Below are 62,531 nucleotides of genomic sequence, written 5' to 3'. Positions count from 1 at the left end.
GCTACCCGTGTCCCTCTGTGATTGTAGGGACCAACTAAAGGGCAGAGGCCTGGAGCCTGAGGTTTTACGGCTCCTGAGTCCTATGCAGAGCTAGAATTTCCAAGGCCAGGCCAACCAGACCAAGATTGCCCATTTTAAAAACAATACAGTGGTACCTCAGGTTAAGAACTTAATTCGTTCCGGAGGTCCGTTCTTAACCTGAAACTGTTCTTAACCTGAAGCACCACTTTAGCTAATGGGGCCTCCTGCTGCCGCCACGCTGCTGCTGCGTGATTTCTGTTCTCATCCTGAAGCAAAGTTCTTAACCTGAGATACTATTTCTGGGTTAGCGGAGTCTGTAACCTGAAGCGTCTGTAACCTGAAGCATATGTGACCCAAGGTACCACTGTATTGAGCCTTTCTTCTCAGTTTGGGGCATCTGTGAGCTCACATTGGATCCCTAGTCCACTTGGCAAGCATTCTTCCTTGGCATATCCTAGTGCTGCTCATTCAGCCCTCAATTTAAGTGAAAATTATTGTTTCCCCAAACTTGCTGCAAGGTGGGGCACCAACACCCAGTTAAACTTTTTTGCCTTCTGGTCTTGCTGATGAGAGTTTTATCTCACTGGAGATTTGAGACTTTGCAGTTTATTATCAGGTGAAACATGCTTGATGCAACTAACAGATTAATAGAGAGGAGTTGGGGAGTGTGTGGGGGGGATGTTTAGCAACTGACTGTGCATGTCAAATATTAATTATGTTTCATTTCATATGTAGATGAAGCAATCAGCTGTATAGCGCCGAGATAATGCTTGCGTCTGGACTTGTTTTTTGACCTTGAAAAGGCTGCATGGCTCAGAAATCAGAATTCATATCTTAATTATACTATGTGCCCGGAGTTAACACGAACCCTTCCAGGAGATAACAGGGTCCGTGGTACTGTACAGACTTTGCCTTGAGATCATAGCTTTCCGCTGAGCACCCTATAATCTGTTTGACCTCGGTGCTGACAACAGCAAAGTTTTTCTCAGCCTCGTTTTTTGAATAATGGGTGGGAGGAGAGCCAGGGCAACTTCATTAAAGTTGCACTTTGCGTGCGGAAGGTCCCTGACTCCATCCCTGGCATTTCCAAGTGGGGGCTAGGAATGCCCCTTGCCTGGAACCCGGGAGAGCTAGAGCTGCTGCCAGTCAGTGTTGGAACACAGAAAGGAGATGTAGAACACAGAAAACATCTGGAGAGCACCAGGTCAAGGAAGGCTAGCCTATGCAGTAGCAAGGCTGACCCGATGAAAAGTTTAATTATAGCTGATGCCCGCCCACTAGGCAATCCCACCAACCCTTTTGGGAACCACTGGTGGTAGAGAGTAGGGGCAGGGAACCTTTTTCCAGCCCAAGGACCACATTCCAGTGGTAGGCAAGGCCAGAGGCAAAAAGGGGGTGGACATACCCTCCAACATTTCACAGACGAAAATAGGGACATTTCTCACTCCCTAAAACTGACTTCCCATTTTTGGTCCCTCCCACCCGCAGAGCATTTCCTATCAGAAGAAGGGCAAGTGGTGCCACAACCACAACACCATTTTCCAATATTACATTCCAGTTGCCACATTTGCCCATTAGTTTGCTTTTTTCAAAACGTCCTCATGATTTTCATTTTCTCATTTTGCAAATATTTTAACGAAAAAGCAAAGTCTTGACATAATCAAGCTGCATTTCCCTCGACTTCCCTCCCTTCCTTTCTGGGGTTACTTAGTTTATATCTTTTTGTTACTGCATATCCAGTTCAAGCCTATTTACTAATTTCCCCTTTGTAGTCCCTTTTAATTACCAGGTATTTCTTTCTGTGCGTGTTTATGTTTTAAGTTGTTTACAGTACATCTTCAAATTGTCAATAAATTTTCCCCATTCTGTTTTAAAAAGTCTCTCTTCTTGGAGTGGATCTACAAACAGAGGAAAAACGCTATAAATAAGTCAGAAATAAAATTGTTATAACGAAAGAAAAAAATGCCATGTAAAATTGCATATAACACATTTAAAACACTGCTTTTTTCTTACTAATGTATCTGAATCCTTGGTTTCTTATTCTTCCAGTAAGTTTCGCCATTTCTGCATACTCCATCAGTTTTAATTGCCACTCCTCCTTCGTTGGAACTGTTTCTTCTTTCCATCTCTTGGCATAAATCATTGAAGCAGCTGTAGTAGCGTACACAAATTATTATTTTCTTTTCTTTGGGTATCTCTCCACCGATTATACCTAAAATAAAAGCTTCTGGGTTGTTGTTTTTTAAACAAAAGCTATCTTCAACATTTTTTCCCCCAACTCATTATAAATCATTTCCCAGAAAGCTTTTGCTATCTTACATGACCATCAAAATGTCCTCATGAAAGCCTCTCTTCTTTTTATAGGGTAGGTAGGAGATGAGCTTATGGAACCCAGGCAGGAGGCAGGGCTCAAAAAAATTTGCAAATCTAGCCCAACGCTCTAACCATGATACCTCACTGGCTTAAAAGGGCGATGCTGTATGTGGCATGGTAAGAGTCTGGCAGTCCTCCTTGCAGTTTAAAATAAAATATGAGGCCGAGGGTTTGTGCATGTGCTTCCATCCTCACATGGTGCGACCACGTAATGCTTGCAAGAAGTCTGGGAGGTAACTTTACCCAGCAGGTCACGGGGATGGCTGCAATTCCAAGGCATAAGCTAAGCCTGCCTTTAATTACCTTGGAGAAAGCATCTTGATCCATGCACGATTAAATATTCATTCTGTATAACTAGACGGTTTCGTTGGATGCAAAGCCATATGAAATTTAGCTGGCACAAAGCCCTACCACCCAACACATCTAATAAATTCTTTGCGAGGCCTTGTGGCTTCAAACCAATCTTCTTTCCCTCTCCACCCCACCCGCTTCCAACCTACTTTCTCGATCTTATTTAATTTTGATAAATTTCTCTCTCTCTCTCTCTCTCTCTCTCTCTCTCTGCCTCCTTCACCTTTATGTCTGAACAATCAGGGCACATATGGGATTTTTTAGACAGGAGGAAATGACGGAATCTGGGCTAGGCCTGGGAAAAATAAACAACCAAATTGTTCAGCGAGGAATAGAGGCAAGAGGAAAATGTGATTCTCTCTCTTTCTCTCGTTTTCACAAGCGTTGCCAGCTAACTACTTTGGCAGCCAGAGCCACGGATAATAATAATCAAACCTCTTTTTAAAGTCAAGGCAGAGCTGAGGTAAATATTTGTATAATATTTTATTACAATCTGAATTTGTTCCTTGATTGAGAACATTTCCTATGGACGGGCCCACTGGAAAATCAAATTGATATGTAATTGAAGTTGCTGGGATTTGTATTTGTTTTTTAACAAGGGATTCTAGCTGGGCTGCCTACAGAATACCGGCCGAGCCTCTGCGAGTATCAGGGCAGATTTCAAATTGCACTGCTCTTGGAATGAGAGGCAAAGAGGTGGGGGAAAGCCCAGGTAGCTCAGTAGATGAAAATCTCATTTTATACTGTTGTGGGTTTGAGGGGTCAGTCTGGATGATGCCCCAAGCCCCCTTCCAATTCTTGGGGTCCTGTACCCAGTACTCTGTACTTGGGGTCCTGTACTTCAGTTAGAAGAAGAAGAAGAAGAGTTTGGATTTGATATCCCGCCTTTTACTCCCTTTAAGGAGTCTCAAAGCGGCTAACATTCTCCTTTCCCTTCCTCCCCCACAACAAACACTCTGTGAGGTGAGTGGGGCTGAGAGACTTCAAAGAAGCGTGACTGGCCCAAGGTCACCCAGCAGCTGCTTGTGGAGGAGCGGAGACGCGAACCCGGTTCCCCAGATTACGAGACTACCGCTCTTAACCACTACACCACACTGGCTCTTCAGTTAGAATTTAACTGAAGATTCTGTTGTTTGAACTAGTCAGTTTCTTTGTAAGACAGCGACCTGAGCTGGCCACATAAGTGTCCTCATCAACATCCCAAAAGAATTAGCTAGGCTGTGAGAGCTGTAACTGAGTGATGATGCCCTTCATGCTAAAGGGTGGGCCTTTCCTCTACCTCCCTCACCTAGCTACTAGGTAGAAGAACAAGAGCCAGAGTAGATGCGTGTGAGCTGGAAGACGGCTTGGAAGCTGGAGCCATAGAGACCTGCTTGCTCTGTGCTCCTATGCCGCAACTAATGGAGAAGCAAGTTCTGCGGGGGGGGGGGGGTGTTAGTGCTATGAGCCCTTCCAGCTTATTCTCAAGTTGTATATATGAGTAAGTAAAACCATATATCCTAAAGACACCACAGTCTCTGTTCAGTTGTGGGTGAACATATCAGACGACACAGGGATTCTTCAAACAGCTCTTGTTTATTCACAGGCCAGAACAGAACCGAACTGAAGGGTTGAGCCAGCCTGCTTATATAGAGCTCCAGTACAACGCAACAGTAACCACTTTCTGTAACTATCCAATCACTGAACGTCACTTTCAATCCCTTATTTGCATATGTGGACCTGAGTGAAAACTATCTACAGTATCCCCCTGCTGGCCCAGGGTGGGAACTTCAGTACATAACAGTCTCCTCATTCCAAGGAAACTGAACCTGCGTAAGTGCCTGGAGCCCCTGGGTTCTCTCGCCACTCAGAGATTGGGATGGCATGTACCAGTATAAGAAGGTCCCAGGGTGAATCTCCGATGGCATCACCAGGTAGGACTAGGGAGGACCCGTTGGAGAGTGTGGAACAGTACTGACCAATAGTCTGGCTCAGTATGCGGCAGCTTGTTCCTGAAGAGCCAGTGAGGAAAGACTGTGACAACCCACTTGTTTTTCTTCTCTGTAGGAAATTATGTTCATGTAGGCTTTTCCTGACGTGACCTGGGTTTGGGGTGTAAAAAATGGCGTCGGGAATTTTGCTGAATCAGCAAAATGTCAGGGGAAACCCGGATGTATGGCAACGTGATGGAAAAAGCAGCGGAAACAGCTCAAAAAGCTTTGAATCACTATTTTTGGGGTTAGGTTTTCCCAAGAAAGCCCAACAATTTTGGGGGCTTCTTAAAAAAAAGTCCAGGAATTTTACTTTTTGAAATATGGCAACCCTAGTTCATGGCAAAGTAAGCCTCTCTCTTTTTGCAAAATTCTGCACAGGCAGAGACCCTGGGAGATGAAAGCTCAGTGGAATATCTCCATGTGACCTTGATCCTCTAAGGCAATGAAGACAACTTCTTCTTCTTCTTCTTCTTCTTCTTCTTCTTCTTCTTCTTCTTCTTCACATTTCTACCCCACCTTTGGTTCTTCCCCTCCTCATTCAATCCCCACAGCAACCCTGTGAGGTAGGTTAGGCTGAGAGGCAGTGACTGGCCCAAGGGTCACCCAATGAGCTTCAGGGCCAAGTGGGGATTTGAATCCTGGTCTCCGAGGTCCCCGTTCGACTCTCTAACCACTACGCCACACTGGCTCTCATCAATTCTGCCAGGACGCTGCAGCGAGAATGATGGGCAGATTTCGGAGACCTGACCCACAGAGCCTAGGCAGAATTCAGCCTTGGCAGATTAACTGTTGGGCCTGGGCTCTAGGCGTTATAGGTAGGGCTGCCTTTGAAGATGGTTCTGAAACTGCAGAGGACCAAAGTGTTGTGATACCACCTCTAATGGTCTGCCTCTCCCCCATTTCATACTAACCAATCTAACCACTACACCACCACTGGCTATCCTATGGCCTCTGGTTGGGTTTCTAGTGTGTGTTAATGAGTCTGCTTCACTTACATCTTCTGGTTGGCAGTGAGAGGTTCCTGTGAGCTCCTTCAAAAATAATTTGCTTTTCAGAGGGGTGGGAAGTGCTTGGGAAGCATTATATTTTTACTGGTGTGTGTGTGTGTGTGTCCGTCCCTTGGAAGTGAGCACACACACATCCACCTGAAGCAAAGAAGCTTCCTTTTGAATTTGCTTACGTGCAAATTGAGGCGCCCTTAATGAGGCAGCCAAGGCTGGCGGATAAAGCACAAAGCCAATTAGCTGTCTTGGAAAAAAAAGAAAAAGAAGAAAAAACCCGACGTGTTCATTAGCATGAAAATAAAGCCAAACTTTTAGAAGATAATTGCATCTCCCTTAAAAAAAAAAAAAGTATTCTTGATCTATGACAGTCTCATAAATATGCATTCTTATATAAATACTCTTCCTGAAGGCAGGAATATGTGCCCCAGAAATATTTGAACCATTTCAGACAGTGACAAAACCAAACCGAAAGAAATTCTTCTTCCTTTCCTAAGCCTCTCTCCCAATATGACAAAATCATCGGCAACACAGCCCTGTCCTTGAGTACCAAGCAGGGGGAAGGGCTGCAGTTTGGTGGGAGAGCATCTGCTTGGTATGCAGAAGGTTCAATCCCTGATGCCATTTCTAGGTGGGGTTGGCAGAGATCCCTCGCCTGAAACCCTGGAGAGCCTCTGCCAGTCAGTGCAGGCAATACTGAGCTAGATAGGCCTGACTCTGGAGAACTCAGCAGCTTCCTATATACAGTGGTACCTCAGGTTACATACGCTTCAGGTTACATACGCTTCAGGTTACAGCCTCCGCTAACCCAGAAATATTACCTCAGGTTAAGAACTTTGCTTCAGGATAAGAACAGAAATCGTGCTCCGGCGGCGTGGCAGCAGCAGGAGGCCCCATTAGCTAAAGTGGGGCTTCAGGTTAAGAACAGTTTCAGGTTAAGAACGGACCTCTGGAATGAATTAAGTACTTAACCCGAGGTACCACTGTATGCCCATTTTAGACTTCATACAGCACCCTCCAGCCTCTTCAGGAGAACCTGTGTGGTGGGCCTGGGAGACCTGGGTTCAAATTCCCCACGCAGCCACAAAGCCCACACTGGGTTTCATGCTATCTCTAGCCCAGTTGGTAGAGTATGAGACTTTTAATCCCAGGTGTCATGAGTTCGAGCCACACATTGGGTGAAACATTCCTGCATTGCAGAGGGTTGGACTAGATGGACCCTCAAGGCCCCTTACAACTCTACGGTTCTATGATTCTATTCTGTGCCTAATTTACCTCATAAAGTTGTTGTGCAGATAAATGGGTGAAGTGTGTACACACTGCCTTGGAGGAAAGGTGGGATATAAATATAATAGTAAATAAAACCTTGTGCCTTCTATAGAGTTCCGTGGGCGGGCTGGCGTCTCACCCTGAGCCGAATTGGGCTGACTGTTTCCTCGACTCCCTCATGAAGCTGTGCTGCATCAGGAAGGTCTTGAAAAAAGAGAGGCAGTGTGTCTGGAGTGTTGGAGACCAGGGTTCAAATCTTCCCACTGGGCCATGAAGCTCTCTGGGTGAGCTTGGGCCTCTCAGCCTGACCTACTTCACAGGGTTGTTGTGGGGATTAAATGAGGAGAGTTGAACTGTGGATGCCACCTTGAGCTCCTTGGAGGAGTAAGGTAAAGGGACCCCTGACCATTAGGTCCAGTCGTGGCCGACTCTGGGGTTGCGGCGCTCATCTCGCTTTATTGGCCAAGGGAGCCAGCGTACAGCTTCCGGGTCATGTGGCCAGCATGAATAAGCCGCTTCTGGCGAACCAGAGCAGCGCACGGAAACACTGTTTACCTTCCCGCTGGAGCGGTACCTATTTATCTACTTGCACTTTGACGTGCTATCGAACTGCTAGGTTGGCAGGAGCAGGGACCGAGCAACGGGAGCTCACCCCATCACAGGGATTCGAACTGCGACCTTTTGATCGGCAAGTCCTAGGCTCTGTGGTTTAACCCACAGCGCCACCCACGTCCCTCCTTGGAGGAGTAGGTGGGATATAAATGCTATAAATGATTATGACGCTGATGTCAATAGAAGGGAGCTGATGGGAAATGAAGTCCAAAACATCTGTAAGATGGCAGGTGGACAAATGTTAAGTAGCTGTTAAGATGTCTGGCTTGGTAGCCCATAGTAAGACCCTCCTCCCAGCTTGTTTCCATGTATTTCCCAGCCTCAATCTCATCTTTCAGTTGTGGGTGTCAACACCGACACAGATGCCAAACCAGAAGTGCTTAAATAGACTTTCCAAGTGAGGGGGCGGAAAGCCATCCTGCAGTTCTCTTTCCTCTTAAGGTGTTAAGTGCTGAATTCTCGGACTCCTTTGCAGAACCCAAACACTTAAAAGATTAAGCCGGGAGAAGATCTGGGCATGAGCAATTGACGGCTTCTGTTGTGAGTAGAACCACCAAGAAAAGAAATATAACTTAGCTTTCCCCTGGGGCTTTGGGCATGACGTGTGAGAGAATTGGCCTGTCAGGCACAGAGTGGGAGTGGGGTGAATATACCAACAGCAGGAAGAACCCTAGATGGATATTGGAATGGCTGCTTAGCAAATGCTAGAAGATGGGCATTCGCTTGCTGAAAACTGTGGCATAGGGCAGGATGGGAAGGGAAGAAGTAAATCATGGACTTGTAAAAAGGTAGGGTTGGGAGAGAACTGAGGGGTCATCTAGCCTGACCCCCTGAAATGCAGGAAGTCCCTTGTCTTAGATCTCATTGAAGAGCATATTTTCACCCCCTTGCTGTTAGTTTGCTCACTCCCCCCAAGTATTGTAGGGGGCGAAGTAGATGACCCTTTGAGCCCCTTCCAGCTCTACAATTCTATGATTGAGGACTGAGTCACAACATGTACATGTCTGCAGACAGGCGGTGCCTTCTTCGCTCAGGCCCCTTGCCACTTGGAAAGCATATGCCAACATTATCTCAGAAGCAGAGGTGAGAATACGCTGCCTGGCACTCAAAACACAGCTGATCAACAGCCATATGTATGAACTGAGTAACCGTTTCTTGCAAGGATCCCAGGCTGTGCACACACCATATGTCTGAAGTCCACACACCCAAGGATCCTGGGGACTGTAGTTTACCCCTCAAAGAGCTACAATTCCCAGAACCCTTAAACTACAGTTTCCAGGATTCTCTGCAGGGCAGTGGGAGTCTTTATTCCCTGCTTCTTTGGTGTTCAGGGTGCTGCCTCTCTCTTCACAGACATAATTGGGTTTGGCAGCTAAATATAATAGCCAAGCACCTGTTCCCTGCAGCTGTCATGAAAGCCGCTGCTAATGGCACCAGAGAGAGGCCTGAGGGATTGGTTGCAAATACTCTTTGGGCAGCAGGTGCCGGGAGCAATGGCCGGCCTGCTTGAGCACTCTGAAATACAAGCAGCTAATGGGTAACCCAGGACGAGGGAGATTGGAGGGCCTAATGGAGGGGATTAGCAAGGACCCGGGCTGGGAAAGGCCACAGTCAGGCCTTCTTCTGAGGCTGTGACGGCCATTTTGGAAAGTGATCAAAGGACGGTCTCTCTCTGACAAGGGTCTGTCATCAGGAAATCACTGTCCACAGCCAGCCAGCTGGGTGTTAGGGACTGTTCCGTATGGGTTAGGGATGGCAAGAGCTACTCAGAGCTCCTCTCTCTCTCATGCACACACGCAAACACACATCTCTTGTCTCACGAATACATTATCTTTAAGCAGATTTATAGCAGAATTCCTTGAGTTTATGCATCTGAGCACAGAATGAACCTTTAACTGACAGCACTCTCCCACCCTGGCCCTGCTATCACAGTGGAGACTACCTCCATACAGTGGTACCTTGGGTTAAGTACTTAATTCGTTCTGGAGGTCTGTTCTTAACCTGAAACTGTTCTTAACCTGAAGCACCACTTTAGCTAATGGAGCCTCCCGCTGCCGCTGCACGTCTACTGCGCGATTTCTGTTCTCATCCTGAAGCAAAGTTCTTAACCTGAGGTAATATTTCTGGTTTAGTGGAGTCTCTAACCTGAAGTGTATGTAACCCGCGGTACCACTTTATTATTATTGGGCATTTGAGAAATGGTACATATCAAGCTCTATGCTTGGTGCTTCCCCATCATAATAACATAAGCATAGCCTGCTGGATCAGGCCAATGGCTCACCTAGTCCAGCATCCTGTTCCCACCGAGATGCCTGTGGGAAATGAGCAATGGTGGAAACAGAGGATAGCATAGCCAATAGCCCTCTCCTCCATGAATTTCTCTCATCCTCTTTTGAAGCCATCCAGATTGGTGGCCAGCACTGCCTCCTGAGGCAGCGAGTTCCATAGTTCAATTTTGCACTGTGTGAAGAAGATTTTTCTTTTTTAAAAAAATCTGTATTGAATCTTCCAAAGGTCATCTTCATGAGATGCCCACAAATCCTGGTGATATGAGAGATGAAAACTTTTCTCCATCTGCTTTCCCCATGCCATGCATAATTTTAAAAACTTCTATCATGTTGTCTTCTTCTCACCTTTTCTCTAAACTGAAAAGACCCAATTGCTGAAACCTTTAGTCATAGGGAAGTTATTCCACCCCCTTGATCATGACTCTGGAGGAGCCAATTTTGCCCAACTCGTTGGCTATTCAGGGCTCCACCACAACATGGAGGATGTTCCCTAGGGAGGGCAGTGTGGGGAGGAGTCCCAAGCACTGTTTAGAATAATATAATTGTAGAATTGGAAGGTCAATGAGTCCACCCCACCCCACCTGTCTCTCCCTTCATCCCATCTTCCCTGCCTTGAAAAAACAACTTGGCAGAGGAGTTGGGATATGTCAAGTTTGATTTCTCTCTGTTTTCTATTTCTCCTATTTCTAGTCTTAGGTTCTACACTTCAGCTTGTGATTTATTTATTTTTTAAAATAAATTCTCATGGAAGTTATTCATCATTTTATCACGAATTTCTCCTGATTTGTATGCAATTTTGTTTACCACGTGCATTTTTGCAAAACAATTTCTCCTGGTATAGTGCATGTTGATATTTTCACTAATACTTATATGCATTTTAATGCACACTTTATTCTGGTAGGTGCATTTTCCTGCACATTGTTTGGCCGAAGAACTGCATTGCAAAAATCAAAGAATTGTGAATTTTGAAGGAAGCCGTTTTGATTTGTATAATTAGACAGATTAGATCACCTCTTGTTTAAACGCAGACTTCTTCAAACTTTTGTCCCACCCACCCTCACAACTCCTTCCTTGGCCACCTCAAAAGTAGGTAAGCATGAGGCACCCCACCGATGAGAATTTCACTGGAATGTTCTTTCCCTTTTGATCATTTTGGAAAGCAGTTTCTTTTCCCATTAATTGATGGAGAACAGTTTTTTAAAAAACCAACAAGAGGGACTTTTCAGAATGTGGTGCTTCTAAAGACAATTTTCATAATAATATGTTAATGATAAAATGCAAATGTTTATGTATTGGCAACTCCTGGAAGATTAATACGAAACTCCGAGGTAATCGTGCAGGTATTTCTGTAACCAATTTCTCAAGCGTCGTCCTCTTTTGCATGAATACTCCCAGTCCCTGTTGCATCCTGCATTTATCTCTGTGCCTTTGAAAAGGAGATGGGCGGCTGGGAAACTGAGCTCGGGGAACACAGGGTGAACTCTGTTGCTCCGATATAAAGTGCCCTGTAATTCTATATGTGGACAGGATGTTGGCTTAACATCGTATCGGCAAGACAAGCCTTCCGGGGGGGCCGTGGCTTTTAACATGCTGCTGACAGAGAGCAAACAGGCTGCCCTCTTGATCCAGGAGGGCTTGGGTTTCTCCCCCATCCATCACTCCCATAATAGCCCCGAGGACAAAAAGGGTTCAAAGACACCCAATCCCCAAATCTTGGGATAAACTGCAAGCACAGGGGGATGAATTCCAAGATTTAAATGTCCCTTAAAAATGAGTGAAAGTGATCTCAATTCTGGAATTATAATGAATTCTGGTGACATTTAAGGGGTGGGGAATGAGTATTTACACCGTTGTTCCCTGAGGGTCTTCATCAGTTACCACAGCCTTAAAAAGATTCATAGGATATATTATGTAGCTTATCAAGAATCAGTGCCTGAATTTGTTTGTTTTGCTGTTCTTGGCATCTGTGAATTTCAGTTTCAACCAGTTTCCCATTTTTTTCCCATTGGAAAAAAAAGAAAAAGGAATATCGTGCAGATAAACAAACAAACCAAAGAGCGTTGCAGGCGGGGGGAGGGAGTCTTTGCCAGCCATATCAGCAAAATCCAAAGGCTCCTTTGCACAGTAGCTGTAGTCAAGAGGTAAAGTGCCCAAGGCTGGACACAATGTGCTTAAAATGTCATTATCCCTCTTAACAGGAGTAACGGTGTTCTGTTGAGTAAACCGTCTGTTTGCTTTGGAGTCAATACAATGGCTGGCCGGCGGGTTTGATGAATGGTTCAACGTACATATAAGTCACTTATTAATCCACTGTGACAATGCAGACCGTGCTTTTCCCATGTTCATTGTCTAGGGGGCATCCTGCTACCATGGAGCCTCTGTTTCCACAGATTACACTTACACACACATCTCCCACGGCATGTTTCATAAACAGATCCCTCGGATTACGATCAGATAATTTCGATTTGAATGCTGTTTGGACAATGGGACCATGTGATGATATTGAATGCCCTCATCCACCTCGACTGGCTGCGACCGGCACCTGAACCTGTCTGGCTTGTGCATCCTAAGTAGGAGGAGCTTCGGGGCAGCGTGGGAGGGGTTGGTTAAGGAAGATCTCGCCCCACCCCCAAAAAACACTCTGGAGTGGTTGCTGGCACATGAGACCACATGGCACAATAAGTTTGTCAGTCTTTAAGATCCAAGAACCGTAGTTGAGTTGGAAGGAACCCCAAGGCTCATCCAGTCCAATCTCCTCTACAATGCAATGAATTGCAGCTAAAGAATCCTTGACAGATAACTGTCCAACATTTGTTTAAAATCCTCCAATGCCATCATCGCATTCTTGGTTCTTCAAACATTATCTTGACCCGTTGTAATCTGTCCTTGTTTTAGCACCAAAACAAGAGCAATCTACCTGTGTCCCCATGAACCAGACCTCTGGATTTAGTAAGTTAAGCATTTAAAGCTTACTTAGCAGTGTGTGGTCTGGTCATTACGAGAGGGGTAAAGGGAGGGAGACCAAGAGCTTTAAAGCAGACTAAGTGGGATATGCAAACCTATTTTCCACTCTGAAAGTGATTTTTACTCTGCTGGAGGCTCTCTCACCCTAGAGAGTGTGCAGAGCCCTGCCTTTTGAATCCAGGCACCTACATTTTCTTATGTTAATTACACACATGTGGGTCAGATCTATTTTCCACCTCCAGGGACCCCGCACCACTTTCCTAACAACACTCCTGCAAGCTATTGAGTTTGTGTAATGCTGCTGTTGTTCTTGTTGTTGTTTGAAGGGTGGGATTTGGCTGAAATCCGAAATTAGTTTAGTAGATTTCAATAAGGGACCACCTTCCTCCCTCCCCTCCTCATTTCAGAAACTCTTTGAGAGGTGAAAAGCACATAGTTATACTATGGAACTCACTGCCACAGGAAGCAGTGATGGCCACCAACTTAGATGGCTTTAAAAGAGGATTAGACAAATTCATGGAAGAGAGGGCTATTGATGGCTACTCACCACAATGGCTATGCTCAGCCTCTACAGTAGGAGGCAGCAATGCTCCTGAATCACAGGAGGGGAGAGGGTTCTTGAGCACAGATCCTGCTTGCAGGCTTCCCACAGGCATCTGGTCATGCCCCTCCCCCACTAGATGGGCCATTGGCCTGATCCAGCAGGCTCTTTTTGTACTAGCTCCTAGCCCTGGAAAAAAAAAGGAGACCCCTCCACTATCTCAACGATTATTCATTTAAATGTTAACCTCTTGACTAATCTGCCTCATTCTCACTGGAGACCTCTTTCGCTATCTGCATTGCAATGTTTATCCCCTGCAATTTCTGAAAGGATAAGAGGACCATCAAGCTTTTCCTAGTTAAACGCAACCCTGACATTTCAGGTAATCCAGGCGCTGGCCTCAAGCTGCTCTTTGCCCGCTCTCCTCTCTTCCTCCCTCACAATGATTAACTTTGCTATCCACACAACAAGGCCTGGCTAATCTCTGCACTGCAAATACGGTTGTTAGCAAGAGCAAGCTATAATGAGCGCAAAATGCAACCCTTCCATTTAAAACACAGCCTATCTGTAAGCTCAGGATGAAGACCAAGAATGTACGATGCCTTAAGAGGTCTTCTGAGAATGGAGATGCCAGCGATTGAAACTGCAGCCTTCCGCATGCAGGGCAGATAGATGCTCTACCCCTGAGCCATTCTCTTCCCAGAAAATGGGGCTTAAGCTTACAGCCCCTGGCAATTTTCCTGCACGTGTGAGCTAATCCTAATGTCTGATGTGCTGCATCCCCTGCTGGACTCGCTTCCCTTGGCTTGGGACCGCTGGGGCAGGTCTGCAGGGCCTGCTCAAATTTGAGTGGGTGGCATTTGGAAAGTAGCTTTTCTTAAGGACGTAAGAAGAACCTGATGTTTGTGGGGGGTGGTCTTGGGCTACTTCTGTGATGTATGATGTTTTGTGGGGTGGTCTTGGGCTACAGGGTGGGCAATTTAAAATGTCTATATAGGGGCAGGCATACCTTTGTTCTGGGTCCTCCTTTCTCCTTCGTGTTGCAACAGTTCAATAAAGATCAGGCTTACTAGCTGCTTTGCTTCTCAATATTCTCTGGTTGGCCTCTGTTATTTTCTCCTGCCGATGGATAACCTACAAAGGACTCTATAAGGACTCTTGTGTCCCCGAGAAGGGAATAAGGGTAGATTTTGTTTACAACAGACACCTGGTTGGCCAACGTGAGAACATGATGCTGGACTAGATGGGGCACTGGCCTGATCCAGCAGGCTCTTCTCATGTGGCTATGTTAACACCGAGATGACTCAGGGTGGTGGGAAGCCTCTCAGGAAGCCTCAGTTAATTTTTATTGCTTCATGGATTTAAGGATTTGGAGGAAGATAAATTCCACGGAGCCCTCCACTGCCAGCTCACCCGGATAACATTTGCATGCTCTGGGTGTTTGCTGCCTTGCTGATCCCTCTCAAATTCCGCTCCCTGTTCAAACTTTTTCCCCCTCCACCTTGCGAAGGATCAGTGGCTACATCAAAGGTTACGTGAAGGTTGTCCACATTCCTTCCGAGCTGTTTGCACAGCCCTCCAGTTTGCTCTGCTAACACCCCAGGCAGCTCTCCTTGCAATCGCTCTGTTTGCCCAGCATTAGGCCCCTGTTTGCCCAAACACCTCAGAGAATCCGAGGGGGGCGGGGCGGCGGGCTTTCTAAACATTGGGTCCCATCTGTCAATCAATAACACCAATCAGTTTCCTGATACAAACAGCAAACTCTGCCAAAGCCAATATTTGCCCAACTTTTACTAACTCTTTGTGTGTCATTGGGTTTGGCTTTTTTTTTTTTTAAGCGTAAAATGCATCTGAGCAGACGTTTTGTACACAGAATTGTCCTCGCTTAATGGTTAACTCTGGGCAAACAGAATGTATGATTTCAGTTAACGGAAGGGGCAAAAAAAACGAGAAGGGGGGGGAAACAACAGGGATTTTTATTGCCACCTTTTAAAGAGGAGAAGAAAGGACTGGGGGAGGCGATTTGCATAAATACAGGGGTTGTTATCTGTTACCATAGGCAGCTATGAAAAAGGGCAAGAAAAAGGACTCCATTGAGTCAGCCGTGTACACACCCAGCCCCACAGGCTCACCTTTGACTGGTGTGTGTTTCAGGTGATGTTTATGCAGGCTACAGACCCATAAACCCACTGATGTCATTACTGTGGAATGGGAACAGCACAACACTACAAGATCCATGCACACATTCTGCAAGGGACAAAGTTCTCCACGGTCTGCCTTGGGAGTCCAGGGGTGCCAACTTGAATAAAATATTGGGGGGGGGGAGAGTTCCAGGTAAGCCTTGCCCCACATAATCAATCACAAGACAATTCATTGGAGGTTTTAAGCTGAGGTTCCGTGGCCACCTGTCAGGAATTCTTGAGCTGTGATTCCTCCATTGCAGGGGGTTGGACTAGATGACTCCAGGATGTCCCTTTCAACTCCACAGTTCTATGATTCCATGACTTGTTTACAGGCTGTGCTTCAGTCTTTGGCTTTCTTCCTCCTTGCCCCCTTTTAAGTTCTTAACATTTCTTCCGTGCCTTTTCAATATCCCTCCTGGAGCTCGGCTTGCGTCAAAGCGATTAGATCTCACAGCCCCCCTAAGGATGACAATACTGCTTGTCTTGTAAAGGTATTTCTTTATTATATCATTTCTTTATTTTTGCTGGAGGTTTGTTCAGAGAGAGAGAGCGTGCTTCTAGCAGCTCAGTTCATGTTTAATTCATTATGTTTTGCCAAGAAAAGGAAAACCCAGGAAGAACTGGGCCAGATAATGATCTGCCAAGAGGTGTGTGTGTGTGTGTGTGTGTGTTTAATATATCACGTTTTGGTAATCAAATAAATCTCCTTTTGAGATAAATGTCAGAAGTATTTTAAAAGCTTTTCTTCACAGGGAAGGAGCCTTTCGCTGAAAGGGGCATCAAACAGTCATTTTCACAAGGAAAAGATCCCTTAATTGGGTCTGACAAGGATGGAGAGAGGAAAGAAGAGATACCTGAACAGCAGCAACCCCCAAGCTGGTGCTTGCCAGATGTTTTGGGCTGTGGTTTCCATCAGCCCCAGCCAGCTGTTTTCTTCCCCTCTTGTCTAAATGCCAGAACTTGAACTGCCCTGTGATCACCCTCTTAAATTTTGTAGGGAAGGTAAAATCAGCAGGAGGCAAACAGGTTGAATCATAGAATTGCAGAGACAGCAGGAGTTGTTTAACGCACCGCAATGCAGGGGTCTTAACTAAAGCATCCATGACAGAACAGCCAACCAACCTCCAGCTTAAAAACCTCCAGTGAAGGAGAGTCCACCACCTTCTGAGGGAGTCCGCGCCACTGCCAAGCAGCTCTTACCATCATAAAGTTATTTAGTTCAGTGTTAACTAAACTTAGGTCTCCAGCTACTTTTGGACTACAACTCCCATCATCCCTAGCTAGCAGGACCAGTGGTCAGGGATGATGGGAACTGTAGTCCAAAAACATCTATATTATACAGTGGTACCTTGGGTTACATACGCTTCAGGTTACAGACTCCGCTAACCCAGAAATAGTACCTCAGGTTAAGGACTTTGCTACAGGATGAGAACAGCAGTGGCACAATGGCAGCAGGAGGCCCCATTAGCTAAAGTGGTGCTTCAGATTAAGAACAATTTCAGATTAAGAACAGACCTCCAGAACGAATTAAGTTCTTAAGGTACCACTGTATTACATTTATATTCAACTTTCTCTTCAAAGAGCCCAAGGTGGCATACATAACTTCCCCTCCTCCTCATTTTATCCTTACAACAACCATGTGAAGTAGGTTAGGCTAAGAGACAGCAACTGGCCCAAGCTCACACAATGAGCTTCACAGCTCAATCAATGGTCCCAGGGTGGGGGTTATAACCATTTTAGAACACAATGGGCAGTATCCAGCTAGTGTATCCCATCCTTTCAAGGATTTCCGCTTGTGCAATGGAACTTCCCCCTCTCCTCCCCCTGTGCCCTCCCCAGATCTGCTCTGGAGGTTTGGGGGAACCCCTAGAATAAATTTAGTCGGTGCATGGGAGGAGGGGCGGGAAGAATATGTGCAAATTCTTGTGTTGACGAGACATGATAGTTGTTCAATATTCTATTAGAATGGGACTCAGTGCTGCCGCTGCGACCAAAAATTGGCCAGGAGGGGACCAGCAGGCGCTCACACCTCACTGGTAAAACTGTGGAGATTCTCTTGGTCCCCCAAAAAGCCAATACTTAAATTCAAACAGAAGGTGGCGCTAGATGAAAAATGATGGCTTTTTGCCCTCCCCACCCCCAGCTTCATGCTCCTTCTTTATTGGAAGAAAAGATTGTTGTACTTCTGATAGCATCAGAATGGTTCGCGTGGAGGGGGTTGGGGATCTGCAGTGATAGGAAGAAGAATATGTGTACAGTGAACATCTCCCCATCCACTAACTTAGAGTGGTGGGCCATTATTTATTCCAGCCTTGCCCTTTCCAAATGCTGGCAAGCACATTTATTTATTAGAATCGTAGAGTTGAGAGGCGCCCCAAGGGCCATTTAGTCCAGCCCCCTGCAACGCAGGAATCCCGGCTATCTGTTTACTCGACCTATTTATTAGCAATGCCCCTCATTCCCCTTGAAGCCAGGAACTGTTGCCACTGCTGGCGATCAAAATAAATAAGGAAGCCCAGAGGCTCCCAAAATCTTACTAGGTTTTATGGCAGTCCAAATGTATTGCTTATTTATTCAGAAGTGAACCCTGTTTAAATCAGCGGGGCTTTCAGCCATGAAATATTGAAATGCACAAACATTATTGACAGGCCCAGTGCCGTCAAATGAATCCAAATAGAGTAGTGCAGTGATTGCCACTTTGCCGCTAAATAACCTACAAATATGTGGTCTCTAATCTACTGAGCTTGGGAAGGGAGATTCTCTTCTCTCCATTCATGGAGCCTCTGCTTTGCATGGAGAATGTCCCAGATTTGGTTCCTGGCATCTCCAGGAAAAGTGGCTGGGAAAAGCTTCCACTGGAAATCCTGGAAAGCCACTCCCAGCTGGTGTCAACATTGCTGGTTGACATCCATCTGTCTCGGGAGACAGCGGAGGAGCGAGCCTTTGGAACTGTATATATTTTGCTAAGAATTACATAACATACCCTCTAGATGGAAACCCAGGCAGATGGGCGGCGTACAAATAAAGTATTATTATTATTATTATTATTATTATTAATTATTACATTTCTCTGATGAAAATAGAGATGATGATGATGATGATACTGTTTATACCCCCCATGTGACTGTATTGGCCCAGCCACTCTGGGTGGCTTCCAACATGTATAAAAACACAATAAAACATTAAATGTTAAAAAAAAACTTCCCCATATAGGGCTGCCTTCAGATGGATCAGGAGTCAGATAACTCCATACCCTCCAACATTTCTCAGATAAAAATAGGACGCACTAAGGGAATGTGGGACATTCCGGGATCAAATCAGAAACTGGGATGGCTTCTGTAAATCTGGGGCTGTTCCTGGAAAATAGGGATACTTGGAAGGTCTGAAAACATATACAGTGGTATCTCTGGTTAAGAACTTAATTCGTTCTTAACCTGAAACTGTTCTTAACCTGAAGAACCACTTTAGCTAATGGGGCCTCCTGCTGCCACGGTGCTATTTCTGTTCTCATCCTGAAGCAAAGTTCTTAACCCGAGGTAATATTTCTGGGTTAGCGGAGTCTCTAACCTGAAGCGTATGTAACCTGAGGTACCATTGTAGAAGGTTTTGGGGCTCAAAGCCTCCTTCTGGACTGCTTGTTCCCAGTAATCTGAACTGTCTGTCTCCCCACCCACACCCTCCCAGTCATCGGCCCTGAGGATAGATATTGGTTGTGGCTAATATTGTGCGTCGATTTCTGGCTGTTTGTGTTGCGTGGGTACGCAGGGTGCCACCACAACCTGTGGTTGTTTGAACTAGCGGGGAGCGTCCATGCCAGCATGAAACCCAACAGCTGTACTTGAGCAAGTCCCACCCCCATGATGCACCGCTCTCACCCCCTCCCCATCCTAGGGACCATTATGGCACTATATCCTACATGGGCCTGATGGATTGGTTTCCCTGTTGTGCTCTGTGTTATCGCAGCCCTGTTCTAATGCTAGTCAAACATCATGGTGAATAGCCCAACTCAATGGCAGCCGTGTCGGGCTGGAGAGTCAATATTAGCTGAGCAAACAGCGCAAACAAAGAGTTGCTATTTGCGTAGCTATGAGGAGCTGTGTGCTTTTGTCACCAAACAGGCCACTTGGAAATTTCGTGAAAAGGAAAGCTCAGAATTCTCTTGCTCAGCAAATGCTCTCTGTCAGGGTTAAAAACAGGCTGGGTTTTGTTGTTGTTGTTAAGCAAGTATATTTAAGGTCAAGACTGGTTCCCATGCTTTCATAAGAGCCTGCAGGATCAGGCCAACGGGCATCTTGTCCAGCATCCTGTTCTCACAGTGGCCAACAAGATGCCTGTGGGGAACCCGCAACCAGGATTCGAACACAAGAACCCTCTCCCCTGCTGCGGTTTCCAGCAACTGTTAATCAGGAGCATTGCTTGCTTGGTAGAAGGCGAGACTCTGAATCTCAGGGTTGTGGGTTCGAGCCCCACATCGGGCAAAAGATTCCTGCATTGCAGGGAGTTGGACTAGATGACCCTCGTGGTCCCTTCCAACTCTAAAATTCTATGATTCCATGATTCCAACTGTGGAGGAAGAGCCTAGGCATCATGGCCAGTACCAACAGAAACAAATGACAAGCATTAGGGAAAGCTTGTCATTTGGAGTCACCAAATGGAGTCACCTCTTCATTGGAAGTTTTTAAACAGAGTTTAGATGGGGATTCTTGAGCTGTGATTCCTGCATTGCAGGGGTTAGACTAGATGTCCTTTGGGGGTCCCTTCCAACTCCACATTTCTATGATTCTATGCCCATCTGACACATTGTTCCCTGGGTCCCCATATGGGTGGCAGAAGGGCTGTCAGGCTTCCTGATATTCAGTCTTACACACATGTGTGTGAATCAGCAGCTCTACAAATGTGCACATTTCAGCTTCAGAATTCCAGCGCGGTGGCCTTGTCACCGAGGAAGCTCATTTACGGTGCAATTATGGCAGGAGTCGGAGGCTGTTTGGAATAACGAAGCCCCCGTGGCAGACGCCGTTGCATTAATTTTATTTATCTCGAGTGGGTGAGTGGGAACGAGTGGCAGAGGCAGAAAAATAATTGTTTTGCTTCTAGGTCACTGGGATTGCTTATCGGGAGGGATCTCGGAGGCGCTGCTTTCCCCGGCAGAGAAGAACGCGATATGAAATGCAGGAGGCACAGCCGCGGTGCATAAATAGGAACATAATTTCTGAAAAATGGAATTAATGAGGCAATGAGGTTGTCTTAATGAGTGCAAGGTCTGCTGTAAATGTCACCGCGCCAATGTCTTCATTGTAAATTACCGTATGAATTTCTGAACACCATTTTGAGAGGCAGAAATGAGTCGTGGGGTGGGGAAGAGGAAGGAGAGGCTGCGAGCGCATTGGGGGGTCAGTTTCCAGGAGAGGGACAGGCAAATGTGCTGTGAAATTGGGCTCGCTCCCCAGCCCAGCAGGATGGCAGGTACAGGGCGGCTGTGTGTGCTGTGTGTAGTTAAAGGTAAAGGGACCCCTGACCATTAGGTCCAGTCGTGGCTGACTCTGGGGTTGCGGCGCTCATCTCGCTTTATTGGCCAAGGGAGCCAGCGTACAGTTTCTGGGTCATGTGGCCAGCATGACTAAGCCACTTCTGGCGAACCAGAGCAGCGCACGGAAACGCCATTTACCTTCCCGCCGGAGCGGTACCTATTTATCTACTTGCACTTTGTGCTTTCAAACTGCTAGTTGGCAGGAGCAGGGACCGAGCAATGGGAGCTCACCCCATCGCAGGGATTCAAACCGCCGACCTTCTGACTGGCAAGTCCTAGGCTCCGTGGTTTAACCCACAGCGCCCCAAACAGACATGACACATAAGGGAAAAGGGATGGGGAGGGAGAAGGGGGGAAATGCAAGCTTAGGCACTGGTTCTTAAAAGTTACAGTTCTTCTTAGGAGCAGCTGGGATGGAAATGGTTTGTGTAACCTATGTTTCCACTGCTTTTCATTCCGAATTTTAAATTTTAACCTGTCCTGGGACCTGCTGGTGAAGGGCGAGTAATAAATTTAAGGATGATGATAATGCTGCCAGATGGGGTGACAGGCAGTCAGGAGATCCATGCAGAGCTTCGGTGGGCTTGCGCTTTCCATCCAAACATCGGGGATGGAGGATGCAGGATCAGGGCGAGGCGAGGCGAGGCGGAGTCTACGGCTAGGAAGTGCACACCTTCCACTTGTTCAGTGGTAGCTCATTTCCTTGCATGGGAACTGTTGGATAGGGGCCAAGGGGTATCACCTGGTTTGCTGTGACCTATTGGGATAAAGAGGAATACCTAGGTGCATAGTCTACATTGGGCCAGAACCATGAGGTACCAGATTGAGAGTGGTTGCAGGCATTTTCCCCATTTCATTTATTTCATTTGCTATATTAATATCCCACCTTTCCTTCAAGTAGCTCAAGGTGGTTGCGTGGTTCTCCCTTGCCCCATTTTATCATCACAACCACCCAGCGAGGTAGGCTAGGCTGAGAGTTACTGGCCATTTATCTCATAGTTCACTGCAGCAAAATCAGGCCACTAACATAAGGTGGTGGACTCTCCTTCATTGGAGGTTTTTCTATCAGGGATTCTTTCACTGTGATTCCTGTGTTGCAGGGGGTTGGACTAGATGACCCTTGGGGATCCCTTCTAACTCTACAATTCTATGATCTTATGATAATTTATGCATAAATTACATTATCCCACCCCAATCCTTTTAGTGCAAGGGAAACGGAATGCAAAAGAATGAGTGGGCAGGGGGAACATAATGTATTTTATATTGTTTGTGGATTGGCAGCAACAACCATCCAGTCTTTACTGGGCTGATTTCCGTTCTGGATGGGGGATGAATAAGCAAATATTGACAATTTCTGCTCCCATTTCTCTTTTCACTGAATTCTCCGGCACTTCTCCTTGAGGAGTCTCATGGGGAGAGAGGGCATTTTGCAGAGCAGCATAGATTAAGTTTGCTCGCCCTATTGATCTGAACTGAAACTCCCATTTTCCAAAGCCAGTCCCATGCCTATTCAAGGACCCGATACAACTTGACTTGGAGGAGGACAGCGCCAGTTGCTGCGTCTGGATTCGCACTCGCCTCTTCAGTTAGCATTCCAAAGGAGCATGTGCTCATTTGACTGATGCTCTCTATCTCTGGAGCTGCTCCTGTGAAAAGTGGCTGTGCTTCTAAGGAAGTCAAAATCTTCCTTTGGGTGCCAAAACCTTCTTTGATGCAGCTATAAAACAAACAAGACTCCTTGGGCTCTCTCCTCCTCTTACCCTTTCAACAAACAGCCTGAGTCAATGTTGGCGCTTTTGCCACCTTCAGATGCATAAAATGGCTGTAGCTTCCTTTTTGGATAGAAAGGGCGCCCGTCAACGCCCTGAAAACGAGCCAGGAAGATGACGATTCTTTTCTTTTTTCCAGGCAGGTGTGGTCTAATCAAAACATGTAAGTGTTTAATTCCTCTCATTCAGTTGAAGAAGGCAAATGGCAGGCCTGGCACACTGCTCCTCCTCTGCTCCGACAAGCCCAGTGAATTCCCCCTGTGCTTCCGGTGAGTGACTGGCCATTTCTGGGTTCCCTAAGCAGAAGGAGGGGCTGATGGCTCTGGGCAGCTAAAGCACTGCCCTGCATCCAATTGACGTGCTTCTATTATTATTATTATTATTATTATTATTATTATTATATACACCGCCCATCTGGCTGGGTTTCCCCAGCGACTCTGGGCGGCTCACAGAATATATAGATGTTACATACTAAAACATCAAACATTAAAAACTTCCCAATACAGGGCTGCCTTCAAATGTCTGATCCCTATGGATTAGGGATGCCGGAATCTGTCCAATTTGAGTTTTCTCCATTTCTCATTTTTCTGACTTCAAATTCAGGTCTTTACATTGCCAAATAGTTAAAAATTTAAAAAAGATCCCCATTAAAAACCAGTATTTCAGTGCAAATTTCATAAAATCATAAAGTTGTAGAGTTGGAAGGGACCTCAGGGGTAATCTAGACCAACCCCTGCAATATTTGAATGTACATGTTATTCTGCCTAATAGATACATTTATTATTATTTTTGCAAAGCATATTGGGTGGAATTCAACTCAGTTTTACTCAGAGCAGACTCATTGAAATTAATGGACCTAACTTATTTAAGACCTTAATTAAGTCTATGCTAAGTAAAGCTTAGTTGAATATCACCCAATTTCTCCTAAAATAATGCATTTTTGTATATTCACAATTATATGTATTTTTATGCACACTTTAAGTAAGGGTATGCATTTCTGCACACATTACTTGACTAGAGAAATGCATTGCAAAACAGCCCTGGGGCTGTTAAAGGATAGCTGTGTTTCAATTTTCATATTGCATACATGCAAATTAGATAGCTTCCTCTTCACAAGCAAACTGAATCGAATTTCTCCCCCATCCAGGTGTTGCTGGACTACAACTCCCATCATCCATGGAGACTGGCCATGCTGGCTGAGGCTGATGGGAAATGGAGTCCAACAATATGGGAGGGCACTAGAAGCCTGAAATAGCATCATGGGGTGGTGGGGATTTCCTTCACCACATTCATCGTCATAAAAATAAATGCTTCTTTCACATTTATTCATTCATTTTACCTAACAGAATTTGCATGCTGCTTAATTGTAAAAACCTCTGAGCAGTTGACATAAAATACAACCGAAACCTATAGATAAAAGTCAGAAATTAAAAACAAGATAAAATCAGCCTTGAGGTTTTAAAACTGCTTTGAGGTTAAAGTTATCGCTGTTATTTAATAAACAAATCATGCATATGAGGTTTCACTTTTCCTGAAGATGTTTTTTTTAAAAAAAACAACAAACCACCAGCAAGGAACTTCTGTTGCTTGCAAACAAAGGTTTTGCAACTTCCAGACATCCCTCTGTGGCCTCCCTTCTCTTAGGCCAATTAGGAGGTGCCATCTGCCCAGCGTCTGTTTGCTTTCTGAAGAAGGAAATGGGGTAAAAAAATCGACAAAGGGCTCTCTCTCCCCCATCAAGAAGTGTCAGCCTTTTGTGAAGATGTTTGCACTCAGCTTACATGTCAACAAACTCTTAATCTGCCTGGTCTGGCAGAGGGAAAGACAAATATTGATTCTCCAGGCTCACAAGATGGCCTTGCCATTGTTTTCATGTCAGCGTGATCTCAGGAGGTTAAGGAATGATTTTGGAGGTTCTCTGGTTTGGGCTTGTAGCCAACCAACCAAGTTCTACTCAGAGAAGACTCATAGGGTAGAATCATAAAATCACTAGGGTCCACTAGGGTCATCTTGTCCTGTCTCATGCAATGTAAGAATCTTTTTGCAAAAGAAGACAAAGTTCCACCCAGAGAGGAATGGCTGGTGAAGATGATGAACTATGCCGAAATGGCGAAACTGACTTGGAAAATCAGAAACCAGGAAGAGAAGAATTTTAAGAAGGACATTGTGCATCTCTACGCATCTTCCAGTGCCTGAACTCCAGGGATGGTGGCTGCAAGCGCAGCTCACCCTGGCATCATCTCGCCTCGCAGAACTGGCTTGGCAATGATGCCAACCCCACAGCTGCCAAGTTGGGACTTGATGGGCAGGAGTAGCACGAGTGGCTGCTGAGAGAGAAACTTGGCAGCGGGCGAGAGGCCTTCTGAGTGGCGTCTCTCGGGTATGTTTAGCCTCCCTGCCTGAGAAAGTGAAGAAGCCCCAAGTCGGCAAATGTGCAATCTTTCCTGGAGCTATTTATAGAAGGAGATGATGAGAGACAAGCATCATTCAAGGAGTGAGGGTGCCGGGAGGCGGGGGGGGGGGGGAGGAGAGAGAAAGAGAAACAGAAGGGGAGGGAGGAGTGCGAAAGGCTGGCAGCTTCCTTATGGCTCAGCCCAAGTTGCCATCAGCCATCGAGGCACCTCAGCTGTCAATCTGCATCTGCAATCTGGCTGCATGTGGGCCCCATCCACAGGAAGCAGGGTGGGGCTTCGGAGATTGGCATGGAATGAATTTAAATATAAGTATTTATATGAATTTAAATATTTATTTATTTATTTATTTATTTATTTATTTATTTATTTATTTTGGAAAGGGCATGTGCTTCAATGGCACACATGAAAAAAAGAAAGAAAGGACGGAAGGAAGGAAGGAAGGAAGGAAGGAAGGAAGGAAGGAAAAGAAAATGCAGGTTTGGGTTGTTTTGGTCACAATTCCTGAAAGAATTATGATTATTGGTATTGGGAGCAGGGGTAGCATACCCTCCAAGTGTCCCAATTTTCCAGAGACAATACCAGAATTACGAAAGCCATCCCAACTTCTGATTTGATCCTGGGGTGTCCCTGTTTCCACTGCCAGCGCCATAAATGCTGAGCTCAGGGAGGAGGATGAGCCAACACTTGTCCCAAGTGACGATGACAGCAGTGGCAGAGGCTGCCAGGAAGCATCCCGTTGTCTCTCTCAAATGACAAGTAAGGCGATCCCAGCAAAATCTCAGGAAGAACTTTCTGGTGGCAAGAGCCATTCGACAGTGGAACAGACTACATCAGAAGGTGGTGGACTTTGCCACCTTGGAGGTTTTTCAACAGAGGTTGGGTGCTCATCTGTCAGGGATTCTTTAGATGTGATTCCTGTGTTGTTGTGGGGGTTGGACTAGATTGGGGTCCCTTCAAAATCTATGATTCTATGAAAGCTGGCTTTTGCTTACGAAATGCCCTCTCTGATGTCACAGCCTGGCTTGCAAGACAAACAACTCACATTCCATGGTGGGAAAAGACTTCAGATGCAATAATTGTGGCCTAGAGTTGGCTGTTGAGATGTGGAGTTTGGGAGGGGAAGATAGGCAGAACATGTGAAAGCTATTGATCTCAGAGCATCCGTGAACACGCTCTTATTAACCAACAGTAAATCTCAGCTGCTTTATAATTAGGTTGCTTCCTTCCCTTTGAACTCTCATCGCAAAGAGCCATTACTTAATTTGGCTGCCGTGATTTATATCTGAGAGGAAATACTAGGTTTGCTGGCATCACCGCTTACGCTTGAAAGGGTGTTCACATTTGTTGGGGTTTTCTTCCCCAGGGAATTGTGTTTCTCTCTGAAGCTTTTGTTGTGTAACCTGTGTGGGATCACACAAACATACCCATCGCTGCCCCGGGGGCTATATATTGTCAGTGGTGGTTGCCTTTGGTGGAACAGAAGACTGTCTCCCAGGATCAGAGCTGTGATCCAGGGCACGTCTACTCTGCAAATACGAACCGGTTTCAGATGTGTATCACTATCATATCAGTGCCATCGGAACAAACTGCAATCATGTTAATGTTTGCATTGCAGTAAGATGCAGATCACTCCTTTCTGCCTATGTTGGATTTCTGGAAATATGGCTGAAATCAGGGGTTGCCAGAATTGGATGTGGTGGTGAGGAAGCTGAGGCTCATTTGGGTAAAAGGGTTGCAAAGGTATATGAGGGTAGGATGGAAAGGCAGTGTGGTGTAGTGGTTAGAGTCTTGGCGTTGTAAGTGGGAGAGCCAGGGTGACTTTGGACCAGACACTCCCTCTCTCAACCTAACTTACTTCACAGGGCCATTGTGGAGATTAACTGAGGAGGAGAAGAATCAGGTGGTTACCTTGAGCTCCTTGGAGGAAAAAGTGGGATATAAATACATAAATAAGGTGGGGAAAGAAGCCTTCTTCTTCACACCAGAATGGTCAAAGGGCTGAAGCAATTCCCCTATGAGGAAAGAGCACAACCTTTGGGCCTTTGTAGCTTGGGCAGGGGAAGTCAACAGCAGCAGCAGCAGCAGCAGCAGCAACAACAACAACAACAACATTAATAATAATTTCTATGACGGCCATCTGACTGGGTTGCCCCAGCCAGTCTAGGCAGCTTCCAGACAAGTAAGGAGGGGACATAATAAAGATGTCTAAAATTATGTGGAGACTTCCTGTGGGCATCTGACCAGCCACTGTGGCTACATTCACACTACACACTTAAAGCATCACTTTGAACTGACATGGCTTCCAACCAAGGAATTCTGGGAACTGCAGTTAAGTCATTAGGAGGCCTCCTATTCTTCCTCCCAGTGCTACAATTCCCAGAGTTCCCAGTGAAGAGGAATCAAATGTTGAACCACTCTGTGGAATTGGGTTGCCTGACAACTCTCAGCACTCTTTATTTTATTTTGTTTTATTTATTATTTATACCCCACTTCTCTCCCCACACACACCCCAAGGAGCTGAAGGTGATGTACACGAATCTTTCCCTCATTTAATCCCCTCAACAACCCTGTGAGGTAGGCTAGGCTGAGAGTAAATGACTGGCCCAAGGGGAGCTCCATGCTTGAGTGGGGTTTGAACCCTTGACTGTCCCAGGTCCTAGTCTGAAAGGCAGGAGGCACTTCTTTCGGTGCCACACTCTCACAGAAGGCCGTTGACTCGTGTGAGAGCATGGCACCACAGCAAACTCCAGTGCCAGCTGCTCCTCTTCCCCAAGTTTGGCAGTGAAGGCGGTGCTGGAGGGGGGGGGCGGAATGGGACATTCTGGGATCCAATCAGAAGCCAGAATGGCTTCTGTAATTCCTGGGTGTGCCAGGGAAATCAGGATGGTTGAGGAGTATGCACCACACTAGCCCTGACAGTTCCCAGAATCCTTTGGGGGAAAGCCATGACTGTTCAAAGTGGTACAATAGTCCTTTAAATGTATGGTGCGAATGGGGCCACTGTGAGACTAGGATGCTTGACTAAAAGGGGGTTCTGTTTAGATCTTGCAGCCAGATTTCTCTCCTCTTCTTAGCCATGCACTTGCAAACAGAACTGATATGAGTTTGGGGAGGGTTTGAGATCACGGGCTTGCTAGGGAAAAGTTCAAATGGATCATCTCTCGAGCCAGGCATGACTAGTTGGGGGCCTCCCGCAGCTCTTCACACGTTGAAGAAGAGAGCCTCAGGCACGGCTGGCTCCAGGAGTCTCTCAGATGTTTGTTTTAAAATTTCAACGCTGCCTTTTCCACTTCAGTCGAGATGCTCATGGAAAGTAAGGGATGGGATTAGAACAAAATTCAGAGTGAAAAAAAAAAGTGACATAAACAATAAAACAGCTGGTGCAGTGTAGGAGTTAAAGTGTCGAACTAGGGCATAGGAAGGACCAGGGTTCAAATTCCCACTTGGCCAGGAAACTCACTGCATGACTTGGGGTCAGTCACTGTCCTTTGCAGCCTAACCTACCTTGCAGGGCTGTTATGGAGATAAAATAAAGCATACCCTCCAACATTTCTCCGTTGAAAATAGGGACGTCCCCTTCCATCATGATAATTTTACTATTTATACCCCACACGTATAGCATAGCCACTCTGGGCAGCTTCCAACATATAGAAAAACATAATAAAACATTAAACGTTTAGAAACTTCCCTATACAGGATTGCCCTCAGATGACTCGGGGGTCAGATAACTCCATACCCTCCAACATTTCTCCAATGAAAATAGGGACATCCTGAGGAAAAGCGGGACATTCCGGAATCAAATCAGAAACCGAGACGTTCCTGGAAAATAGGGACACTGGGAGAGTCTGATAAAGGAGGCAGGAGAGGACTATGTCCGCCACCTTGAACTCCTTGGAAGAAAGGGGGAATATACTGTAGGTGAGAAATAAATGCAATAAAATAAAAAAGTAAATAAATTATGACTCTACCCAGACTACCCAAGCCTCTTGACACCCTAATCTTTCCTCCATCTTAACCAGGATTATTTTTTCTTCCTTGTGAGAATTAATAGTGTGTGTGTGTGTGTGTGTGTGTGTGGTTGTAATAGACCTTGGTTGCCCTTGGCAACTTTGTCGGAGTTCACTTGTCTGTTCACTTCTCTCTAAATCTTCCTTTTTCTCCCCTTCGGGCTCTTTCCTGTCAGGTCGCAGCCCAGGAAAAAGTCAACAGAAAAGAGAAAGAACAACAACCCTGTAGCTGACACAAGAAGGGCTTGGTTTCCCCAGCTGCCCCTGAGGATTCTCGCATCACCTCTGCTGTTGACAGATGGCTTTTGCTTTTTGCTTTTGAATTTTGTGTCAATGACTTTCCAGTGACTGGAATACATTATGTTCTCGGGTCCCGCCCTGGCTCTCGAGATGCTTTTAATTTGTAGGTTTAAGCTTAAATTCCTCGACGGGTGCCAACTTTTCTGTTTGTTTTCCTCGGGAGCGCTTTGCACTATGGGTTTCGGTAACTGTTAACCGTTGGGGGGCATTAATTGCAGCTCCCGAGGTCATCTTTCAGAGCTGACTTATATTTCTGTCGACACCAGAGTTGCTCCTCGACGACCTGCCTTTCTGCTGCGGCGCAGCTTTTTTTTGACTCCTGTAATTACCCTCTGAATTTAAGCTGATTATGTCGACTTTGGAGGCTGCGTGTTTGTTTAATTCATCCATTGCTGGGTGTTTGCACAGCAGCTCCACAAGTAAACACAAAACTGATTGCGCATCTCTCAGAAAAAAACGGGTTTGCCCGATGGCTGTTTCCCCAAAGATACAGTCAAGTAAACAAGATGAGTTTCTCCAGAGCTGGCTGGTATCTGCTCTCTTTCACAGCCGTGTGAAATGTCAAATCATGCAGGCTTTCTGCAAATGTTTCCAAATGGAATCACCTAAAAACCAGCTACTGCCTCCAATGAGCCACCTCCTGCTGTTGACCAAACCGCTTTTGATGCCAAGGAATATTGTTTGATGGAGGAAGGAGCCGGGCTCGGAATGTTGGCAAACAGTTCGGCTTCTGTGTGTAAAGTGAAAGGTCTATTGGGGAAAAAATGCCTTCAAGCAGGGCTGTGCTGAAACAGGACCTCTCATTTCTCGATATTTTTGCTCCCCTGAGAAAGAAGCTTCTGCTTTTTCTCCTCATTCTCAGAGACTTTGAAAATTTCTCATACCCTCCAACATTTATCTGATGAAAATAGGGACATCCTGCTTAATAATAATGATAATGATAATGATAAATTTTATTATTTATGCCCCACCCATCTGTCTAGGTTGCCCCAGCCAACATATATAACATGCAGCTTCCAACATATATAAAACATAACAAAACATTAAACATTTTAAAACTTCCCTATACAGGACTGCCTTCATATATATTCTAAAGTTTGTGTGGTTCCTTATCTCCTTGGCTTGGGGGTCACATAAAAGCTCTTTACATGCAGGGTAACCCCAAGCAGACCTGGCACAAGAAGAGCTTTTGTCTCCACCTTGCTTGGATTTACCTTACTCAATTTCAACCAGCCTGCTTTCAACCACGTATGGTTGAAATCACACAAATTAAGTCGCACATAAGCTGTAACCATACTGGATATTATTTAAGACTATCAAATACTATTATTTAAGACTATCAAATCAAAGAACCTTTTAATGAGGGTGAAAGAGGGGAGCGCAAAATATGGTCTGAAGCTCAACATCAAAAAAACAAAGATCATGGCCACTGGGCCCATCACCTCCTGGCAAATAGAAGGGGAAGAAATGGAGGCAGTGAGAGATTTTACTTTCTTGGGCTCCATGATGACTGCAGATGGTGACAGCAGCCACGAAATTAAAAGACGCCTGCTCCTTGGGAGAAAGGCGATGGCAAACCTAGACAACATCTTAAAAAGCAGACACATCACCTTGCCAACAAAGGTCCGTATAGTAAAAGCCATGGTTTTCCCAGTAGTGATGTATGGAAGTGAGAGCTGGACCATAAAGAAGGCTGATCGCCGAAGAATTGATGCTTTTGAATTATGGTGCTGGAGGAGACTCTTGAGAGTCCCATGGACTGCAAGAAGATCAAACCTCTCCATTCTGAAGGAAATCAGCCCTGAGTGCTCACTGGAAGGACAGATCCTGAAGCTGAGGCTCCAAGACTTTGGCCACCTCATGAGAAGAGAAGACTCCCTGGAAAAGACCCTGATGTTGGGAAAGATGGAGGGCACAAGGAGAAGGGGACGACGGAGAATGAGATGGTTGGATGGTGTTCTTGAAGCTACCAGCATGAGTTTGATCAAACTGCGGGAGGCAGTGGAGGACAGAAGTGCCTGGCGTGCTCTGGTCCATGGGGTCACGAAGAGTCGGACACGACTAAACGACTAAACAACAACATCAAATACTCAAAAAGTAATCATCAGTTTGGTCCAATGATCATCAGTTGGGAAATGCCTGGGCCAAGAAGGAGATGTGTTTAGTAAGTTTCTGAAACATGCTGTAGATAGAACCTCCTAAATGCCAGAGCAGAGAACACTCCAGAGATAGGAGCCACCACAGAGAAAGCCCTGCTTCCATATTGCCTGTAGGGAGCAGCCTGCATGCCGTAGCAAGGTCGGCAGAGCCTCCTCGGATTATCTCGGTGATTGCACAGGTATGTATCGGGGAAGGGAATCCACTAGAAGGTATTCTGTGCAATTGGTATCTCTCTCTGTGCGGGGGATATGATTTTGCCCCTTCCTCTGGGTTGATGTCTGACTCCCTGGAGGGGGTTATGGCACACTGGCAGTGCATCATAAGGACGCCACAGGTTTGAAGTCCTGTAATAGCACCTCTGCAAGCAAACTCAACAAAGCTTTGATGTATTGCGATGATGCATTATTGGGACAATGGCAGTTTGATGCATTGCATTAAAGCATCATCAGAACAAAGGCACTTTGATATATTGTGGAAGCGTCTTGGCGTATTATCTTCCTCTGCTGCCGACGGGATGGCCTCTTAATGTATTTTCAATAATACATCATTAGAGAGACAGACAGTGCTTAATTTCTAGGAGAGCGGCTGGAATTGAGTCTCCTGGAACAGAGTCGAATAGTGTTCTCCAAAATAATGCTCCTCTGATTCATTTCAGAGACACTTGTGCAAGAGGACTTTGTGATGGTTTTGCCCCCTTAATAAAGGGGTAGGGGTCCTTTTGGCTATGGGGGCCAGTTCTTTATCTGCCCCCACCCCGTGCACCAACTGTGACCTATATTACCTATAAAGTCCTAAATGGCTTGCACCCAGGCTCCCTGAAATTTCGTATCTCCCTATAAGAACCTGGCCAGGTGTTAAGAGCCCCAGGTGAGCACCTTCTCTTGGTCCCATCACCATCAGAGGCATGGTTGGTGCTGACATGAGAGAGAGCCTTTTCTGTGTCTGCGCCTATGTTATGGAACTGTAGAGTTGGAAGGGACCTTGGGGGACACCTAGTCCAACCCCCTGCATGGCAGAAATCAAAGCTAAACAATCCTTGCCCATCCAACCTTCAGTGGAGAGTCCTTCCTAAGTCGCCCTTTCCACAGCTGAGCAGCTCTTACACCAGAAAGTTCTTCCTAATGTTTAGGCTTCAGGCACAGCCCTCTGGAACATGAAGCACAGATAATTTGTGTGTTGTGGGTCTCTCTCTGAAAAGGTCTAGCGTGGCCTGGGAAGTTGTCATAATTGATGGGACCTGTCAAGGAGGTTCCAGGGAGCCCCTGCTCCTGAAAGTGGCAAAATGCAAAGTCACTGCTGCAATCCAGTTCAAACTGGACCTATCTGACTGGGATCTGCTGCTGTAGAGTGTAGATGTTAAGTTGTGGGTGAACATATCAGACGACACAGCAATTCTCCAAACAGCTCTTGTTTATTCACAGGTCAGAACAGAAGTGAACTGAAGGATTCAGCCAGCCTGCTTATATAGAGCTCCAGTACAACGTAACTGTAACAACTTTCTGTAACTATCCAATCACTGAACGTCACTTTCGATCCCATATTTGCATATGTGGACCTGAACTATCTACAGTATCCCCCTGCTGGCCCAGGGTGAGAACTTCAGTACATAACAGTACTGCTCTTTTGGACACCCTTTGCCAGCTTGGTACCCTTGAGATGACTTTGTAGGGTTTTGCCAAAAGTTGTCAAACTTTTCTGGGCAAAATCGCAAGAAATTGAAGTTTTGGGGCTTTATGAGTTCAATTAAAAGTGTTGGTGCTGACCTTTAAAGCCCTAAACGGCCTTGGTCCAGTATACCTGAAGGAGCATCTCCACCCCCATCGTTCAGCCCAGAAACTGAGGTCCAGCTCCAAGGGCCTTCTAGGGTTTCTTCTCTGCGAAAAGTGAGGTTACAGGGAACCAGGGAGAGGGCCTTCTCGGTACTGGCACCCGCCCTGTGGAATGCCCTCCCATCAGATGTCAAGACAATAAACAACTACGGTATTTTTCACTCTATAAGACACACTCCTTCCCTCCTAAAAAGTAAGGGGAAATGTGTGTGTGTCTTATGGAGCGAATGCAGGCTGTGCAGCTATCCCAGAAGCCAGAACAGTAAGAGGGATTGTTGCTTTCGCTGCGCAACGATCCCTCTTTCTGTTCTGGCTTCTGGGATTCAGAATATTTTTTTTCTTGTTTTCCTCCTCCAAAAACTAGGTGTGTCTTATGGTCTGCTGCGTCTCATAGAGCGAAAAATACAGTATCTGACTTTTAGAAGACATCTGAAGGCATCCCTGTTTAGGGAAGTTCTTAATGTTTGATGTTTTATCCTGTTTTTAATATTCTGTTGGTAGCCGCCCAGAGCGGCTGGGCAAACCCAGCCAGATGGGTGGGGAATGAATATTATTAAATCACCAAAAACGGCACTGCCGACATGGGTTGCCATGTGTCCGGGTTTTCCTGGACGTATTTTTGGGGAGGCCGATTTCCACCCGGACACGGTTTCCGACAGCAGTATACTGGGTATGTCCGGGAAAATCCGGGCCTATGGCAACCTTCATTTTTGACTACAATTCCCATCAGCCCCTGTCTCCAAAAACACTTGGAGGGCACCAGGCTGGCCACTTCTGCTCCTGCAGAGCTCATGCCAAGCCCATAAATTTATGCCTGATTTTCTCCAAACAAATTCAGAGACCGAGAGTGCGGCAAAGCTGCTACGGAGGGCTGCCAAGAGGAATCTATCTCAGAAGAGGCGCTGTGGGAGCGGCGCTAATACTTTTGGAGATTGAAATGCCGCCCATGAAATTACAGATCATTTATCATCGCCAAGCGCTTTATGGAGAAAAATGGTTATTGCTTTTTAAACACTGGTGATTGCAGAGAAATTCTATCTAATCTTGCCTCTTTAATATGCATCTTATGAAAATGTCCGCAAGAGTGAGAGTGGGGTAGCAGCAGCAGAGGTTTTCAATGCGTGTTTAAATGCAAATATTTGCTTTATACAGTTTATTCCACTGAAACCTTGAAACCGTCCGGTGTCAGAATTTAATCCAAACTCCATTCTTGCCGCTGAAATAGTTTTCTGTTGTTCTGTTGGGAGGGAGGTGTGATGTGCTTAGAGTGCCAAAACTAGCACTTGAAACGTTCATGGTATTTTTTTTAGGTCAGCGGCCACACTTCCTTGTGGCCAAGCTTCTGGCAGCCATGGAATCATGGAGATGGAAGGGACCCTGAGGGTCATCTAGTCCAACCCCCTGCAATGCAGGAATTTATTGCCCAACAGGGGCTTGAACCCATGACCTTGAGATTAAGAGTCTCATGTTTTGCCAACTGAGCCATCTCAGCCAGCCAGGTGCCAGCAGTGGGTGGAGCCAGAGCCTAAAGTGGGTGGAGCCAGATATGAATTTCTCCACCTCCAATGCAAAGAAGCAAGTCCAGGGACTTATTCAAGCAAAGACAAAAGGCCTTGATGATGGGGTGGAGCAGTGCTGGTGAGGGGTGTGGCCATGGAAGGGTTCATGGCTCAGGGAGAGTCCTGAGGGCCAGATTGAGGTCTGGAGAGACATTTGTCTCCCAGGCCTAGTTTCCTACCCTGGTGCAAAAGACTCGTGGGGGAAAAAATCTATTGAACATGTGCAGAGTTCTTTTCTCTCATCACTTCCTGTCCCAGGGTCTGCACATCTAGGAGTTCAGGAGGTTGGGGCCTTCCAAAGTACAAAGGGGGGGCATATAATAGACTTCTATCTAGAAACTTTTCTTAGGTCAAACTCAGCTAATTCCCACCTTGTTGGGAAAAAACACAACCATCCATCAGATTTCAATCTTCGCTGAAATTTGCAATATACTTTTTGACTCAAAAATGAACCCAAAGTATGCGTTTCAGGGTAAAATACATTTAGAAATACATACGTTGAGATAAAATATGTATTTGTCAGATGTCCTGCCATGTCCTAACACCCCCATGGAACTCCAGAACACCAGGAAGTCTCCCTTATCTTCAGAGCCCCTCCCTCCCACTGAGTTTGGGACTCTGGTGGGCTCCAGTTTGGGGAAGCGGGGGCTTAGATTAATCTGGGGGCAAATGGGCTGGAGAGAGGAGCACCTGATTTCTCACCTGATACCCCTTAGGCTGGTGCTAAAGTGTGTTCCTCTGGGCTGCAAAAAGAAACATGAGAAATTCCTTCCACTGCAGAGTTCTCCCCATCAGTTTATTTCCTGTATTCAGTAAACAAGGATCTCCCACAAGCTAAAGTTTGAAGGTGTCACCATCCATCAGAGGCACTGAGCTTGGAAGAAAATGCATTAGGCTTTTCCTTTTTAAAGAATAACAACAGCAAAAAGGTGTTGTTCTTTTGTGGGGTTGGTTTCTCTCTCTTTTTTTTTTTTGGCTTGGGTGGAGGAAGAAATCAACTCTGGAAAAATGCTTCTCAAAATGACAGCAGCCCCAAGCACCCCTTGATGGGATGGATAGCAAATGTGCAAAGTTAAACTATGGAATTCCCTGCCACAGGAGGCAGTGATGACCACCAAGTTGGCTTTCAAAGAGATTGACCAATTTATGGAGAAAAGGACTTTTGACGGCTGCTAGCCATGATGGCTAGGGACGCGGGTGGCGCTGTGGGTTAAACCACAGAGCCTAGGACTTGCCAATCAGAAGTTCGGCAGTTTGAATCCCTGCGACGGGGTGAGCTCCCCTTGTTTGGTCCCTGCTCCTGCCCACCTAGCAGTTCGAAAGCACATCAAAGTGCAAGTAGATAAATAAGTACCGCTCCGGCGGGAAGGTAAACGGCGTTTCCATGCACTGCTCTGGTTCGCCAGAAGGGGCTTAGTCATGCTGGTCACATGACCCGGAAGCTATATGCCGGCTCCCTCGGCCAATAAAGCGAGATGAGCACCGCAACCCCAGAGTCGGTCACAACTGGACCTAATGGTCAGGGGTCCCTTTACCTTTACCTTTAAGACAGGATTTTGGAAGGGAAAAGACAATGGGGAGGTTTCCCACTTTGACCTTGCAGAGAAATAATTGAGGTCAATTTGTTCAGGACTTTTTTCCTGTGGGGTTCTCAGACATGTGGTTTATATATTTATGTACGTGTTTGCTGGGTACATTTATAAACATTTCTTACATATCTAAGACCTTAAAATTCTTATCACACTATTCACTACCTCCACAATTGGAGGCAGCAATGCTTCTGAATACTAGCTGTTGGAAACCCAGGAGGGGAGAGGGCTCTAGCACTTGAATCCTGCTTGCAGCTTTCCCAGAGGCACCTGCTCAGTCAGTGTGAGGAACAGGGTGCTGGATGAGATGGGTGACTGGCAAGACCTAGACAGCATCTTAAAAAGCAGAGACATCACCTTGCCAACAAAGGTCTGTATAGTTAAAGCTATGGTTTTCCCAGTAGTGATGTATGGAAGTGAGAGCTGGACCATAAAGAAGGCTGATCGCCGAAGAATTGATGCTTTTGAATTATGGTGCTGGAGGAGACTCTTGAGAGTCCCATGGACTGCAAGAAGATCAAACCTCTCCATTCTGAAGGAAATCAGCCCTGAGTGCTCACTGGAAGGACAGATCCTGAAGCTGAGACTCCAAGACTTTGGCCACCTCATGAGAAGAGAAGACTCCCTGGAAAAGACCCTGATGCTGGGAAAGATGGAGGGCACAAGGAGAAGGGGACGACAGAGGACGAGATGGTTGGACAGTGTTCTCGAAGCTACCAGCATGAGTTTGACCAAACTGCGGGAGGCAGTGGAAGACAGGAGTGCCTGGCGTGCTCTGGTCCATGGGGTCACGAAGAGTCGGACACAACTAAACGACTAAACAACAACAACAACAGTCTTGGCAAATCCTGCCACAGGTGTTAGAGGCCAACTGCTGGCTGGGAAGGATCCCTACCGCCCCCTCCCATCGTCTGCCACCCCAAAGAAACAACATTTGTTGCTCTCTTCTCTCCACAGCGCCACCCCCACCCCTCGCTGTGTTCCCTGGCACATCATGCAATGCGACAATGAATATATATTGACCTTATTATAGCAGCCGGCTGCTGGTGCCAGAAGCAGGCAGGCATACTTTGCTCAAATTAAAGCTGTCAGCCTGTAATTTATGGTTCGTTGCAGGAGAGGAGCTCTGAGGGGAGAGCTGTGGAGCTGGGGAACAGGCAGGCAGGTAGGAAGATGAACCCTGGGGGGAGGTGGGGGAAAGATCTCGCTAATGATGCCATGCTGGCGTTCAAGTGTCATCTCTCTCCTGCTTTTGCACATCTTTCAAACCGGCTCCGTTTGCTGGAGGTGATGTTTTGCTCCCCTCTTGCCCGCCTCTCCTTGCCTTGGGATTGTTTCTCCCCCCCCAGAGTTAAATTACTGGTTATACCTGAAAAGGATGAAGTAGGTGTGATAACAGAGGGCTAGACAGAAGTTGTCTGAAGACAATGGGGTAGCTTTGTGTCTTCCAGCCTCATAATATGGTATCGTTTTCCTAACAGAGCTAACAGGCTTGTCAGATTAAGATTCTGTGGGTGGGAGAGAGAGAGAGAGAGAGAGAGAGAGAGAGAGAGAGCGCAGTCTTGCTCAACCTGTACAAAAGGAAACGTCAAGTCTGTTCCTCCACCTACTTTTGCATGTGGCCCTGTCAACCCTCGCACACAGCTCCTGACAGGGGGAGCATAGCCCCATGGCTGACAATGTTCCCCCTGTGGGGCGGGAAAAATAAACATAGTTCACCCGTGTGGGGGAATTAATAAAAGACTTGGCTGGATCCCTAGATCCTAAGCACAGGGCTAACCACACTCTCCAGCAAGACAGAGCCCCCAGCTGAGTATTAAAATCCTAGAATCATGCAGCACAGTGACGCAAAAAGGAATACAGGCTGTTAGACCTTTTAAACACCCCATTTAGTCTGCTTACAGAGCTTCCCCTCTCCACCTTTCTCACAATGAACAGACCACACTGTTAGCAAGTTTAAATGCTTTACTTACAAACTCCGAAGGTCAGATTTGTGCATTATTCCATGCAGCAGCAAGAAGAACACAGGTAGAAATCTTGGGTTTACAAAATACAGAAAAATATTTCTGAGCGCGTGGTCTGGGCTTGAAGGAGTCAAGCCCAGACATGTTGCCTGGTCAGCATCACGTGGTGGAAGGGAAAGAAGTAAGAAGCTTCACTTCCTTCTTCCCTGGAAGTGAGGGGGCATGAACTGCCTGAGTCCAGGAATACAGATCTGTAGTCCTAACCCCTTCATGCATTAACTAGCCCTAAGCTAGTGGGTGGGGGGAATTTGACTGCAATTTCCCCACCCCCACCCTTCCTCTCCTGGCAGATAAAGGCCCGCAGTGAGAATTTCAGGGATTCCTTGGGAATGATATGTTAAACTTTTCTGATCATTTCGAATGTTGATATTCCAGTTGTTCTGTTATGACGAGCCCAGCTGCGCACTGCCGGTCAGATCTGCTGGCAAGGGGCCTTTCTGAAGGGTATCTCCATGGCTACCTATGAAAGGATTACAAGAAACATTAGCATTATTTATTTTTAGGTCACCCTTCCCCCAACTTAGTGCCCTCCAGCTGTGCTGGCTAGAGTTCACTGGCATAGCCTGGGGGGCAGGGAGGGGCAGCTGCCGCCTAAATCAGTAAAAATCAATAAAAATACATAGCAAACTGAGGTTCTGCCCCCCCCCCAACAAAAGGCCTGCCCCTCTCAACAAAAATCCTGGCTACACCTATGCTGGGGTTAATGGGAGTTATAGTGCAAAACATTTGGAGGCCACTAGGTTGAGGAAGGGCATTCCTTGATGGGTAAGGTAAAGGTAAAGGAACCCTGGACAGTTAAGCCCAGTCAAAGGTGACTATGGGAAGCAGCATTCATCTCGCTTCAGGCCAAGGGAGCCAGTGTTTGTCCGCAGAGTACATTCTAAAGCACAGCTGAGTACAACTGGTTTGGCAAAGACATTCTATGCTTGAGCCAGACCCCCAAATTCTTATGCAATGTACAATACTGAACATGATTTCTGAAAAGGATGAAGGTTGGCTTGGGTTCCATTGGAGCCCCCCTGCAATGAAACGGCTAGCACAGTGGGCCGACTCCTGTGGATTGACCTCAAAGGGATGCCATCAAAGTGTTTTTAGCTTTTGGGAGGCATAACTCTGGGAGTCACCTCAAGGATGAGGATGCTACCTTCATAGACCTTGTTTATGCCCCCCCCCAAGCTTGGGTGAATATGTTGCTTGGCGAAAGAAAAGTTTCTCGTCACGAGAACTGCACTGCCAAATCTATGTGGGTTTTGAAGGATGGCGGTGTTTTGGTTTGTGTATTCCTTCAACAGTTATGAATGAGGTAAGGTAAAGGTAAAGGGACCCCTGACCGTTAGGTCCAGTCCCGGACGACTCTGGGGTTGCGGCGCTCATCTTGCTTTACTGGCCGAGGGAGCCGGCGTACATGTGGCCAGCATGACCAAGCCACTTCTGGCGAACCAGAGCAGCGCACGGAAACGCTGTTTACCTTCCCTCCGGAGTGGTACCTATTTATCTACTTGCACTTTGACATGCTTTTAAACTGCTAGGTTGGCAGGAGCAGGGACCAAGCAATGGGAGCTCACCCTGTTGTGGGGATTCGAACCGCCAACCTTCCGATCGGCAAGCCCTAGGCTCTGTGCCTATAAATGCAGAATGAATCAGGTTTCTCTCTCAACCCTGCAACACGCCAAGCATCTATAGTAGACGTAGCAAGATGGAGATGACTTTCTAGAGGATGGGAAATCAGCCTAGACTCCAGCAGAGTCAAGCAGGGCTGCTTTCCTTTCCCTGATTTATTAATTAATGTATTACTAGGCTGAAACAAGCATTTGTTTTGCTCATTGAGGGATAGCGTGAGATGGCGCGGACAGTGGTGGCGGCGGCGGCAGCAGCAGGGAGCTGAATGACCTCAGCATGGAAGCATTTTTATTTTCTCCTTCCCCTAGATGTAGGACAGCGTTCTTTTTTTGCGATTAGCACCTCTGAGCAGGAAGGAGGCTGGGCCAGCTGATGGTGGCTGAGTGGAACAAAAGAGATCCGGGAAGCAAACTGAGGTCACGCAGTCTTCTTGACAGCCCTATTTGGACGCCCAGGAATCGGTGGCCCGAATACCTGCGACTGGAGGCCTGGAATAGCGTGAGGGACGGAGTGGAAGGAGACACCCTCAGCACATTGCAGGCTGAAGAAGCAGAGGAGAGACCCATGGCGAAGGGCAGGCTCTGGCATTCTTGTCCATTTCTAGAGCATCGAGCAAATTTGGATGGTGGGGTGTCACCATGATCCCTGCAAGAGCAGCATAAGACGGCTGTTTCGCACGTTACACAGAGGCTAGGGTGGGTTGACCGCAAGAGTGTGTGCCACAAGTGCCTGCAGCCCATCCTGGCTGTGTGTTGTTGATGGAGTTTGGGGGAAGGGTTGTAGCTCAGCGGGAGAACATCTGCTTTGTGTGCAGGAGGTCCCAGCATCTCAAGGTAAGGTGGGGAATGTTCTGTTATAAGAAAAAACTGCTCCTTTCCCCTTACAGGGTACCCAAGAGCCCGTATAGAGTCCTTAAGTGGGTTCCCTATTGGCAGGAGAAAATAACAGAAGCCAACCAGAGAATATTGAGAAGCAAAGCAGCTAGTAAGCCTGATTTTTATTAAACTGTTGCAACAGGGTCCTCACTCATCACATGTAGGAGGAAGGAGGAACACAGAACAATGTTGCGCAAGCCCTTAAATAGACTTTTGAAATTGCCCGCCCTGTAGCCCAAAACCACCCCACAAAACATCATACATACATCACAGAAGGAGGCCGTCTACAGCAGAGGAGGCGGTCTACAGCAGAAATCCTGTTTTGCCAGGATACCTGACAATGGTCACTGATTGCTTTACCTGGGCAGTCTGACCATTCTTTTGTGATGGTTAATAGTTTAGTTCCTGAAACCAGGTCACAGGCTCACCCTATTCATACACAAATATGCCCTTAAGAAGGATTTGTAAGCAAAAGACAATGGGGGGAGGCTTTCCCATTTCCTTTCTCCTTGCAGAGAAATATTTGAGGTCAATTTGGGAGAGTCAAAATGGCTTCAGGATTGCTCTCCTGTACTGTTTCAGACACATGGTTTATATACTTACGTATGTGTTTGCCTTGTAAATTTATGGACATTTAATTTTTATATTTGAAACCTTAAATTCTTCTAACAGTTCCTTTCCTGACACCCCAGGGAGTCATTGCTATGTAGACCAGTGGTTCCCAAACCTTTTTGGGTCTCTGCCCCCTTGGTTCCATAAACTCATCCCCCCTGCCCCCTGCCCTATAAAAGGCATTATTCAGAATAGCAATTTCCATGACCCATTAAGGAAGGTAATAGCGCAATAAAATTCAAAACAGCAACAATGCATTGCACATTTATTCAAAATCCAATTTAATTCAACACAATGGACAAACCTGATCCAGCGATAGCAGCTTTTCAAAGTCCGATACACCTCCAGCAGGCTTCCTTAACTTGCAAAATGCTGCAAGGTTGCCACAGGTTTGGAGGGGATTCCAGATTTCGGGGCTTGCAGTTAACGAAGCTCCTCCAGCACCTCCTGCTGCCTCTTAGCACCCCCTAGGTGATCCCACTGCCCCCATGGGGTTTCCCCATGCATTTTGGGGACTCGCTAGCATAGACAATTCTGAGCTAGATGTTCTCTTATAAGGCAAGCTACCTTTGTTCCCTCTGCTGCTCCCAATTGAACAGCCTTCCCCACCCTGGTGCTTTCCAGATGTTTTGGACCACATAAGCCAAAGGCAACATCTGGAAAGCACCAGGTTGGGGGAGGCTGTTGAGGAAGACGTTGGCTTGCGAGCTCTGGTTTGATAAGTTTGTCTGGTTGCATTTTTAAGTGAGCACTGAAAACAGGCCTGCCTGATGGAACTCAGGCAGCTGCCTTACCCAGAGTCAGATCACGGGTCCATTTAGCTCAGCATTGTCTGCACTGGTTAGCAACATCTCTCCGGGGTTTGGGGCAAGAGTCTCTTCCCAACCCTGCCCGGAATGCTGTTGGGGATGGATCCTGGGATCTTCTGCATGAAAGCCAAGGGCTGTACCACTCAGCGATGGCCAGACCCTAATGGTGGGGTCAGCTCTGCAAGCCATCAAGGGGGGAACATTTCTTTACGCATAAGCCGCCACCCCCCTTTATTTTGGGAGGAAGGCGTGCAGATTTTATCTCTGTGCTTTATTTCCCTTAGAAACAGCCCAAGCCTTGATGCTCCTTCCTTGGCTCCTCAGTGGCCCAATTCCCTCCCCAGCGTCTAAGGCAATTTGACAGATTTGGCAGGGTGGGGTCAGCAGCTAAATAAAGCTGCCATTCTAGCTGCATTGGATAAATGCACCCTTTGCTCTCCCCAGAAAGCTATTTGCAAGTCAAAATGTGGCACAGGGTGATCTCGAGCTGTCAGCAGCAGAGGGGTTTTTTGTTTTGTTTTTTGAGACTGCGGCTCATGGCCAGCTCAGCAACATGCTCAAGCCCTGAACCTAAAAATAAGGAGGCAGCAGGGCCAGGCTGTGGTTTGTGGCAATGGGGGCGGGGCAAAGAGCAAGCGGCGATTGACAGATGCCTGAGCAAAGCTGCCTTCAGGTCCTTCTTCAGAAGCACAACAACTGAGTGTCTTCCTTCTGGGCTGCAATTATTGCTTCCATTACCTTCGTTTTAAAAATATCCTTGGTGTTTGCAGATGTTCACACACTTTCACATCATACACCTGCGGTGTGGGGAGTAACAGATGGGCACACAGAAAAGTGGGTCCGGCAAACCCTTTTGGTTGCAAAGAGATTTAGACATCACTGCTGCTTGCCCCATGAGTAGAACCTGTTGCTCAGGGGACACCTTCAGAAATATGAATAGGCACCTTCTTGAGTTCAGGTGGCCTGTGCCTGTGCTGGATTTACACAATAAGCTAAACAAGCTATAGCTTAGGGCCCCACTCTCTTGGCCCCCCCCCAAAAAAAAAATAGGTAAAAAGACCTGGATGTACATTTCCAAAATATAAGATAAAAAACAAATAAAATAAAACCTACATACAGCAACAGTGTTTTGTGTTGTGTAGGCTCCTATGATGTAAGTAAGGGGCCCCGCCTGCTAGCCTGCTCCCTAAAATATCACTGGTTTGCTCATTAATTGATAAAATACATATTTTGTTATCTGCAAATGGCTTTAGATACCTATTAGGTCCATAAATTACCATATAGTATATATTCAATGCAAAAAACAGTGGCAATTTGTTGTTGACAGCGGACAGCTGCACATATAAAGGGCCCCATTGCCTTCAGTAGCTTAGGGCCTCATCAAACCTAAATCCGGCCCTGGGCTGTGCATTTACTTGTGGCAGGGCACCCCTACAGATTTGCATGCTCTTACCATGTGCAGGGAAGTGGTGAGTTGGTTTTCTTTTCCTTTTCTTTTAAACTACCAGCCTGAAGTGACATCGTCCCTGCTTGGCACCTAATCATGCAAGCCCACTTTTCCGCTCGGGGGTGCATTACAGACATTCAAGTCTCCTCTCTACCATGCAAGGAAAATCAGCTAAAAATATGCCCAGGGAGGCAAGCTGAACGAAACCGCCTTTGCTCTTTGATTAGGGGCCTGTTGTCTGTGTCATTATTACCTGCTCCAAAGACTGCTCTTGCACACTGTGGTGTCTTTCTCATTCCAGAGAAAGCTTTCCCATTGCTTGCCTTCTCCCTCTTTCTGCACAGGCTACCAAGGCTTTAATAGGGTGGCCTCGATGCTCTGCAGTGATTTACAGGGGAGCAATTCCATAAATGGTTTCAAACTCCCACCGCCCCCAAGATTTATTTGCTTTCCAGCTAAAAGCCATCCAAGCTGGTCCACCACGTATGCTGCTTAGGTTAATGATGCTATTTATACGTAAGATAAATTGTTTAATGGGCAGGATGCCAGGGTTGCTGTTTAGTTTGACGCTAATGTCTCCTAGCAGATTTTGCTATATATCTGAATACCTAGATTTTGCTAGGTATCTGAAGAAGTGTGCTTGCACACGAAAGCTCATACCAAGAACTAACTTAGTTGGTCTTAAAGGTGCTACTGGAAGGATTTTTTTATTTTGCTATATATGTTATAGATACATAATCCTGCTGAAAGTTTGCTCTCCCTGCACAGAATATCAAGAGCGGGGAAGGTTTCCCCAAGCTAGACGGTGCCCTACTTCAGAGTACTTTGCACTACCAGGAGATGCCTCTAATTCCCTATTAATAATTCCCTTTGCTTCTTCTCCAGCCTGGTTCTCAAAGGGAGGAAGAGGCGAGCAAGGCACAAAACAGAATGTTCACGTCCGATTTCCAAAGTGTGTTTCCTCACAAACACTTCCTTTTCAACCTGCTTCCTTCTAGGATTTCAGCCCATTTTCTCAGTCCTTCAATTCTCTTGGTGCCTTTTTCATATCCCCACCACCACCAACCCCCTTTCCACGGAGAATTTTACACCAGTTTTTGTTTTCGTTGCATTGGCATTTTGCCAACAGGGTATTCCCCTCCCATGCCCCGACTCCTTCTTTCAAATATAAGAGCCCGGCTGCTGGAACAGGCCAAAGGGGGACACATCCAGTCCTGTATCCTGTTCTCACAGTGGCAAATCAATGAATAATAATAATAATAATAATAATAATAATAATAATAATAATTTATTATTTATACCCTGCCCATCTGGCTGGGTCTCCCCAGCCACCCTGGGCGGCTTCCAACAAAGTATTAAAATACAGTGGTCTGTTAAACATTAAAAGCTTCTCTAAACAGGGCTGCCTTCAGATGTCTTCTAAAAGTCTGGTAGTTGTTCTTCTCTTTGACATCTGGTGGGAGGGTGTTTCACAGGGCTCTTATATGCCACTACCAAGAAGGCCCTCTGCCTGGTTCCCTGTAACTTGGCTCCCCACAGTGAGGGAACTGCCAGAAGGCCCTCGGCGCTGGACCTCAGTGTCTGGGCAGAACGGTGGGGGTGGAGACGCTCCTTCAGTGTACTCTCCCTTCCTGTCGTTTCCAGCACCTGGTATTTCCGCCTCTGACCATGGACGCAGAGCATACCTATCATGGCTAGTAGCCATGGTTGGGCCCTTTTCCAATAATTTGCCCAATTCTTTTTCAAAGCTATCCAAGTTGGTGGTGACGCTGCCTCCATGTCATGAACTGGCTGGATGCAGAGGGGCGTGGGGTGGGAGGCACCATCTGGGGAACCCCCAAGGGAAGAAGACTCAGAGCTGGGGGATTGGTGGTAGGATGACAATGAGTGGTAAGAGGGAACATGAGGCGTTCTGGGCTACAGTCGCATAGCTGGGGGTGGGTGGGGATGCATCCTGGGAGGCAGGGGCAGTTGGCAGGCCCCCAGCTGGCTCCAGCCCACTGGCCGGCAGCTGGGCAAACTCTGGTTCTCGGAACAGCATCAAAAACTGTGACTCAAGCCTCAGAGACCTTTAGAGACTGAGCACGCAAGCCAGCAGCGATAAGAACTCTTTGCAACGGAAGGGCGGACAGAGGCATATGTAAGCATATTTACAAGCATTTATTCAGCATCAGGACAAAGGAAAAAACATGTCTGCTTCCATTCATGTCCAAGCAAAAACAGCATAGGCAAAATCTATATACAACGGAAGTTCCCAGCAGACTGTGCTGGAAGTAAACAGACATGTGACATACAACAACTCCACATGCCTGTTCTAAAGGTGGAACGGAACTATATCCTAACGGGGCACACTGGGTATCTTGTGTCAGGCGGCAGAGGAACTGTTATGTACTGAGTTGAATAGGATCCAAACTGTAGCAGTCTGATTGGTCCTAGAACAATAGGATCCAAAAGGCAGCAGTCTGATTGGTCCTAGAACAATAGGATTCAGAATGCAGCAGTCTGATTGGTCCTAGAACAATGCAGCAGTATGATTGGTTGGCAGGAACCACCCAATCCTGCTCCAGATAGAAGTGAATCCACAACCTGATTGGCTTACAGTAGAATTCCAGAATTAGCCAATCATGTGCAGCCCATTGTGTAAATAATGTATATAAAGCAGATACTGTGAGGGGACATTTATTCATTCCTCCTCACCACTATGAGCTGAATAAAGAGCATGAAATCACTTTGCGACTCTGAGTATATTTCACTGGCGACGAGGATGGGATCCCGCTGAGCTGACTGCCACACACAGCACCGCAGCACCGCCAACTGCCGCACCGCTGCCTCGCACCGTGTATCCAGGCTTCAGCTCCGGGGCACAAGGAACTCAGAATGGCAGCCAACAGCAGCTTCTCGCCATTCAACCCAGCATCTGGAGACTGGGAAGCGTACGCCTCCCGTTTCACCTTCCTCCTAGAAGCCAAAGGGGTCACCGACGAAGAAGACGCCAAGAAGAGGGCGATATTCTTCAGCGTCTGCGGAGAGGAGACATTTGAAATCGCCCGGGCTCTCCTTGCGCCTGAAGACGTCGCTACTGTTCCATACAAAACAATAATGGAACAGCTGAAGGGGCACTTTTCGCCGCAGCCCTCAGTGGTGGCTCGTCGAAATGCCTTCTACGCAAAGCGGCAAGCCCCTGGGGAAACCATAACTGGGTTTGTGACCTCTCTCCGCCAAGCCGCCCGGTTCTGCAACTTCTCAGAGCTGGAGAACATGCTTCGTGACCGCCTCGTCGGTGGCCTGAAGGATGAGAAGCTGCAACGACGCCTCTACGCTAAGAAGGACCTAACGTTCCAGGTCGCTCTGGAGGAGGCCCTGGCAACAGAAGCTGCCGAGAGGTCGACCCAAGAGGCACGGCCGAGCCTGCCATCCCAACCGAGGGTCCACCATGAAGACCTCACCGACGACTCAGGATCCGACAGGGAGGAGGTGCACCGAGTACAGCAGCGCACTCAAGCAGCGCACAGACCACAGCTGCCTCGACGAGAAGGAGGGAACTGCGCAAGCTGCGGGGAGAGTCACGAGAGGAGGACCTGCCGTTTCCGCAACGCAGAGTGCAGGCAGTGCAGAAAATCGGGACACATCGCCCGGGTGTGTCGGGCTCGGCCCACCCGACACCAGGCATCAGATGACCAATCCAAGAGCCCCAGGTCCCGGGGCCCAACGCACCAAGGCAACTCGACGGAGCTCACGGACTTCCAGGTATACCAGTTGCCCCACCCCAACGTAGAGAAAATTTATGTAGAGGTACAGATAGAGGGGGCCCCATGCCGCATGGAGCTTGACACGGGTTCAACTCTATCCATAATCTCGGCAAGGACCTTAAGGAAACTGTGTCCCACTGGGGGTCCCAAACTCAGGCCGGCCCCATTCACCCTCCGGGACTTCCAGAAACGTAAGGTCCCCACAATGGGGGTGGGGACCTTCAGGGTGCAATACCGAGGGCGGACGCGGCAACTGGACTTGCTTGTGGTCAAGGGCCCCTACATTAGCTTACTGGGATTGGCATGGTTTGGACCACTGGGGCTAGCTGTCACCGGGGTGAACCACACTAGCTTACAAGTGGACGTGGACGCCATATGCAAGGAATTTCCAGGGGTTTTCGATGGGAAATTGGGACAGTATACGGGCCCCCCCATTGCGCTACAGCTTGACCCCGCAGTACGACCGGTCAGGCTCAAGGCCCGCCGGGTCCCGTTCGCCTTGAAACCCCGTATAGACGAGGAATTGGACCGACTCGTAGAGCAAGGAGTGCTGGAGCCGGTGCCTAATGCTCCCTGGGAAACCCCAATCGTCACACCCGTCAAGCCTAATGGTTCGGTCCGCATCTGCGCAGACTACAAATGTACCATAAACAAGGCCCTCACGGCCCACGCATACCCAGTGCCAGTGGTCAGCCATGTCCTTGCCACCCTGGCTGGGTCGAAAATTTTTGGCAAGCTGGACTTGGCCCAAGCATATCAACAGCTGCCAGTAGATGAGGCCACAGCAGAGGCACAGACGATTGTGACGCACAGAGGAGCGTTCAGGGTAAAGCGGCTGCAATTCGGTGTCAGCGTGGCACCAGGCATATTCCAGAATATAATGGACTCTCTCCTTAAAGGGATTCCTGGCGTCACCCCCTTCTTCGATGATGTGTTGATTGCCGGCCCCACACCAGAGGAGTTTGAGGACCGCCTCCGCACCGTTCTGCACCGTTTCCAGACGGCGGGTCTCAAGGTGAAGCGGGAAAAATGTCTACTAGGAGTGCCTCAGGTGGACTTTCTGGGATTTATGGTGGACGCAGAAGGGGTCCACCCGACTGGGGACAAGGTACGGGCCATTTGTGATGCCCCAGCGCCCAAGAGTAAGACTGAACTTCAGGCCTTCTTGGGACTATTGAACTTTTACCATTCCTTCCTTCCCCACAAGGCGGCGGTAGCGGAGCCCCTACACAGACTCCTGGACAAGCGGGCCCCTTGGGTGTGGGGCCAGCGCCAGGAGGCCGCATTCCAGGCAGTCAAGGACTTGCTTGTCTCAAACTCGGTCTTGGCACACTTCGACGAGAGGCTGCCGGTGGTGCTAGCATGCGACGCCTCACCCTATGGCATTGGAGCTGTCCTGGGGCACCAACTCCCGGATGGAAGAGAGGTACCGGTGGCGTACTTTTCCCAGACACTCAACACAACCGAGCGGAACTACTCGCAAATCGACAAGGAGGGTCTGGCAATCGTAAAGGGAGTAAAAAAATTCCATGATTTCTTGTACGGGCGGCCCTTCACCGTGGTGACTGACCACAAGCCGTTGCTTGGCTTGTTTGCCCCCGAAAAGCAGACCCCCCAAGTGCTGTCTCCTCGCGTCCTCAGGTGGTCAATTTTCCTTGCCAGCTACCAGTATGCACTGATTCACCGACCTGGGAAGGCGATGGGCCATGCGGACGCCCTCAGCAGGCTACCACTACCGGAAACAGGCCCTGACCCAGCACCTGCACAAGAGGTTATGAGCCTGGAGCTGCTTCCCGACCGCCCCATTCAGGCACAAGAAGTTGCACACCATTCCAAGAAAGATAGGGTCATCTCCCGGGTCCTGGACTGGGTGTGGAGGGGATGGCCCAGCAGCAGCCCCGGGCCAGAATTCGCCGGCTACACAACCCGCAAACATGAACTGTCGGCCCACAAGGGGTGCCTGTTATGGGGAAGCAGAGTCGTTGTTCCCCAGCCCCTCTGCAAAAGGGTCCTCACAGCCCTACACGAGACACATCCAGGGGTAGTAAGAATGAAGGCCCTTGCCAGGAGTTATGTGTGGTGGCCGGGGATCGATGGAGAGATAGAGGCCTGGGTCAAACACTGCCAGGCCTGCCAAGAATCCCGCCCAGATCCCCCAAGGGCCCCAGTCCAGTCCTGGGAGTCCGCCCGAGCACCATGGTCACGCCTGCATGTGGATTTCGCTGGCCCCTTTCAGGGGAAAACATTCTTCATAGTGGTGGACTCCTACACCAAATGGCTGGAAGTCGCACTGGTACCGTCCACTTCCACGTCCGCAGCCATCCGGGTACTACGCAGGCTGTTTGCAACCCACGGGCTCCCTGACACTCTCGTCTCAGACAACGGGACTGCATTTACGTCAGGAGAATTCCAAACCTTCACAGCGCAGAACGCCATCCGCCACATCCGTTCGGCGCCGTTCCACCCTGCCACCAATGGCCAAGCAGAACGCATGGTGCGGACCACCAAGGACACCCTTCGCCGCATGACGCAAGGGGACTGGGAGTACCGCCTTGCCACATTCCTTCTAGCACAGCACAGCACCCCCAGCTCAACGACTGGCCGGAGCCCCGCTGAACTACTAATGGGTCGGCGCCTTGCAATCAGATTGGACCGCCTTCACCCCGATAGAGCTCAGGATGAGGTAGTGGTGGGGGAAGGCAGGAACCCCCGGACCTTCGAGGCCCAGGACCCAGTGTACGCAAAGAATTTTGGAGCAGGCCCAGCATGGGTACCCGCCACAATCACCAGGGTCACTGGCCCCGTGTCGTACGAGGTGCTAACGGATGGGGGGCAATGCTGGCGCCGCCACTGCGACCAGATACGGCGACGATTCCCGGGAGAAAACCAGGAGGAGGACAGGTCAGAGGAGTCCCAAGGGAACAGCGGGGCAGTGAGGCCCATAGAGCAGGAGGGGCCAGCAGGAGAGGCAGAATCAGTAAATACAGAGAGGACCCGTGAGGCCGAAAGGACACCGGAACCAGAACCACGACTGAGCGAGCCGGTTGCACCAGACCAAACAGCCGCATCACAGCCAGCATCCTTGGAACACGAGCCAGAACCCGGAGCCCGGACCAGGGAACACCCCAGGCCACAACGCACACGTAGGCCGCCGGCATACCTTGAGGACTATGAATGCGACCTCCCGGGCAGGACTGGAACTTAGAGGGGAGGGGTGTTATGTACTGAGTTGAATAGGATCCAAACTGTAGCAGTCTGATTGGTCCTAGAACAATAGGATCCAAAAGGCAGCAGTCTGATTGGTCCTAGAACAATAGGATTCAGAATGCAGCAGTCTGATTGGTCCTAGAACAATGCAGCAGTATGATTGGTTGGCAGGAACCACCCAATCCTGCTCCAGATAGAAGTGAATCCACAACCTGATTGGCTTACAGTAGAATTCCAGAATTAGCCAATCATGTGCAGCCCATTGTGTAAATAATGTATATAAAGCAGATACTGTGAGGGGACATTTATTCATTCCTCCTCACCACTATGAGCTGAATAAAGAGCATGAAATCACTTTGCGACTCTGAGTATATTTCAGGAACCAAGAAGAAGAAGAAGAGTTTGGATTTGATATCCCGCCTTTCACTCCCTTTAAGGAGTCTCAAAGCGGCTAACATTCTCCTTTCCCTTCCTCCCCCACAACAAACACTCTTTGAGGTGAGTGGGGCTGAGAGACTTCAAAGAAGCGTGACTGGCCCAAGGTCACCCAGCAGCTGCATGTGGAGGAGCGGAGACTCGAACCCGGTTCTCCAGATTATGAGACTACCGCTCTTAACCACTACACCACACTGGTTGCCAGGAATGGATAAGACAAGGAAAAGTCCTTACCACCTGCTTCTAAGGCTCTCTGGGTTCTGGGAGATGGTGGGTCTGGAATGTTTTCTAGTGACAACGTGTCAGCCAGCTGTTCTTGCTCTGCCTCCTTCTCCTCTCCCATTATTTCCCACCTTTTCCCCTCATCTTCCTCTGAGCTGTGATCTCCCTCAAACCCCTGTTGTAATTCTGAACTTCTCTGGAAGGGTCAGGCTAGAGAGGCGGTCTGCACCATTCCTCCTCTGCCCAGTCCCTAGCATCTTGGGGGCAACACGCTGTGCCCAAGGTGACGCCCAACTCCAGGAGCCCCAGAGCACGGTGTGCCACTCCTAAAAGCAGCATGGCCCAGGGCCGTGCTCTCAGGGCACCAAGAGGGCAGCTGAGAAAGACTCTTCTGGGAGTGATGCGGTGGGCTCTGGGGCCTGCAGGCACCACTCCACCCGAGAAAGGAGCCTGGGGGTGCCACCGCCTGTCACCTCCCCCTCAGCCATCCTCCAGCTAAGGGGTGGGGGGGGGCAGGCTCCCTGCAGCCTCTGTGCTCTCAAAAAAGCAACACGGGCCTGCAGGGCATCCGAGAAGAACGCGGCAGCTCAGACGATGGGATTCCAGCAGCATGCCCTGCTGATGGGATTCTGCGCACTATCCCGGGCACCCAGCTAGCTATGCCACTGCTGGGCTGGAGGGTACCTTTAATGCAACTTTCATTCATTTCATTTATGCACTGCTTAATATGCTTAATATGTACTGCTTAATATACCTGAAGGAGTGTCTCCACCCCCATCATTCAGCCCGGACACTGAGATCCAGCGGCGAGGGCCTTCTGGTGGTTCCCTCAGGGCAAGAAGTGAGGTTACAGGGAACCGGGCAGAGGGCCTTCTTGGTAGTGGTGCCCACCCTGTGGAACGCCCTCCCATCAGAGGTCAGGGAAATAAACAAGTATCTTACTTTTAGAAGGCAGCCCTGTTTAGGGAAGTGTTTGATGTTTTATCATGTTTTTAATATTCTGTTGGGAGCCGCCCAGAGTGGCTGGGGAAATCCAGCCAGATGGGTAGGGTATAAATAATAAATTATTATTATTATTATGCAAAATCCCTAAGTGGTTTACATAAAACACAATAAGATCATTTTTAAAAAAGGAAAGAAAAATCTGCATTGTATCCAAAGCCACTCATCAGTAAAAACAGAGAAACCCTATCAATAAAACATTTGGTTAAATATCCATAAATAATAAAACACAGCAGTGTGATGAATCTTATGACTAAACATTCAGAGGAAGTTTCTGACAAGAAGAGCTGTTCAAGAGTGGAACGGGCTCCCTCGGAAGGCGGGTGGACTCTCTTTCGCTGGAGGTTTTTTAAACAGAAGTTGGATGGCCGCCTGTCATGGATGCCGTAGTTGAGATTCCTGCATTGCAGGGGGTTGGACTAGATGACCCTTGGGGTTCCCTTCCAACTCTACAATTCTATGATTCCCCAAGGAAGGTGGCTTGGGGGGGGATTTGATTCGGTCTGCACAGAAAGGCGAACCCACTTAGCTGACACTTTCCCCCCAAAAAATACGCAAACCGAAACAAAACCACCCTTTGAAATTTTTGTAAACTACTTTGAGGTTTCATTACAACCAAGTGGTACAGAAATGGTGTGAAAGAAATAAAAAAGTCATGCTGCATTCCCACCCCACCCCAGGTAATGATGCAGGAGATACCGAGGTCCGACTCTTGCAACCACCCCTTTCTTGTTGGCCACTGGAACTGTACTGTCTTCCAGCCTGAGGTTTGCACCAAGAGCTGCGGGGTTAGGGCTGTAGCTCAGATATAGTGTATCTCCTTTGTGTGCAGAAGGTCCCAGGTTGAATCCCAGATATATCCAGGTAGGGCTAGGAAAGACACCTGAAAACCTTGGAGAGCCACTGCCAGTCAATGCCGACAATACTGAGCTAAATGGATCAATGATCTGATGTGGTATCAAGCAATTCCCTGTCAAACTCTCCCCCCCCCCCAAAAAAATTTTTTTTATTAGTTTTCCACATTTATAACCATTATAACATATAAAACACACAAAACAAAACACATTACAATACTAAAAAATAAAAAACCACATATTCCTACTTATATTCATTTTAAATTCCATTGTTAAGTGACCTCCTCAAATCCCCCCTTACTGAATTTCATTATGTCACCTTGTAACAGTTCTCCCAAACATCTTTCTAAATAATTAGTTCCTTCAATTAACTATATTCAACTCTTTTCTTATTGTCTTAAATCCATATTTCTATACCACATTCTTATTGTTGTCCTAGGCCTGTTTAGTACTTTTAAGAACCTTCTCAATTATCTTATATTACAATATTTAGCTAAATAGTCTTTAAATTTCATCCAGTCTTCTTGGTATTCCTCGTCTTTCTGTAATTCCCTATCAAACTCTTAATTCAGCACCATGTGGACTGAAATATTGCCAATGCTCTAGGTAAGAGTTTCTGCTAGGCATGCAGAAGTCCCTGGTTCAATCCGTCCCCCCCCCATCAGCATCTCCAGGTCATAGCTGTCAAGTGTCCCTTATTTGAAGGGACAGTCCCTTATTCCAGCGCCATGTCCCGCTGCTGTCCCTTATTGATGGATGTCCCTTAAATGATGTCCCTTAAATTTCAACGGAAGCAGCTCCTCTCCCTCCCTCCCTGCCGGCCAGGGAGGAGGAAGGGTCCAACTGTGTTGCTTGGCTGTGTTGCTCACCCAATAAGAAGTCTAAGAACGACTGGGGGGTGGAGCTTGCATGCCTTGTGTGTGGCTAGTTAATGCAAGCTGAGGGGTTTTTTGAATGCTGGACGCCATTTTGTTGCACGTGCTGCTGCAAACTTTGCAGTGCAAAGCCAGGCCGGGGAGCCATCTTAAGTTGAGGCTGCATAGGCCTTGTGGTGCATGTGATTCAGATTCTATTCAGTTGAACCTCTGGTTACAAAGTTGGTTGGACAGTGTTCTCGAAGCTACCCAGCATGAGTTTGACCAGACTGCAGGAGGACAGGAAGACTGGAGTGCCTGGAACAGGTGAGGCTGCAGGTCCTTTATTTTGGCTGCTGGTCCCTTATTTTCAAATCTGTAAGTTGACAGCTATGCTCCAGCTAGGGCTGAAGACCCCAGAGGGCTGCTGCCAGTCATGTAGACAACACTGAGTTAGTTGGACCTGGCATAAGGCACTATCCCCTCTGTTCTGACACCGGCCCATTTTAAACTTGAATTCCTTATTGCCCCCAAGCCAGCTCTCTCCGGGACCCTTCAGGCTGTGAACATTCGCTACGAGCTGGCTGGCATCTCGCCCTGAGCCAAATTCAGCAGGCTGATTCCTTGACTCTCTCACAAAAACGGCATTTCATCCAGCAGGTCTTGAAAAAAAATCTTCTGAAGGCCTGGGAGGAAGTGGGCTTGTGTGAGTACATTCCAGGCCTTGAGCTCTTCCCAAGTTGCGGTTTTCAAGGCTGCACCAGAAAGGATGACTAGGCTGGCTCCGAATCCCTCGGCTCAGACCACAGAAACCTAAATCTCAGTGTTGTTTTAATGCAAGGTTCAATTTGATACTAATTAAGCCAAGATCAAAATATTATCTTAAGGGTTACCACCGCATAAAGCTTGCAGAGGTGGAAACACTCAGCAATGGAGCGTTTTTGTACCAACTTTTTATTGCATCTTTGAGAAGCAGGCCAGAAACAAGCCTGTTGCAAAGATTTATTTGTGGGTTAAGAGGCTGGATTTTTAAATATGACATCTTTGGTATGCTAGCTGCTTGTTGCCTATAAATCTTAGCTAGTATTTCTTAGAAAGCTTTTCATGCCAATGACTTTTTGGCATCCTATAGCTTTCCTTAGCAGCTGTCTTTCAAGAGATTGAAGTGTTTCAAGGTTTGAGGTGGAAGATGATGAGGCAAACTTTTAAGATGTTTCATAATGATGGGTGGTTTTAAAAAAACCAACAACTGCCAAATCATACACTTTCCTAGTGTATTAAGGAAGAGCTTCCAGCCATCTGCTTGCTGTCAACCAATGTTTGTCTGGCATGGGATTTTACGGCATTTTCCCCATCTAACACTCCCATTTTTACAAGTCGTTGACTGAACTTCATAAATGTCAACTTTCTCTGTAAAATTGCAAGGAAATTCTGATTTAGGAGATTTCGTCAACAGTGAGTCGCCCTTTTTCTTTAATCAACTGGAAATGGAGATCCAAAAAAACAAACAAACACAAATAAACTTGAACTGAAAAGCCGTTATTTGAAATATCCTAGGAGGAACCGGAGCGTGTTTTCCTAACATAATTATTCCCAGGCACGATCAAACTTCTTCAAGCCCGAGTCAAGCCCCAGCTCAAATTAAGACCAGCTAAATTGGAAAAAGATGGATTATGGAATGGTTATTTATCCAGGGCAGAAAGAGTGTTGCAAAGTCAAGGTGTCCATAATTCCTCCTGGCAGCTGAGGCTGGAGAAACATTCCACTTGTTTCCTGTCCCCCCCCCCCAAAAAAATATCCTTTGAACTGAAATGCCTGGTTTGTTTGATTTGATTAGGAATAGTGGACATTTTGATTCCAGAGCATGAGCAAGCCTGTGCAGGAGATTCAAAATGGCGCCGGGGTGGGGGTGATGCTCATGGGAAAATGATTGTGTGTCGAGGCTAAATCCATGGGTTGCTGAACTCAAACCTGGGCAAGGGCCTCCAGCTCCAGGTCTGTGATGGGGTGGAGAGACACAGACCCAGGGCCAAAAGTGGCTCTTCATGCATCTCTAACCAGCCCTTGCGAGTCTCCCCAGACCATTGCTGCTGGCTTCCTCAAGTGCTTTTGCCCTTGAAATGGGATGCTGCTTCTTGCTTGCCAAGATGGAGGTGTGTGTGTAGAGAGAAACCTTTCACTTTTGCCTGTCTGGTATGTAGCCTACAGTATAAAGGTGAAAACTGTGGGATAAGCAGCTTCATGTAACCAACATGCTTAAGTCTAATTAATACATGAAGGGGTTAATACCATAGAGTAAGCTTTTCTGCCAGGCCTGGTGTGGTCACTTCCCCTTACCTTGGGAGGAAATGGACAATCAAGCCTATTGTTCACCCTCCGACCTACCAGAAAAGCTCAATATATGAGGTCTGAGTTGGTTCTGCAGCTCAGATGACATGACTCTTACAAGCCACTCTTGAGTTCCCATACCGATAATTGAGGAACAATTTAGGGCAAATATCTGCATGCCCTTCTGTGGTAAGAGGCTGTAAGGTCTGGGCTCCTAAGGTCTTTTGGGACATTGGAGGATCCCATCAGGAATGCAAACGGGAGCAGACATTACCACAATTTGCGTGTTTGCCCGAGGTCAGGAACAGAAGTCAAGTGAATTCAAGCAGTATTCACTATCACTGGTTTTTTAACCCGCAAATATCACGTAAATAATCACATTATTTTCTGCATTGTTTTTGATATTTCTCTTCCACTGGAATCAGCCATGTTATGTATATAGTTATGTTATCTTATGTACCGTATATAGTTATGTTATGTATATGAATTAGTTATTGTGTTAGCTTTAGCCATTGTGGATGAAAAGACAAACGTCATCCACTGGTGCAGTCAAATGCAACAGGCAGGGGGACATCCAGCCAGTGTAACTTCCTGTTCCACTGGTCTGGAGCTCCTCCCCCAGCATGTGACCTGGGAGATGGGCGTGGCCCTGGCTCACTCCATAAAAGAGTCGAGTCATGCAGCCATTTTCTCAGTATGTCTTGATCATGGATAGGCAAACTAAGGCCTGGGGGCTGGACGGGCTAGGAATCAGCGTGTTTTTACATGAGTAGAATGTGTGCTTTTATTTAAAATGCATCTCTGGGTTGTTTGTGGGGCATAGGAATTTGTTCATATATTTTTTCTTCAAAATATAGTCCGGCCCCCCACAAGGTCTGAGGGACAGTGGACCGGCCCCTGCTGAAAAAGTTTGCTGACCTCTGGTCTTGATCACTCTCTTGTCTTGTTCTTTTGCTGCCATGCTGCTCCCCTGCCACCATTTTGTTATCTCAATGTAATTTTGCTGTCTGCTGGCTCTCAGCCAGCCGCACATGAGTTCAGTCTCCCTATGAGATGAACTCACAGTTTCTTTGTGTAACTACCAAGTAAAGTCTGCCTTTCAGGGATCATATTGTGAACTGAAATGTGAGTAAATGCTTTGTTGCTTTACTCAGAAAGACTCTTGTGTCTTTATTCTTTTAGGAGGGATGAAAGGGACACCAGGAAATAATCTTAACTAAGAGATTCAAATGAATCTGCAAACTGCTTCCAGCTATATTGAGGGGAATTTGCTCTGCTATATCACTTCACTAGTGTGAGTGAAGGAAGGATAATACTTATTCAATATATCCTTTCCTACTATCCTTAACATTCCCACAAGTAAGAGCTGTTCAAGCGTGGAACAGACTCCCTTGGAAGGTAGCAGTCTCTCCTTCCTTAGAGATTTTTAAGCAGAGATTGGGTGGCCATCTGCCAGAGATTCTTTAGCTATGATTATTTCACTACAGGGAGTTGTACTAGGTGACCCTTGTGGTCTCTTCTAACCTTATGGTTCTATGATTGGTTTGAGTCCTGGAGTCCCTGTCAGGTTGGAGAAAAGGGACAAGTGCTAGGGGGGAGATCATAGAAGCTGCACCCCATTACTGGGTAGCAAGAAGGTCATGAGACACACATTCATGCTTCGGGACCCAAATTCCCCAGAGCTGAACCCAACCCATCTCCACTGTTCACGGCCCACTTGTGATTCGGTTCCTGTCTAAGCATTCCAGATCACAGCCTGCTCATTCCTCGAGGCCTAATTATCTATCATTTCATGTCTAGGCCTAGGAGGCTTTTTAAGCTGTGTGGAAAATGTCAGTCATCCTGGTGGAAACGTAACGATCCCAGTATCCGTTTCATTTTGGCAAGGCTTGGCGACGGCGGACACGACTGGAATGGCGCGTTAATGATCCGAGCCGTGTGGCGCAGCTAGTGCGGGGCCCTGAAAACCAAATTAATTGGGGTTACAGCTGGAGCAATACCCTTCGGAATAATTAAGAAGTCAAACCAAACTTGGAGCAAGTTGGGCGGCTGCACACAGGTGCCTAATTGCACTCTGGAGTGTGCTTGCACGCCATCTCAAAAGGTAGCAAACGGAAGAGAGGAGGAGAGAGAGAGAGAAGAGAGAACATAGATGTCTGTACATATGTTTAATAAAGGGATCGGAGGAACCAAGGCAGAGATTGCTGGCTCATTTCTATAGAGCACTAGGAATGAACATAGACCACTGCCCTGTTTCCAGTGTGGGTCGCCGAGTATCTCCTGGTTGGTGGGATTCTGGCCTGAAGCAACAAGGAACAGAGGGTGTGTCATAAGGAAAATGAATGGATATTGATTTATATATATTTGTAATTTTTTAATATTTTAGTAACTTTGTATTACTGTGACATTTTTTATACAGTGGTACCTCAGGTTAAGTACTTAATTCGTTCTGGAGGTCCATACTTAACCTGAAACTGTTCTTAACCTGAAGCACCACTTTAGCTAATGGGGCCTCCTGCTGCTGCTACACCGCCGAAGCCTGATTTCTGTTCTCATCCTGAAGCAAAGTTCTTAACCTGAAGCACTATTTCTGGGTTGGCGGAGTCTTTAACCTGAAGCGTATGTAACCTGAAGCGTATGTAACCTGAGGTACCACTGTATGCAGCTGTATGTAAGACTTCGTTTAAATTGTCTGTTGTTTCATTTTTCTGTACACCACTTAAAGACATTTTAAATATAGAAATTACCGTATTTTCGCTCTATAAGACGCACCAGACCACAAGACACACCTAGTTTTTGGAGGAGGAAAACAAGAAAAAATATATTCTGAATCTCAGAAGCCAGAACAGCAAGAGGGATCGCTGCACAGTGAAAGCAGCAATCCCTCTTGCTGTTCTGGCTTCTGTGATAGCTGTGCAGCCTGCATTCACTCCATAAGACGCACACACATTTCCCCTTACTTTTTAGGAGGGAAAAAGTTAGTCTTATAGAGCAAAAAATACGGTAAATAATCAATCAGCATAAGATGCAGGTGGAGCAAGAAATGTTGGTTTACTCAACGCACCCCTTTCTGACTTCCATCCAGATGAGCAAAAAGCACCATCAGAGTTCAAGGACTTCTCTTAGCCAGTCAAAATCGCATCAGGAACAAGCATAATTTTGTTCCAAGGGAGTGGAGGGGGAAATGTCAGCGGGTTCTTCCACTGCTTTGGCACTCCCAGCATGCCTGTGATGGGCACCATTATTTATTTACTCTCCAGGAAGCCAGAAGCTGGCAAACATTTCCTGTTTGGAGGGTCTTTCTCCTGCCCTGAGCCCAGTCTTTGTGGCACCAGAGCCTGCAACATGCACTCCACATTTTGCTTGTTCTACTCTATAAAAACGCTTTCTGAATCCAAGGAAATGGATTTTTAAGAAGAAAAGGAAAAAGCCTCCAGGATGTGTGTGTGTTTTCACAGGTTCCCTTCTTTATTTGTCCCTAATCCATCCCACTTACGATGCCTCATGTATCCTAAGCTCAACATCTGGCTCCCATCACACCTTCTGTCAACTCAAAAGGGAATAAAAAGACCCAAGATGGCTCCCAGATGCGGAAGGCTTTCAGCATCCCGTAAGGGTCCAGGTTGATGGCAGGAGGGAGGGAGGCCAAAGAGAGACTGCCTGTCCTGAACTAAGAGGGCTCTGCGGGCATCACATCTTCTCAGTTAAGGCTTATGTATCAGGGTGTTCCAAATGGGCTCCTGGGTAACTGTCTTTTTCTCATTGGCTGTAACCTCACATGGAGCAAACAAACTCTTCTCCAAGGGCAACGATAAATAAGCAAACTTATTTCACAGGCTGTACATGCCCGTATGGCACATCTCAAGATAAAACTGCTCTCTGAACGCTCCAATTTTTTGAAAGTCAATATTTAGAGTCTACAAATGGATAGAGTCTACTGTGGATAATCAAATGATCAGAGAGTTGGTGGCCTACAAAAAACAACAACACAGAGCTGATAATTCTGCTCCAGGCTAGAAACAATCGTTGGTAGTGATGCAGGAGAGTCCACAATTGGTTGGGGAGTGAGCACTTATCCTTACACCATCTTTCCAGGTTTTAAAAATGTGAAGGACCTGTTTGACCACTAATGCAGAGAGTGGACAGGAAGAGCTTTTCTTCGCCTTCTCACAATGTTAGAACTTGGAGACATCAAATGAGTGAAGCTGAACATCTTAATATTTGGGACGCATGAAAGAACTTCTTCATGCAGCAGCACAAAATGAAACGGTGGCTTTTGCTCTCACAGGAGGTAGTGAACAATATATTATTTTTCATAATAGTTTTATTATTTATACCCCGCCCATCTGACTGGGTTGCCCCAGCCACTCTGGGCAGCTTCCAACACATATAGAAACATAATAAAACATTAAAAACTTCCTGATACAGGTGATGGCCACCAACTTGGATGGTTTGAAAAGAGGATTGGACAAATTTGCGGAGGAGAAGGCTACCAATGGCTATGATATTGGAGGCAGTATGCCTCTGAATTCCTGTTGCTGGAAACTACAGGAGAGAGCTGTTGTGCTCAGATCTTTCCTGCGAGCATCCCATTAAGGCACCTGGTTGGCCACTTTGAGAAAAAGATGTTGGACCTTTGGTGTGATCCAATAGGGATCTTCTTTTGTACTTTTGTTCCTCTAGTGAGATGTGGGTCTAGACTAGAGGACCCTTCAAGATCCTTTCCAACTCTACAATTCTATGGTTCTACGAGAAGTAAGCTCCTGTGCTGTGGGAGAGGAAGCTGCCTTTACCAAACCGTCTTCTGAACTACTGCTTGCAAACAACCCATTTTGCCCAGGGCCGCCAATGAGGAGGTTTTCCTTGCATCAGTTCTAGACATAGCCTCCAACCTGCTATTTGACTCAGGCAGATTCCTGGGGATGTCTGAGCTGATATTTCCACTCGTAATGCCGTTCTATTGTGTTGAGGGGATCGTGAGCATCATGTCACTGTCACACTGGCAAAACCTCCAGTTTCGAAGTCCTTTGATATTTCCACTTGTACCCCCCCCGCCCTGTTCATCTCTTTGGCATTGATATAAATGCATTTATCTGAACGGAGAATCTGATTTCCATGGTTGCGTGCAAGACGTTCATTGTCTCCTGACAATGAGATAAAATCCACCAATTATGGGCTGTTGTAAAGTTCTTCTTTGACAGAGAAAGAGAGAGAGCTTTCTTCAGATGCCCACTGCCATATGTGTGTGTGTGTGTGTGTGTGTGTGTGTGTGTGTATGTATTTGTGTCAGATGAAACGGTTCTGTTTGCCTCAGGCCACTTCAGTCCACAGCAGGCAGACTCAGAGAGCGAAAGGGAAATATCACAGAGTGCAGAGATCCTCTCCGAGGCAAATGAATCTGTTTTCATCTCAAGTCTTCCTTTGATGTGTCAAGATGTTAAAGGCCTCCAGTCTTCTTTTCATACCTCTGTCCTTGTCAGAGGAGCTCCTTTTGGTCTCTGGATCTTTCCAACGCAGCCGCTGGAGAGATCTTGATGAAAGTGTACAAGCTCCCCCTCCCTGCCTCCCGCCAGGCCTTCGTGCTCCTCAAACCTGGGCAAGCAGTTATGAAAGAGGAAGAGACTTTCCATGAAGGATGTTTTCCCCTTCTTAAAGAGAGAGAGAGAAAGAAATGCATCCTGTCAGGTGATTTACATAGTGACTTGAGGCATTTGGAGGCACAAACAGGACTTGCAAAGAGATGGCGGGCGGCTGAGATTT

General features: G+C 47.1%; 1 long non-coding RNA gene across 2 annotated transcripts; it reads left to right on the top strand.

The window, feature by feature from the left end:
- Positions 1-4,543: 4,543 nt before the first annotated feature.
- On the top strand, positions 4,544-30,662 carry LOC308463681. 2 transcript variants are annotated; one of them, XR_013979681.1, is made up of 4 exons: positions 4,544-4,658; positions 8,076-8,140; positions 23,015-23,144; positions 29,473-30,662. It is a non-coding gene; the product is annotated as an uncharacterized lncRNA (long non-coding RNA). The 2 variants fall into 2 exon arrangements; XR_013979682.1 differs by lacking the exons at positions 4,544-4,658; positions 8,076-8,140 and adding an exon at positions 15,704-16,067.
- Positions 30,663-62,531: the final 31,869 nt, after the last annotated feature.

This window comes from Podarcis pityusensis (genome assembly GCF_964106645.2).
Source record: "Podarcis pityusensis genome assembly, chromosome: 14".
Taxonomy (NCBI): domain Eukaryota; kingdom Metazoa; phylum Chordata; class Lepidosauria; order Squamata; family Lacertidae; genus Podarcis; species Podarcis pityusensis.
The sequence above is the reverse complement of the archived record's forward strand: the minus strand, read 5'-3'. Positions and strand labels throughout refer to the sequence as shown.